At 38.9% G+C, this 60,948-nt stretch overlaps 3 protein-coding genes across 9 annotated transcripts in view; 2 read left to right on the top strand and 1 right to left on the bottom strand.

Moving 5' to 3' along the window:
* The first annotated feature begins 7,030 nt into the window (after nt 1-7,030).
* AP1AR (adaptor related protein complex 1 associated regulatory protein) lies at nt 7,031-35,765 on the top strand. 2 transcript variants are annotated; one of them, XM_040237458.1, is made up of 10 exons: nt 7,031-7,463; nt 17,764-17,812; nt 19,296-19,322; nt 23,637-23,662; nt 25,923-26,019; nt 27,215-27,313; nt 29,401-29,459; nt 30,149-30,222; nt 31,024-31,152; nt 33,891-35,765. In XM_040237458.1, exons 1-10 carry the CDS (start codon nt 7,381-7,383, stop codon nt 34,154-34,156), a joined length of 909 nt encoding a protein of 302 aa, XP_040093392.1. In that variant the 5' UTR covers nt 7,031-7,380; the 3' UTR covers nt 34,157-35,765. The 2 variants fall into 2 exon arrangements, with proteins under 2 accessions (XP_040093392.1, XP_040093394.1); XM_040237460.1 differs by lacking the exon at nt 27,215-27,313.
* Nucleotides 35,766-41,671: 5,906 nt separating this feature from the next.
* TIFA (TRAF interacting protein with forkhead associated domain) lies at nt 41,672-49,619 on the bottom strand. Its single transcript, XM_040237457.1, has 2 exons — nt 49,069-49,619; nt 41,672-43,030 (listed from the first exon to the last, which is right to left on the bottom strand). Exon 2 carries the CDS (start codon nt 43,004-43,006, stop codon nt 42,449-42,451), a length of 558 nt encoding a protein of 185 aa, XP_040093391.1. The 5' UTR covers nt 43,007-43,030; nt 49,069-49,619; the 3' UTR covers nt 41,672-42,448.
* Nucleotides 49,620-60,233: 10,614 nt separating this feature from the next.
* The window catches only part of ALPK1 (alpha kinase 1), a 113,390-nt gene continuing 112,675 nt past the window's right edge, over nt 60,234-60,948 (top strand). For all 6 annotated transcript variants that reach the window (XM_040237452.1, XM_040237450.1, XM_040237451.1 and 3 more), the window contains exon 1: nt 60,234-60,435. The gene's annotated coding sequence lies outside the window, so the exon portion shown is untranslated. The remainder of the gene's footprint in view (nt 60,436-60,948) is intronic.

Raw genomic sequence — 60,948 nt, 5'->3', positions numbered from 1 at the left:
CGACCCCATGGACTATAGCATGCCAGGCTCCTTTGTCCTCCACTACCTCCTGGAATTAGCTCAAATTCATGTCTAGGGTCATCTCTAGGTCTACGTTTATTGACTACATTTTCTTGACTATGGTCCCATTTTTTTTCTGCTTATATTCACATCCATTAAAAAGTTAACTTAGATATTTATTTTTAAGAACACTGAAAACTGAAATATAATTTGTTTTGTTTTGCTTATTCCCAGAGAGTGCAAGCTCACTCCTTAGTTAAGATGAGGGTGATTATTCAGATTATTACAAGTTATGTTCAACACAGGGTTTATTTTCAAGCTTTAATTCACTCATAATCAGCCTAACTCCCCAACACATTAACTCTATGTCTTTGATTTTCTGTTTTTTTAGTCTTTGAGTTGGGAAGAGGTTGGGTACTTTCAGATATTTTGGGCTCATTTTTAGATACAACTCTGATAAGGTCCAGAATCCAAACATTGTGAGGATATAGAGGACTGTGTTTTTAAATACCTATTTTCCAGGCTTTACTCCTTATTGCTGCTTTTCTGGTAATATTTGAGTATAAGTGGCATGTAGAGAGGGGTGAACGATCAAGGTGGGTAATTTATTGTCAAATTTGGAGCTTATTCTGGTTATCTATTGCTTCATCACATATTACCCCAAATTTAGAAGTTTAAACATTTGATATACTGACATTTGAACTGAAATAAAACAATAAAAACTGAAATAAGACCATTGTATTATATTCAGGAACCATGTGAATCAGGCTGGAGGTAACCTGCCTCCAGGGAGCAGGAATCTTCTAGAGATGGCTCCAATCACGTGCCTGCTGGTTGATCCCAAATTTTGGCTGAGAATTAAGCTTGGGATGACCCTGAACACCACCACATGACGTTTCCTCACACCATAGCAGCTGTGGACTCCTTATACTGCAGTGGAAGTTGCAACATCATGTATCCCAAGAGGGCCAGCTAGAAGCTATAACACCTTTTACAACTTAGCCTCAGAATTCACATATCATTATTTTCACCATTGTCACAGATTTGACCAGATTAAAGGCAAGAATCATGAACACTACTACTCCATGGAAGGAATCTCATTGTCACATTGTAGGAAAGATTCTGCAGGATGGAAGATACTCTTGAGGACATTTTTTTTGAAAACTCAATCTACTATAGTCTTCTTCCAAATTCCTTTGCATCCCACAAGCCCACATTATTGTCTAAATCTTGGTTGATTTCTTCTCATCTCCATCTTTGACAAGCTAATTACCCATCCACCTGTATTTAGTCAGTCAGTTAGTTAGTTCAGTCACTCAGTCGTATCTGACTCTTTGCAACCTCATGGACTGCAGCATGCCAGGCTTCCCGGTCTATCACCAACTACCAGAGCTTACTCAAACTCATGTCCATTGAGTCACTCATGCCATCCAACCATCTCATTCTATGTTGTCCCTTTCTCCTCCTGCCTTCAATCTTTCCCAGCATCAGGGTCTTTTCCAATGAGGCAGTTCTTCGCATCAGGTGGCCAAAGTTTTGGAGTTTCAGCTTCAGCATCAGTCCTTCCAATGAATATTCAGGACTGATCTCCTTTAGGATGGACTAGTTGGATCTCCTTGCAGTCCAAGGGACTCTCTAGAGTCTTCTCCAACACCACAGTTCAAAAGCATCAATTCTTCGGTGCTCATCTTTCTTCACAGTCCAACTCTCCAGGTGACTACTGGAGGTTTTCTATTTATGAATACCTATTTCTCTTTGAAAAGCACTTTCTCAGGGCTTTCTTTCATTCTTCATTCCTTGCTGACCTCATTGAAATATATGATATTTTGTTGAGGTTTTTCTTGTTGCTACAATTTGTCTTTCATATCCTTCTACATCTTAACTGAAAGCAGGAGTTTCTCTATTAGTTTAATTTTATTACCTTCACTTTTCGTGTCTATTAGTTGTTTTAATTAACTATTCTCTTGTGTCCCTGCTTTCTTTTTTATGACATTAAGTATTTTAAACATATGTTATAGTATCTGATTGCTTTATTACATTTATTGTATAAAATTCACGGGAATTTTTTCCTCTGCTATCCCTGTGTCTTGCCTATGTCATGGTAGTTTGTAATATGTGACTGCAGGTTCATTTTCAGTGTGGTTTTATATTTACAGAAGTCCTGTGCAAACTAGATCTGTTATCTCCCCCCAGAGAGATTCTGTTTTTAATTTGCAAGAAATCTCAAAGGTATCATTGCATCAAAACCCACTTTTTATGTTAATGTCTTGGCCTGGCATTTCAAGACCCTGAGGTTACTGTAAATTCCAGTTCCTTAACTAGTAAGATGGTAAGCATTGTTTGCTGTTTTTTTTTCCCCTAACCCAGATCACATCAACATTAACAAACTTCCTTTGTATCTCCCACCTTTCTCTGCCCTGTCTTTTGATGCTACAAATCAATTCTGCACACTACCTTTCTCTTCTGCTGGCAGGCTCTATGTTGGGATCTTTTAATAAGGGTGCTGGAGGAACACCGCAAGGAAGGAAGAAGCAATTCAATCTTTTTCTGCTGTTCTATTCTCCATATGGTGGCAAGCAGATTAGCAGGAAGGAATCCTGGTAGTGATTACCATAGTGGCCGCAGCCTTCCTACTTCAATGGTGAATGCCCCCACCCCCAGCCCACAGATACGGGTTCACAGGCAGACATGTCCCATGTAGCCTCTCAGTTACCACAGTGATGGGTAGCATGTTTCTACGGCATTCACACTGTCTTCTCAGAGGTCTGAATGTCTACCATGTAGGGCCTTCCTCTAAATATCTAAGTTTCTTCTTCATTTTTCCTCAGTCCTGGGCTGGTGGTGGCTCCCTGTAGTACCTACATCTTTTAGACTTTCGAGTTTCCTTCTAGAATTAACCACTACTTACCTACTTAATGATTCCTTCTGTTAAGTTTTCCCTGCTCAAATTACTAGTATAGTTTCTGAACAGGCAAGAAAGATCTAAACCAAACTGCCCAATGGATGCACTCCATATTAATCACATAACTGCTCTTATTAATCCCTCATTTTGTGAACTGTAAATGTTGAATGAGCAAAGAAGGAAGGAAATCACTGTGTGCATTGTACTCAGTCATACTGAGCAACTAATAAAGCTCATTACACAACCAAAAGTGAGAGTAAATGGAGCATTGGTGATTCAGCCAAGAGTTAAGTAATTTCCCCTTCTAGTTTTCCTTTTATCTTTAAGCCTGTCTCTTTATTCCTTTGTTCTCAGAAAATCACTTAAAGGGTCCATTTAGCTATTTACCTCTGCAAAAAGACCACTGCGGAAATTAAAGGCATTTGAGAAGAGTGACTTTAAGGAGGTAAGCCTCTCTTGTATGATAACACAAAGGTGGTCTGCATTGTAGGCAGAGCTAGTTCACTTGGACTTTTTTTGGAGAAATGTTTGTTTTTAAAGTCTGAAGTTAAGCTATGACATGCCTGCAAAATGTTAAGACTTAATTTTATAGAACTATGGTCTTTTCAAGCCATTGTTGAGTATTCAGAGGCTGAAACTAGCTTTAGTCAACTTAATTTTTCACTTCATAATGCAGGTAAATATGTACCCAAAGACTAGGTAATGTTGGGTTAAGTCAAGCCTGGACTGGACTATTGGTCTTTTTACATAGTTAAGAACTAACGGACTTCCCTGGTGGTCCAGTGGTTAAGTGGTGCCAGTGGTCAATGCAAGGAACACAGGTTCAGTCCCTGCTCTGGGAAGACCCCACAGTTTGCAGGGCAGCTAAGCCCATGAGTCACTCTACCCAGTCCATGCTCTAAAGCCCATGCTCTGCAACAAGGCAAGTCACCACAACAAGAAGCCTATTCACAGCAACTAGAGAAAGCCCATACACAGCAATGAAGACCCAGTCTAATCAAAAATTTAAAAATAAAATTAATAACAAGACTTTAGAGACCATAATGATACTGGATTATTGTGTTATGGTGAGATTTGGGGTTTCCAAGACAAAAACTCCTAGTTGGCCAGGGATGAGGCCTCCCTATTAGTGGATATTCTCAATTTTGACCATCCTAGAAAGAGGCAGATCATGGGACAGATAAGTCCTGAGAGTTGGAGAACTCATTCCTGTGTAGGCCACACTTTCTTAGAGCCTGACTTCAAGAAGTAATGTAGGGTATGCCTGAATGCATGTATACAAGGTAGAATTTTGAAAAAGCTAACTTTTTTTTCATGGAATGCCAAGGATATAGCTACAAAGGAGAGAATACTTGTTGATGAAAATCTCCTGTGGCCTGTGGATAATAGTAACAACTAATATTTATATTACATTTATGAAATTACACATAATTACAGTATAATATACAGCACACTACAGGAATTATAGTGTATATTATACTAAGCACTTACTTTTATGTTACTAAGCATTTGATTAAATGCTTAATTATTTATACTGACAATGCCAAATTTTATTATCTGTAGTGGGCATATGTAGTATCCTGTGCAAATTTTGGTAATTTAAACATGCTCCAGTGAATTAAAAGGATGCGTTTACCTCTATAAACTCAGTAGGCCAGGGTGCTAATGGGGTGCAGAGAATTCTTCCTAAGCAGGGAAACCCTAGCCCCAAGAACAACATGATGGTAGCAACCAATCTCAAAACAACAAAAAGTGATTAGTAGTCAATATAGAAGGAGTTATGAGCAAAAAGAGATTCAAATTTGGAACTACATAATCCAAAAGACAGTTCAAGGTACAGATTGCCTCCTGATTGACTCCAGAGTATCTGTAAGAAAAACTCTTGCTTTGACTACAGGATAAACTACAAGACAGAAAAGAACTTCTGAAAGGGATGGCAAAGACATAGAAAGGTCCCACTACCTGGAAGGTGGGCAAGTGGTATCTATCTAGAAGGCTGACATTAAGTGGCTATCATTGTAAATAATCTATTTGTGTCTCTTACTGGTAAACTGAATATTGTGTCTGGGTAATTGCCATATGAATAAATTCTTTAGCTGTAATGAATGAAACATATATATCTTACCAAGATATATTTATCTATTGTCTTACTGATTTCATAACCATTCCCAAATGTAGAGTTTGGAATCTGATGCTGTATCCACTCAGTATACTTTCCTACAGATTCTCTTAAGGTGTGTATGGCAGGGTGTGTTGAACAGTAGGATTCCTGTGTGCTGTTTCCTATCTCTCTTCCTATCTCTCTCTGTTCCTTATCAGTTCCTGACAGGAGCAAGAGGAGTGGCAAGCCACTCCCAGGACTGAGGTCAAAGACATGGGATTCTTGCATAGCATTTGGTTCATTAGCTTTTCCATATGGTGAAAGAGATTATCTAACTCTCTTTTGATATGGATTGCCTTTTGGCCTTATGGCCTCTATTGCTCCTTGTTTCCTTGGTAACTTGTAAAGCCTGGTCTTTTGATCTTTATCTGAAGAAGCTACCTTGTAATATGGTATATATACTCACACAGAATTCAGTAAAGCACCTTTGTTCCATCAGACTTGGGTCCCCGTGTCCTTCCTTCTCTCTCTCTCTCTCTATTTCTGGCTGATTCCCTGGAGCGCAAAGGCCGGCTGCATAACCCAGGGAATATTAGCCTCTTTCCTTCTTTCACTTTCTTATCTTTGACTCCGGGCCACCCTGTTCTGGTCCATTAAAGGACCCCAACAGGTATATATCAGTGTGCTCTGCTGTGCTTAGTCACTCAGTCCTGTCCAACTCTGAACCTGTGGACTGTAGCCTGCCAGGCTCCTCTGTGCGTGGGGATTCTCCAGGCAAGCATACTGGAGTGGGTTGCCATGCCCTCCTCCAGTCTGTGTATCAATAATATGTTCCTTTTCATTGCTGAGTAGTACTCCATGGAGTGGAAATTCCATTGGAATAGAAATTCCAGCTGGAATAGAAATTACAGTTTCTTTAAACAATTAGAGTTAAATTTTAAAGACTGTTTCACATATTACTTGATTTCAGGGGTGAGAGAAGGAAAGAAAATAGTCATTATTCAGGAAGTTATTAAGTCATTCCACCAACATTCACTGATAGCAGATTATTGGGCCAAATATATCCCTATACACCTGATTACAAAAAATGACTAAGACCAAAATAGGGTCAAAATGAGTTAAGTAGCAGGGTTAAGATTGAAACCCAGGTCGGTCTAGAACTTAGGAAGCAAGAAAATGAATAGGTCAAAGAACATGTTGTCATTAATAATATTTTTTTAATGTAACAATTTTCCTAGGTTAAATTAAGACAGTCTAAAAATGGATACCTCTGGTTAGTTAGCATTCTAGACCATGTGTTTACTAAGCCACGTCTTACACCGGTTTTAAGGTCAACCACAGACAAAAACCCAGTTGTAAAGCAGCACTTAAGGACAGTGGGGCAAACCAAGTCGCATCAGAGTAGCTATTTCTTCCCATCTACTACTGTTGTGGAAAATACGCTTGGACTGGTAAGTCTGGTGTCCCTGAATTATCTTAGGCCTCTAATTTATTTCCTCTAGACCTCTTAAATTATTTGAAGATTTGATTTTATAAACAAAGCAAAGCCAGTAAGGTACTGTTTATAAACTTCCGTACAATGCTCACAGTATGGAGCTTGAAACGCAAACTGGAGACCAAATAGAAAAAAATTCTTGGTGCTTCAAACCAACCACAATCGGTTCCCTATTTGCCGCTTAGGGTGTAATATACACAAAACCTAAGCACACACCTCCCAGAGAAGGTGATGCCTCTTGACCTGGGGCTCTTGACCTGGGGCTCACAAGGCTTTGGTACAAAGTTCGAAAACAGAGCCTTGCTCCTACGACAATGGAGATTCTTGGGACCAGAGGCGGGTAACTGCAACGTGTTAAGATTTCCTAGTCAGGTCAAGGTCCAACAGAACAAAAATACACTCAAGAACTCCCGGCACACGCCGGTGTTGGCGGAAGTGACGTCAGGGACAGTCGCCGCAGGAGGCGGGGCGGTCGAGGGAACGGCCTATAGGGGCCCGGGAGAGGCCGGGGGTGTGGCGGCGTCGGTGGCGAGGCGCCGGCCTGGGCGCGCCGGAGGGCGGGGACTGCCCTCCTTCGGCGGCGGGAGGCGGTCACTCGAACTGGGCTCGGGGGCTGAGGCGACCGAGGGGCCATGCGGACTGCGAGGGAGTCCAGACCCTGCCTGGCCCTCCTCCCTCGCGCGGCGGCGACTCGGCGGCCGCAAGAGTAATCCCTGCCTTTGTTCCTTCCGTCGCCCTCGCCTCTCAGGCCGCCGCGCTCCGGCCGGCCCGCCCTTGGCCCCCGGGTCCCCGTTCGGCTCGTGCCGCGCGGATGCGGCTGCCGGGCCTGCGTTTGGGCTTTGAGTGGGAGGAGGAGGAGCGGCGACGCCTGGACGGCATGCGATGGGGAACTGCTGCTGGACGCAGTGCTTCGGACTCCTCCGCAAGGAAGCTGGGCGGCTGCAGCGTGTAGGAGGCGGCGGAGGGTAAGCCCCCGGGAGGAGGGGCCCGGCGCCCGCTGGCTCCTCCTATTCGGCCCCGGCGGGGAACCCCGGTCAGTCCCCCGTCGGCTTAGAGGAGGCTGGGAGGCCGGCGCCCCTGCGGCTGCACAGACGTCGCGTGGGTGGTCGTAGTGGGGCCCTGATCTGGAAGGGCCTTCCAGGGAAAGCTGAAAAGCGGGCGGGGTGTCGCTTCTGCCGCCTCCGAGCGAGATTCCTGCTGGGCGCGCTGTCACGCGGGACAAGTCACGGGAGGCAACGTGTCTGGGAAGCTCGGGGCACCCTCCCAAGAAAGGGCGGTAGAGCAGGAGGATCCACGGCAGACTGAGCACACCCTGCGTTGAACTTGGGTTTATTGCCGAAGGTGGTAGTAGCTCTGTATTTGATTCTCTCTTTGGCTCTGACGGAGCAGCTGAAGAATCTGCTTCCAAAAAGTTGATGTCTCTAAGAGGGTTTTGTTGTTGTTGTTGTTGTTGTTTTGTTTTAGTAGAAATCATTTGGATGTTGGAGTAAAATTAAGTTCCAGACATTGAGCAGTTAATTCTTCGATATTTACGATTTGCTAGGTTTCCTGTGGGCATTTAGATTCGTAATACTAGTAACAAGAGGGACAGTGTATAACTTTAATATTAATTTTTGGAATTTCGAGAGGAATGTCATGCCCCGATTGCTACCCACAAATTCTGTGACACCAGGGAAATCACAGTCCTTCTGAAGTTCTCTTGATTAAATCTAGGATATGCATAGATTTTTCTACTCACATCATCCATAAATAATAGAATTTCATAATTATTCCTTTTTTCTGTGTTTATTTCATAAGATATTGAAAAACTTAAATGCCTTTGAAATTGACTTTGTTGTTGTCTAATATTTCCCAGGAATTCAAACTTAGAATTGAAAATCTGAAGCACACCACTTAATGTAAGAAATGACATTAATTTTGCACTTTCTGAAACAGATTGCCAAGTTTTCAGGATCTGTCCCATTTAACCAACGTCATTAGGTAGTTCAACATACATTGAAGCCAAATGACTTATCATTTGGATCTTTTGGTGATGTAGATCTAATATGAATTACTCATTGGTTCATCAGGCATTGTGTCACCTCTCTGATTCTGAGTAGCTAGGGCTTTACACTGTGTCCCTTGAATGAAAAAGTAAGGATTTAAAGACTTTGGGCCTAGTTTTGTGTTTTAATTTCCCTAGCTTAAGGGCTATTACCGTTACAGGGGAGCATGGCAGCTGTTTTATCTTCTCAACGGAAATCATCTAAAGTTACTTCTAATTTTTATTTGTGGATGCTCTCATTTAGTCAAGCTGCTTTAATAGGCTTGCCTTAGGACTAGATGTCACAGAATCCTTGACCTTGTTATTGTTTTTGTTTATGCTTATATGTAGTTATATTGTAGGATAATTAAAAATAGGATCTTATACCCAAATGAAGTAAACAACATTATGTTTCACTTCGGAGTACATTATTTGGTGTCTTTGGGATTTTGGCTTTTTGTTCTTTCCTGGTGATTTTACAAACTAAAAATGTTTTCCTTAGAGTATAGCATTAAAATTACAGATTTTACTCCCTGAGCACATGAACTTGGCAGCTTAGGGAAGATAAGGGAAAAATCAGTGAATCATTGTCAGTGCTAACTGTCTGTAGATGTGCCATAAAATCTTAATAGTGGAATCTGTACTCATTTGATTGTGGGCCAAACTTGAACAAACAAGTTCTATTGAGGCAATGAGAGTCTGTGGGTTGTAGACACTGTCATCTAAAACAATATAATGATGATATCCATCCTTCTGTTTTAATTCTTAAATGTAGGTTTGGACAGTCCACTACTTGAATCTTCAATTAATTTATTGTTGTTATTCATTTTATTTTAGGAGCTTCTGATAAACATGCAGAGATAGGTGAATATAGTTTGTTCTTGTTTACAAATAAGGTTAAACTTTACCTCTCATTTTAGTAGTTGCTTTTTTTTTTTAATCACCTGGTAGTTCTGATTTTCTTTCAGGTATAGGTCTAGATGGTTAACTAGTAGTTCATCCAAGGACAAAAACGTTGAGGAGCAATCACAAAAACTTGATTTCTGTTTGTCAGTGTGATGACCTTAGATGAAGAATCCTGGGCTTTCTTAGGCCACTTTAAGCTGGGTATCACAAGGGTACATTATAATCCAGGGCCTGGTTTTTGAGCCTTGTTGATTTCCCACAAGTATCTCAGAGTCAGATCACTCATTTTTCACTATCCAAGTGCAAAACCAGAATTATCTATTTTTTAGTTTGTAAAATTCTAGAGAATTCTGGTATTTTATGTCGACTAGTCAGAATATAAATATCAGTGTTATGTCAGAAATCTTGATACCAGTAAGGTTATTTGGTGGTTAAAACAAAAGAAGTTAAATATCTTTTAAATATCTTCCAGGGATAATATTTAGACATCCTAATGAGTCATCCTTTTTCACTATAGGGAGTTTTGCCTTACCCATATAGTCTAGAGGGCTCCATCTGCTGGTCAGTTCTTTTTTCTTGAGTGATAGGAGAAATCTGGTGCATAGACACTTAGCATGTTAGTTTTTTTCTTTCTCAAACTGAAGATCCAATATATTTTGTTGTGTTGTATTTTAATCCCCATTTTTATCTTACTGTATAATTCCACATAGTGCTTCCAGCTAAGATGGACTATAAAAAGAAATGGTCATGTTTTTTATCCACCTCGATATTTAACGTGTGTTGGCCTTTTTGACTCCAGCAGCAAAGTTGCCTTCAGATGAAAGTTCACAATGATTTTCTGTTTTTTTTTTTCCCCTGGTAAAAATGATTTTAATAATAACTGCCAACATTTGAGGACTTCCTGTGTTCCAGGCACTATTCTTAAGTATTTTGCATTATCTCATTTATTCCTCACCACAATCCTGTGAGGAAGGTGAGTACTGTTAGAGACGTGATAGATTGAGAATTAAAGGTTAGAAGTTTAACTTGCCCAGGATAGCAGAGCTGGGTTTGCAGCCCAGGTCCTTCTGAATTGAGAGCCTTTATCCTTAACCACTAATATCATATGGCTTTATATTAAACATTATAAAATCTTGTTAAACATATAAGCATTATAAACGTTTAATTGCTGTATCTCAGTGCATTATCTTATATGTTGTCACTGGAAGATCTTACGCATTTCAGAAACTTGGCTCTTTATTTTTTGTGTGATAGGCTGTCTTCCTTTTCTTGAAACTATGCACTTCTCTGCAACATTGCTTTTACCTTTTTGTTTTCCTGTTCTGGCTGTATTTACTCTATCTGCCTATTAAATATGAACTTTTTCTTTGTCTTTTCTTTATTTAGTTCCCTTAATTTCGTCCACTCCTGTGGTTTCAACCACCAATCCTTCGAGATCTCACGTCTTCTGAACAGGGTTCTTTTCAGTGGTTAAGCACTGTGTTTTCAGTTGTCTACTGAACAGGGACACTTGGATGTACCAAGGCTCCTCATGTCAACTTATCTAAAGAATCTAATAGCTGTGTACCATTAAATGTCTGAAATCCTGCATTTTCCTTCCCCCTAGATTTCTTCTTCTGCTTCATTTATCCCCTAATCAGGGATTAGGGACTTCCCTAACAGCTCCCATTCAGAGTCTCTATGCTACAAACTTTATGTCCTCTAGGGGGAGAGGGGTGAAGAATCCACCTGCAGTGCAGGAGATGCAGGTTTGATCCCTGGGTTGGGAAGATCCCTTGGAGTAGGAGATGGCAACCCACTCCAGTATTCTTGCCTGGAAAATTCCATGGACAGAGGAGCCTGGCGGGCTGCAGTGCATGGGGTCGCAAAGGACTGGGCTCGATTGAGCCTGCACGCACCACTCGAAGTTGCTAGTCAGTGTCTTCTCAATATATACTGAACCTGTGTCCTTCCTCTGTGCTTCTTCCTGAAACTTTGTCTTTCAAATCACCTGCTCAGGGACCTCTAGACTGCTCTCCCTGGTGTATCTCTGTGCTTTGGGCCATCTTCCTTTCCTGTCAGTGGAATTAAACGTTCTAAAACCCATACTTGGCTTTCCCTGCCTTAACAGTTTCCATCTGCACACTATTTCCTACAGCTAAGTTGTCCAGCCTTTTTTTCCTTCTGTGACAGATGATGAGTTGCATGGCATTCAAACATACAACATAGTGTCCATCTGAATACGCAGGATTATATGCAGGTCTGCATTTGGGTAAAGAGTGTGATCTCACTCTTTGTTCTCTCATTCAGAAAATCTTGTCAGAATACAAATCAAAATAACATTAAAAGGAAAACATTGACTATTCTAATCTCAGAAAACTTTTAACTCATTCATAAACCTTAGTATTTTAACTTTTTTTGATAAATGATAATCTTCCAGTTCAGAGTAGTATGAAGTCCAGACACCTGACAAGATAACCTTCATCTATTTTTCCAGCCTAATTACATTTTCTATTTATAGTTCCCTTAGAGTACAGCATTAAAATTGTAGGTTTTATTCCTTGTTGACATGAACAGGGCAGCATAGGCAGGGGAAGTCAGTGAAAGGATTCTCCGCCATTTTTTCGCTTGGCATATGCCAAGTACCCGGTATACCAAATGGACGCTACCTGTTTCTGCTTTCCTAACATGCAGTGTTCTCTCTTCTTGTGCCTTTCTGTATGTGATATTTTTCTTCTTTTCCTGTTCTTGGTGAGCTTTTACTTATCCTTCAACATTACCTTCCCTGTGAAACCTGCTCTAACCCCCTGAAACAATATTATCTCCCTGAGGAAATAATATTTCCTACAGGCTTAAGTCTACTGTGTATTAGGGATTGCAAACTTTTTCTGAAAAGGGCCAACTAATACACATTGTAGGCTTTGCAGGCCATAACATCTCTGTTGCAGCTATTCACCATTGCCATTTTAGCACAAAAGCAGCCAAGGACAATATGTAAATAAATGAAGGTGACTGTGTTCCATTAAAACTTTATTAACAGAAACAGGCATTGGGCCATATTTGGCCTGTGGACTGTAGTCTGCTGCCTCCTGGTATATACAGTGGTATGGGCTGAGAGCTCTTCTAGGTTGGGAACTATATTTTATCTTTCTTCATTTTTAGTATCTCATGTTTGTCAAATGAATATTACTTGTGAACTTGTAAGTTCTAGGAAATAGTACGTATTCTTTTTTATTTCTAAAAAGCTATCCCCTAACTTTGGAAAAACATTACATAGTGAAACATACATCCCACCAGTTTTGTGTTGACTTTCTTTTTAGAGACCATATAGAGTACCAATGAGAATTTTAAAATATTTTACAATAATGTGTATTACTAAAATATAGTAATCAGTAGTCATTATTGAGAGATTCAGTTTGGTTTTCTGCGTATTTGTCAGCTTTGAGAAATATAGAAGCGTAAGACGTTTCTCTTGGAATTTCAGAAGTTAGGAAGGAAAACCGTAGTAGCCTGAAATGAGTATGAATTTCTTGGACGTTCTGTGTTGTACCTTGAGGGCTCCCCAGGGCTCTGTTTTGAGTCTCCCTCTCTTCTTCCTTAATATATTTGCCTTCCATAATATACTTTTCCTGGCTGATGGCAGGAAAGCACATGGTTTTACCTACTACCTGCATACTAATGAGCTTAGTCATCTCACTCTGAGCCCTGAGTATCTTAATTGCCTACTGAGTATTTCCCCTTGGGTATCAAACATAACGTCAAATTCAGTTTGTAAAGTTGAGCTCACCTTTCTTTCCTTCTCACAGTTCTTTACTCTTTTTTTTTTCCCACCAGTTTTTTAAAACCCCAGGTATTTTTACTACTTTGTGCCATACTTTGTGAATGGCAAAACGATATACAATTCCAAAGCCATGAATCTGAGAAGCATATGAAAGTCCTCCCTTACACTCATCCTCCAAGTCCAAGTTGTCACGTTCTGTAGATTATACCTTCCGAATGTCCCCTACCATTTTCTTCAGTGGTTTACCATACTTACAGGATAAAGACTGAAATCTCCAGAGTAGCTTTCAAGACCTCACATTATCTATTCCTTGCCATTTTTGTTTGTTTTTGCCTCATTTTGTCACACTCTTCCTTGAATCAATTTCTTCCCTATTTACTTAGATAAATCTTACTTACGCATCTTTTAGTTGCCATTTCAAAGATTATTTCTCACAGAAGTCTTCCCAGTCTGTTTCCCACACTCCGAGGATGAGTTCTCACTATAATGGAACCGTCTTCCTTATCTTGTCAGCACTTCCTCAGACTATAATTAAACCTGCAATAGTGTGCTTATTTGATTAATGGTCGTTTTCTGCTCTCGGTGTAAAGGAACACGTTCATGCTTGCTTTGCTTACCATTGACTACCCAACTCCAGGTTATATGCTTAGTATGTAGATGTTTAGTAAATACTTGTTGACAGAATTAATGTATACAGTCTTGATCTTTTCATTCCCCTTTGCCTTTGGTAGCTACTGCTGCTCCCTAAACATTTCTTTCCACTACTGGGGGCCTGGCTGATTCCTTCTTCTTCAGCTGATTTTTGATGCTCCTCTTGAGAACATAGCCCTTTCAGAGCATGGTAGTCGTTAATTCACCAGTGTGTCTGTCCCATTAGACTGTAAATCTCCTGAATCGTGGGTCAATTTTTACTCATTTTTATATTTTAAATATAAATACATAGCTATGTCTGTCATTCATCCAGGGAAGTAAGAAGAATTAGAAGGTTCAAAATCATGGACACACTAAGCAGCAACCGTTTTTAAAAGAAGGTTGGCGACAGTCGCAGATGCTGCTCCTAGCCTGCAGAAGATGAGTGAGAAAGAAAGAAAAGACCTCTAAGGTCCCTTCTGCTTATTGGTTTCTTCTAAGTCAGGTTTCTCTTAAAGGACAGTGGCTTTTTTTTAATCCATGTTTTCTGTCTTCAACATGTTTTGCAGGAAGATTTGCCTCTTCTCTTCCAAGGAACACAATAAGTTTTTTGAACATCCATTCTTCCTAAATTTGCCTTCATTAGGGAGACTTATTTAACAGCAAATATTATTGCTTTATTATTACCACCTATGTTGACAGTGTTCCTACCTGGAAAATCTGTTGATGGATTATCCTTTGAGATTTGAATGCTTAAACCTGCATTGATGTATTTGATACTACTTGAAAAATGATTTGTCCATCGTCGTCAATGTAATAGCTTTTGCCAGGGCTTCTATCTCTAACCTTTCCAATCTTCTGTCCAGAAAAGAAGAGTCCTGGGGAGCTTTTAATTTTTAATAGACTATGGAACAAATTTACCATGATTCTTCATTAATTATTTATAATGTCAAACAGAAGATGAAAGACTATTATTTTAACAGATATTATACAGTAGAATATGAAGAAAAGGAACTATAAGAATGTAGGATTTATGAGAATTTTTAAGTTGTCTTTTATTTAAGTCACTTTGATATAAAAGAGTATTTGCCTGCTTTGCAAAATAACATGTAGAAGCATAAAGAACTGTATTTTCATTCTATTCTTGATGAGACTGATTTTGTCCTAAATAAATGATTGTCTTGATATCTGCCTTGATAACACTGATAAATAGATATATATACAAGAATCACCATTTTTGTACCCCTTTACTTTCAGACTCTTACAAGTTCTTTTACTTGCCATGATCATTTGGAGTAGGATAGCCTATCTTTTCTACGTCTTTAATATACTTTACATACTTGAGTCAACTTTCACATCTTTAGTAGCAGTAGAATGGTTATACAGAAACTTAACATTACTTAGAGAAAGCTCTCAGGGACATGATGATTGTCTGTAAAGAAATGTGCAAGGATTGCTTTGGAGAGTTCTAGACTGTATTTAAAAAGAGGGAAGATAGACTTTTGTTTTAAATTGTTGGTTTTGGAACCTGTTTCAGCAGCTCATAATTAGTGCACCTGAATATACATGCTCTTGAATACAATGGTGGATTGTTCCCCATTTTATTTGACATCTTCCCCTTCCCTCCAGGGCTTATGATGAAATTCATGATGCACATGTGATGTGACTGTGACCAGTTATTTCACAGCTCGGCTGTATTTTATGTGATACTGTGATCCTAGAGGGCTTTTGCAGCTTTTTACACCACTTTGTCCTTTTTCCTTTTCCCTCTCCGGCATTTAAGTTTTGGGTCTTGGATTTACCACATTTATTTTTACTCCTGCACCTCCATTCCTGATGCTTGCTTCTTTTCTGTTACATCCCCATTGAGATTATGACCCTTCTCATCATCTTGCATTTTCCAGTCCATCTCCCTCACTAGATGATTTTAATCTTCTAAATATTTCTTTAATCTATTCATTTCTCTCAATGATACCACTCTAGTCCAAACTGTCTAGGCTCAAATTTTAATTGCATAATTATTCATACATCCCCTCTTTGTGCCTTTATCCCCACTCATTTCTCTATGATTCACATGGTTCCTGACACTTGGAGGAGCAAATTCTTATGAGGACCCACGTTTTCTCTTAACTTGAAGGAAATAATGGTGTTTTCATTCCCCATATAGTCAGAGACAAATTCTTCATTAAAGGAAGAGAGTGATGATTGCTGAGGGAGAGCATATAGCACTTTAAACATAAGTCATAATACCAGAACACAGTGCTACTGGAAACCTCAGCTCATTTCTGGTTTCTTTGGGAAATGGGAAAGATACAAGAATGGGAGCACTAGATGCCTGGGGTATTAGGGTACTTTATTTACATTGCATATTTTTCATGAATTATTATGATAATATGATTATTATGGTAGTAATATTATGATGATAATACCAAATGTTTTGGTTTTTACTGATGATCTCTTAATGGGCAATAAAACTGCTTTGCATCTGTTAGCAAATAAAGGTTGTACAGGAAAAATTATTTTTTATTCTTAATGATAATAAACATTTAGTCATGGTAATATACCATTCTCTTTTACTAAACCTGTCTGCCATCTCTGCACACATATACACATAATAAAAGGTATTCTGATCTGTCCTAACTCCTGGATTTTTCCGTCTCCCAAAGGGGTGCTTTCTGTTAAAAGAATCCTGACACACTAGGAACCCACAATGTGAGTTTTGGATGCCCATGGGAGGATGGCGGGTGTTCTCTTGCCCTCAGTTTAGGCAACAATAACAGGATCCACGTTATAAGTGAAAGTTTTAAAATTTCCAGGCACTTGCAGTAGTAAAGGAGTTTGAGGGACTCTGACCTGTACCAACTTGTATACTGTAATAGTTAGAAGACATACAGTTAATGGAATGTGGTTATATCTTTGGAGCAGGTGTTACATAGGAGACACTTATTTGACTGCATGTGAGTTTCACTAGTTGGAGCAGAAAAAAATGATTAGAATTTTTAAATTTCAGCTTTATTCACATATAACTGACATAATTGTACGACATATAAAGTATGCATCATGGTGATTTGACATATGTACATTGTGAGGAGAAATTAACATTAGAGTCAATATTTGGCCCTAGTTGGAAAAGTTAATGGATTATTTGGTTGATGTATATATGAAGTATATTGTTTTTCATTTTCTTCCTCTTGTTTTTGCAGGCATGGCTTTGTATAAACATATATGATCCCACCGGGGCTTTCCACATGGCACTGGTGGTAAAGAACCCGCCTGCTAATGCAAGAGACGTAAGAGGCCTGGGTTCCATCCCTGGGTCAGGAAGATCCCCTGGAGGAGGGCCTGGCACCCCACTCCAGTATTCTTGGCTGGAGAATCCCATGGACAGAGGAGCCTGGTGGGCTACAGTCCATGGGGTCACAGAGAGACACGACTGAAGCTACTTGGCATGCCTGCTTGCATGTGATCCCACCGTCTAGAGATAACCACATATATCTTTTTAGATCTTTATTGTTTTGTGTGATCATATATGTTTATACATTTTCTTTAACAAAATTGGGAACATGCTCTTATAGATTATTTAACACATCAGTATTTTAACAAGATATTTTTCTTGATACAGTAAAAATAATGAGGTAAAAATTTTAATTTAATTGTATTCTATGTAATAAATATATATAAATTAACTTACGATTACCAGTTTCGTAACTGTTAGGACCAATAGAAAATTATGAGTTGACTAAACACTTAAACTGCATTTAAAAATCTGGACTATCTGTATTCTTTTGTAAGTTCGATGTTTCCTTTTTGTAAATATAAGATGCTGTATATTGGAGAATTTAAAGTTGCTTTTGAGGAAATAATTTTTATTATATTATAAACTACAGTAACTCATTTTTAGCATTAATTGTAATTTTTAAAGTTGTTACTCTGTTTTTCTTCCCAGATCCAAGTATTTTAGAACATGCTCAAGAGGTGAGCACTTAACTATAGAGGTAAGTAGTGTTGTAAGTCTGATTGGATAAAAGTACCTTGAGAAGGGCAAGAGGGACTTTTTTTAATTAAGGGGGAAGGATGTGGCCCTAAATTTAGTATGGACTATTTATATTTCAGTATTATCCATGCTGGTGAAGAAGGAAAGAATTGGAGTGGTGGGGGAAGTGTAAATGGGGAAAACAAGTTTGCAGAAGATTAAGGGCCTGTTCTTCTAATAGAATTGCTTAAGAGATAGTGGTTTTGTGTTTTGTTTTTGTCTTTTCTGCCCTGCACAGCTGAGGTTGAGGGCACTCTTCTGTCAGTTACAGTGGCTGTGAGTCTAGAATCACTGGCCTGCCCTAGTAGAGCACTGACAGAATCAGAGCAGCAAGTTGATCTGAAGCAACTCTACAAAAAGACTCAGCGAGTTGATTATTCTTTCTTATGTAAAACATACTGACAGAATCTGCCATTTGCTCTGTCCCTACTATGCACCAGCCTTCACCATATAGTTATCAATGTCATTGCACATTCTTGCTACAATTCCGTTGAATAGGTGGCTGTCACCTTGCTTTATGGGTGAGAATCAGAGGCTTAGACAGGAGAAGAAATTGGACTACTTTACAACACTTATATGTGGCAACACTTATAGCCAATCCAAAACTGCCTGTTATATTAAATAAAGAAACATGTGAACCAGGAATTAGGTTTGTTTGTCTGTCTTTAATAAATTACAAACCAACACAATATATAAGTTCAAAGCAATAGATTCCTGTAGTTTCTAAACATTTTGAATTCACTGTTTCCTGATCTTTAAACAACAAAAAAATATTAACAGTTACATTTTCCTTTCTTTCAAGTAGTCACATATCATATTTATTTCTATTTTAAAGTATAAATATTTTCATAATATAATTTAACATGATGACTTTCATTTGGTCATTTGACATGATAGCATTCATCACATTATGATCAAATTTTTTACATTTATATCTCTAGAAAGACACTGTATTTAGAAATAGCAACTACCATCTTGATTTTCAGTGAATAGTTATATGAATGAATAGATGAATAAATAAAAACATAAGATAAATTCTTGAATATCTTTTAGTTCTATTTCTTGAGGGACTTACAGTATTAAATAATTCTTTCTGAACTCAGGTGAATTAGGAAATTCTGGCAGTGTGGACTGAAAAGATCCATGAAATAGTTAATTCAGCTAGTTCAGATGAAAGTTTTGGTATATAAGTTTCTGATTTATATAGAAAATTGCTGTAATTTTCCATTTTATTTTTAATTAAAGTCATAAATGATGTATTCTTGTCATGGCTGTCTTGTTTAATAAATCAAATGAAATGGTATATAAAGAGACACATTACTTATATTTTATCTTATAAAATAAAGGTATATTATTTTTGAAATGAAAAAGTGACTTAAAATTTTTTGTGAGACATGTACCTTCGACAAATATTCATCCTAACACTTTCTTTCTTGTTGTTTCAGTTTGAGAATCTAGTAGAAAGTGATGAAGTAAGTATTTTCACAGTAGTACAAAATCCAATTTGTTTTCAAAGAGCATCTCACTACTTCTGACAGTTATTTTTTAACATTTTCATTATGTAATCTTTTCTTTTAGAATTTTTAACATTTTAGTTTTTATTTTTACTTTTTAGTCCCTTATTTCCTTCTCTTACTAATTTATATTAGCAAATTATTCAGAATTTTCTATGATGAAAGATATGTAACACTATATATGTATATGCAGCCTCTGTAAAATACCACATATGTATATAATATATATAGTTTCATCTATCACTTATATATGTGTTTATATATACATATTTTTAAAACAGGTTTTTACAGTATTTTGTAGAACTTGAGGAACTTTAAGAGAAGATATTTCCAACATTTTGCCACTAAGTAGGTTAAATTCTTTAATGATCCAGAGTAAACCATTCTTTGACCCATAGTTTTCACAAATTTCTGAGGGTAGAATTTATATATGTTTGTTTTACGGTCACTTTCTGACTTTAGCCATTATATTTTTATCAGTTTTCTTTTTGTTTATTTTTACATTTCAGTTCAGTTCAGTTCAGTTGCTCAGTCGTGTCCGGCTGTTTGTGACCCCGTGAATCGCAGCACACCAGGCTTCCCTGTCCATCACCAAATCCTGGAGTTCACTCAGACCCATGTCCATTGAGTCAGTCATGCCATCCAGCCATCTCATCCTCTGTCGTCCCCTTCTCCTCCTGCCCCTAATCCCTCCCAGCATCAGAGTCTTTTCCAGTGAGTCATCTCTTCGCATGAGGTGGCCAAAGTACTGGAGCTTCAGCTTTAGCATCATTCCTTCCAAAGAAATCCCAGGGCTGATCTTCAGAATGGACTGGTTGGATCTCCTTGCAGTCCAAGGGACTCTCAAGAGTCTTCTCCAACACCACAGTTCAAAAGCATCAATTCTTCAGCGCTCAGCCTTCTTCACAGTCCAACTCTCACATCCATACATGACTACTGGAAAAACCATAGCCTTGACTAGACAGACCTTTGTTGGCAAAGTAATGTCTCTGTTTTTGAATATGCTGTCTAGGTTGGTCATAACTTTCCTTTCAAGCGTCTTTTAATTTCATGGCTGCAGTCACCATCTGCAGTGATTTTGGAGCCCCCAAAAATAAAGTCTGACACTGTTTCCACTGTTTCCCCATCTATTTGCCATGAAGTGATGGGACCCGATGCCATGATCTTCGTTTTCTGAATGTTGAGCTTTAAGCCAACTTTTTCACTCTCCTCTTTCACTTTCATCAAGAGGCTTTTTAGTTCCTCTTCACTTTCTGCCATAAGGGTGTTGTCATCTGCATATCTGAGGTTATTGATATTTCTCCAAGCAATCTTGATTCCAGCTTGTGTTTCTTCCAGCCCAGCGTTTCTCATGATGTACCCTGCATATAAGTTAAATAAGCAGGGTGACAATGTACAGCCTTGACGCACTCCTTTTCCTATTTGGAACCAGTCTGTTGTTCCATGTCCAGTTCTAACTGTTGCTTCCTGACCTGCATACAGATTTCTCAAGAGGCAGGTCAGGTGGTCTGGTATTCCCATCTCTTTCAGAATTTTCCACAGTTTATTGTGATCCACACAGTCAAAGGCTTTGGCATAGTCAATAAATCAGAAGTAGATGTTTTTCTGGAACTCTCTTGCTTTTTCCATGATCCAGCGCATGTTGGCAATTTGATCTCTGGTTCCTCTGCCTTTTCTAAAACCAGCTTGAACATCAGGAAGTTCACGGTTCACATATTGTTGAAGCCTGGCTTGGAGAATTTTGAGCATTACTTTACTAGCATGTGAGATGAGTGCAATTGTGTGGTAGTTTGAGCATTCTTTGGCATTACCTTTCTTTGGAATTGGGATAAAAACTGCCCTTTTCCAGTCCTGTGGTCACTGCTGAGTCTTCCAAATTTGCTGGCATATTGAGTGCAGCACTTTCACAGCATCATCTTCCAGGATTTGAAACAGCTCAACTGGAATTCCATCACTTCCACTAGCTTTGTTTGTAGTGATGCTTTCTAAGGCCCACATTCCAGGATGTCTGGCTCTAGGTGAGTGATCACACCATCGTGATTATCTGGGTTGTGAAGATCTTTTTATACAGTTCTTCTGTGTATTCTTGCCACCTCTTAATATCTTCTGCTTCTGTTAGGTCCATACCATTTCTGTGCTTTATCGAGCCCATCTTTGCATGAAATGTTCCCTTGGTATCTCTAATTTTCTTGAAGAGATCTCTAGTCTTTCCCATTCTGTTGTTTTCCTCTATTTCTTTGCATTGATCGCTGAAGGCAGCTTTCTTATCTCTTCTTGCTATTCTTTGGAACTCTGCATTCAGAGGCTTATATCTTATATCGTTCCTTTTACATTTCACCTCATCTAAAAATCAATTTTAAGATGTATCCCAAGTACAGAAATGTTAAAATGGAAAAAAAAAAAGTACGTTTTAGAATTAGTGCAGTATGGTATACGTTTCTTAGGCACTGGTATAGTTAGAGTTTTAGTTTGTGTGTTAATTTTGATCTTTACTAATTATATGAGTTTGTGCAAATTACTTAACCTTCCTTGAGCCAACTTCTCACATCTCTAAAGTGAATGCATATAGAAGAGCATTGCAGGTTTTGTCTTTCTGTATCATTTTTGTTTTCTGAGGAAAGAGGAAAATATATTACACCAAATTTAAATTATTCTTTAGCCCAGCATTTCCCATAGTGTGTACACGATACTAGTCTCAGTATAAATTAGCATATTAAAGGTTCTGAGAAGAACTATTAAGGAAATTGTTAAAGAACTGTTAAAATTATTTCAACTTGTCCAATTTAGCATTTCCCAAATTAATTTGAGTATAAATCCATTTTTAAAATAGTAATACATATTTATTATCATCTGATAGAACATATTTGAGAAACTGTCTTTTAACCTTTTGTTTTCCTAGTAAAATTTCTCCCAAATAGTTTTAATGTTTCATAGAATCTAGTTTCTTTCCCTTTTCAGAAGTAACTTTAATTTTGTGTATTTTTTTAAATAAACACTTAACAGGGTATTTTTAAAGTTTCTTACAAGTACTAAATGTAAGAGTTCTCTTAACCTTCAATACAATTCATCCTTACATTTCACTACTTTTTTTTTTTTAATAAAAATGTGATTCCTTGTGTTTTCCTAAGGGGCGTTTTGTTGGTTTGAGTTTGTTTGCTGACCAGTCTGTTCCTCTCTCATGTCATAGTGTTTGGTTTAATTGAATGTCATATCCTGCTTTGTGGTGCTTTTTCCTAAGTTGATATGGACCATTTGGAATTTTCTTTCTGCAGTTACTTAGTCATATATTTTAGCTGTGGGATGTGAATAGCTCAAATATGTAAGAAATGCATAAATCCATGGTAATTATGTTCTATAAAGTTGCTATGAATGCTCAGTTAGTGAATACCAGAACATTACTCCTAGGGAAAATACAGCATTAGCTTCCTGCAAGCTTCTGATCACATTTTTATCAGCTGAACAACATATAACCTTGTTTTGTGTTTCTGTTTGACATCTTATTTTTAATGTATACTGTTGATTCACTAACTTCGAACTCACTGTGCACAGCACATAATAATTTATGCCTGAATGTAGCTTATCTAACACATATTTTCTTCACAAACTATATCATAACTTCTCGTGTGATTAGGAACAATAGATAGCACTTTAGCACTACACTTGGGGTTCATTTTAAACAGCAAAATCAGCAACAGAAAAAGGTGCAAAAAAGTGGCACTGCATAGGCTGCAAAGAGGGCGCCCAGCAAGTGCTGAAACGGAGGCAGAGCATCGCCTTCTGCTTGAGCTGGGGTTGTGCGTATCAGGCAGCTTGGATTGCTGCTGCTCTGGTCATGCTCATGAATGACCACAAGAATGCAGGGAGTATTGATTTTGATGTTACAAATAAATTTTAGCTCATTGGTGAATTTGCAGTTTTGGAATCTGCAAATAATGAAGATCAGTTGTAAATGATCAGAGCATAGAGAGTATGTCTGTCTAGTACCATCTTGAACCCAGAAGTTAATTTGGTATATAGTAAATATTTGTTATTAAAAAATTAGGAAATGCTCAGCAATTGGTTGCTTTTTAATTAAGCTAGATATTAAAGTAAATTCTGCCTTTGAGAAATAGTAAAATGTTAAAGCTTTTTGTTTAAAACACTTTTAGTAATGAAATCTGTTAAAGATAGATAAGCAGAAAATATTTTGACTAAATAAAAATTTTATTGGCTTGCCTTAAATAGAATTCAGCTAGTAAAATTTGTGTAATTGTTTAATTAATTCTTGTACAGGGAGAAAGCCCAGGAAGCAGTCATAGGTAAGGCGTGTTTTGTTTTTTTTTTTAAACAAACTACTTCTCTGTAAACTATAATAAGCTTCTAAAAATCCAGGCTGTGTCATCTGCTTGCTTTGAGGCATTGAACAGTTTACATTTCAGGACCTTGGTTATTTCTTTCTATAAGATTGAGATAAATAATATTTCAAAAGATTGTTTTAAACATTAAAGATTTTAATGTGCCTAAGTGCTTTCTTATTGAACCTAAGTTTTTATGTATATTTTAGTTTAAAAAACTATATTAATATTGATAAGTACATTTCTTTGAATTTTTTAAAACTTTATACCCCTTTTCCTTCCTTAATGACATTCTGAAACTTGTTTTACTAATCATGTTTTTCACTTTGTATAAATAATACCTCAAAACACACACACACAAAAGCCCAGCAGAAGTTAGGGCTAGAGGAACAAATGTAGGAGGAGACATTACTATATACAGTGCTGGTTAAAACCATGATAATTATCAAGACCTAAGGTTGGAGAAGATGAGGAGGTGGGGTGGTTGGATCGTGGAGAGAGAACATTGATTTAGTGGTGTGAGGATTGAATAGACAGACACTTAGAAGAGGATTCAGAAGACAATCAAGAAGCAGTGGGCAATAGCAATCAGAAGAGCATAGAAACCCAAGGAAGGAGGTAGAGACAGACTAACAGACAGATGGAGTGGAAGGAATGGCCAGCATTGCCACAGGAAACGAAAGTAATAGTATAAGGACTTACATTTGGCAACATAGAAGCCTTTGATTACCTAGTAATGAAAGCAGAGGCAGACGGCCATTTTTGGATGAGAGAATGGGGAGTAAGAACATAGAAGGTAAGAGAAACACAGTAGTTAAGAGCAAGGAGCTAGACTACTTGGGTTCAGATTCTAGCTTTGCCATGACTTACGTGGACCTAATCTGTCTTTGCCTCATTTCCCGTATCCATCTACCTTACAGGGTTGTTGCAAAAGTTAAAATTAGTATATGCAAAACACATAAAAGAGAACCTGACACATAGTAACTGCCAGATGTGTTTTCAGTCACACTTAATTTCAGACGTTTTGGCCGAAATGGGAAAGAGAGGGAGCAGGAGTTAGAGACAGGTATAGATCGATTGGAAGTTTTTCCTTCTTTCTTCTTTGCTTTCTTCCTGTCTTCACAAGGGAGAGAGGTGAAAACAGATAAGAGTAGATTTAAGAAGAGAGGTGCTAATTGATGGTGCAGTGGCCCACAGAATTCTCTGGAGTCGGGGTGGGATGGGAGTAGCACCAGTGACGCATGGATCAAGCATAAGCAGGGTGGGTGACCCTGAACAAATTAAGGAATGCCACTTGTGCAGAGGAAAGAAAGAGAAGGGAGGATAGACCTAAGTAAGAGGAGGACTGACAAGAAATTGAGGGATTTGATGGCTGGAGACATGTTTCCTCATGCCTCATAGTGGGATGCAGTTGACTTCTAAGAGAAAAGAGTTTGCATGAGGAACGTAAGATTGTGTATGTGAAGATTTTGAAATAATTAGAATAGTATATGCAAGGAAGTTGGCCACGTATAAGTAAAGGGTTATTGCTAGGGGCAGAGGCCCAAGTATATGTTTGATTTTTTTCTAGCAGCTCTCAGCAGGAAGAGCTAATCTTGGAAATGATCCAGAGTCAGAGAATGAGTAATCTGGGTGACAAGGCCTAATGAAGGTTATGCAAGAGGGTGATTGTGTGGGTAAGAAAGTACTTCAGATTTGCCATGGGATCCATATTGGTTGTAAGTGAAGTGAAGCCAGAAGATGATCAGGATAGATGAACAAGAGAGAAAAGGGAAGGATCAAGGGCCTGAGGTGGCCAGGGGGATTGAGCAGGATAAATAGGAGGGCAGTGGGTAAGAGAGTTAAGAGTTACAGAATGACATGAGGGCTGATATCAAGAGTGTAGTGTACTGAGGTTTATATTTTATGATGCTCATCTAGGGATATGGTCAAAAAGAACCAGAGCCAAAGTAAAGGTACATTTAAAGTTGATTGTAGTGCTAAAAAATACTCTTGATAGTATGTCATCTTCAACTTACGTACCAAATTAGTACATTAAAAAAGTACGAGAATGTATGATTTTTTTTTTTTACTCTTAAGGGTTGAAAACAGCATCAAATTGCTTTAGCACATTTTGACAGTAAAATTTCAGAATTTCACTGATTTTATGAGTGTTTTATTTAAACTTGAACTCATCAGCACTTTTTTTTTTCACTTTCTTTCTCTTCCTTATTTTTCTGTGTAGGCCTCTTACTGAGGAAGAAATTGTTGACCTGAGAGAGAAGCATTATGATTCCATTGTTGAAAAACAGAAAGATCTTGATATGAAAATCCAAAAAGAGGTAATTAGTCTTATGTTGCTTAATATATTTTATCATGTCTCTGTTTATAGGAGAAAGGTGTTATTAAATAATATATTGCATACGAATAGTCATTGGACCTAAATTTAGATATACGCAGATGAAAATTATTTAAAAGTTAAAAATTATTCCAGCCTATAATAATTTGGCTTAGTTTGGTTTAATTTATCAGCAATCATATGCTGCCAGTAAGTGAAGAGAATACATCCTTCTGAAAATGATCTTCTGAACTCACAATTAGGCACTGTGGTAAAATACCTGAACCTTCGTGTTTAAAACTAACATTAAAAAATGATTGTGTTTCACAAAAAGTGGTTCATTTTTTTTAAGCTTTCTGTTAGTCTTGGATTTAATTACTCTTAGTAAGTGAACCAAGTACTTCTAACAATCATAAATGTTCTATTTATTTTAGTATATTTATAGAAATGGCCTATAATTCATCTTGCTATTCATTCAACTAAATGGAATTAGTCATATTCCATTATACATTTAAAAAGTCTGTTTAGTACCTATTTAATACTAAATTATTTCCAATTAATGATTTCAACAGCATTAACTTAAGCTATATAATAGATGCTAATATTAGGCTAAAGAAAAATACTGTGTTGGAATTTGATATTTAAATTTGATTTGACTTGCAACAGATTATCACTAAAGCAGTTTGTATGCTACTAGGAATGGCAGGAACTTAAATTTGGAATTAATTTTTTAATGATAGTAATAAAATTCAGGACACATGTATCAATGTGACATGAACTTTGTGAAAGCTTACTTCACTTTGGTAGACAATGATATGATTGACCTTAGTTGTGAAGACCTTGAACTAACAAGGGCCCGAACAATAAACTAAGTAGGGTGATAGGCATTGGAATGAATGTTGAGAATGAAGATCACTGCATAGTCTAAAGAAGGAAACAGTCTTGTATTTATGCAAACTAGATGTTCTACTTTATAACTCAACTTCTAAGAATTCTGTAATATGTTTGATACTATTTGAAATACTTTGTAAAAAGAGAAATTGAAATAAATCACAAAAATTTCAATTCTGTTATGCTTTATAGAGCTCAGTTCTTTTTTTAATAATTTCTTTTTCTTTTATAAATAGAAACATTTTATTTTTAGAGCAGTTAGACAGGTTCTGATTTTTGTTAATCCTTATTGTTTTGTTCATGTACAGTTAGCCTTACAAGAAGAGAAGTTAAGACTAGAAGAAGAAGCTTTATACGCTGCACAGCGTGAAGCAGCCAGGGCAGCAAAGCAGCGAAAGCTCTTGGAGGTGAGGGGAAAAGACCCCAGCATATATTTAGGGCTGCTTTTCTCCTGATTTTCTCTGACAAATCTTAGTTGGGACATTTTTTCCCCTAGAATCAAGGGCTTCTTATTTAACAATGAATGTATTTATTCCTATACTCTTAGGGATTTTAAAGGCAAATTAGTGGGTCTTTAGCAGCTAGAAATAGCATCAAATTTTATACTTGACATTGAGCATTGTTTGGCTTTAAATTAGGAGAAGCTAATTCTTATTAGGGTTTCTCAGGTGGCTCCATGGTAAAGAATCCGCCTGCCAATACAGGAGACACAGCTTCAGTCCCTGGGTTGGGAAGATCCCCTGGAGAAAGAAATGACAACCCACTCCGGTATTCTTGCCTGGGAAATCCCATGGATAGAGGAGCCTGGCAGGCTACCGTCCATGGGTTGCAGAGGGGCTGGACACCACTTAATGACTGAACAACACCAATTCTTGTTTATCCCAAAGAAGAAATTGACTTTTCCAAAAGTCAGTATTCTTTTGGAAAAATAAATATACTCTTCGATGAAACACTGCAAAACTGACCTTTAAATACAATTTCTGCAGCTTTTTTAAGTTTATTTTTGTGAAGTTCCCCCCCTGCCCAATATCTTGAACTATTAGAGTTTCTTATGCTTCCTAAAATTGGGGTAAGCTAAGTGATTTCGCCACATAGGAATACTATATTTTTCATCTTTGTACTTTTGTGTTTGGGAGATTGACAATTTGGGTCTTGGGAAATCTTTGACATATTATCAGAGAAAACAATAGTTTTATCATAGTTTACCATGTGGTATTCAAATATGGCATTCTCATAATGCCAGACAGGCTTAATACCAGACATTTATGGAGCCCTGGCAGGAACTGTTTTGATTAGTTTACCTGTTTTACCTTATTTAGTCCTCACAACAATGCTGGGAGAAAGATAGTGTTTTTAATCCCCATTTCACAGGCGATGAAACCAAGGAACAGAGATATTAAATAACTTAAGATCCTACAGCTAATAAGTGGCAGAGCCCGTGTTCAAGCATCGCTCAGCCAGTTTTCTGCTTAGTGTCTTGCGCCGTCTTTTGCCCACATGAACTCTGCTGCAGTGTGAACTGAAGTGCAGTACAAGGATTATGTCTCATAATAACTACTGTAACTTAGAGAAACTAAAAAATCACGTATCATGTTTCTGTGTGATGTGTGCTCTTTATCTCTCTTTCTCCTGTTTTTGGTGTTTTGACAGATTAATCAGATTATATGAGGGAGTTTTATTTTGTTTAGTAAGTTCTAAGGCATGGAAAAGTTTTAAAATTACCATTTACTAAGAAAGTAAATATTTTTCTCATTCTAATTTAACCATCTCTTTCTACTGTAATTCTCTGCCGCTTGCCTTTTAAAGACTAAAAAGGGTTCCACATGCAGAATCTATTTGAGTTCTTGAGTTTTTTTCTTCTTGAATAAATAGATATGGGAACACATGCAGTCTGTACAGCATACACTGACGCAGAGGTTACACATTATATGAATTCATTTGATTTTCACAATAGCCCTGTGAATTTGCTAGGGCGGTATTATAGCCGTCTGTAATTTACAGATGAAGATACAGAAAATATAGGACATGCCAGGGACACACGACTAATAACTGTCAGAGCCATGACTCCTGACAGGTTTTCTAAATCCTTTGTTTTTATTATTTCTGAGTAAACTCAGCCAGATCTTTTAGTTCTTTTATTTTATTGCTAATTTCACCCAGAACAGAACTTCATACACTGTTTTAACTATTACTTTCTTGCTCCTCATCTTTCCAGTCATTAGAAGTTCTTAGGTGCAATAAGGAAGTTACCAATATATATCTTTAAAGTTATTTTTAATAGCCCTATGAATATTCTGACCATGTAAAGATTATACACTGAAAAATTAAGAGAAATTCTGCCCTTAAATAAGATGATATAGAAGTGAACAGTGATGAATTTAAGAAAAAAGATTTCAATAATTTTTTAAGTTTTAAAATTTTGGCATTTCATGAATAGTTTTAGAAAATATAATTTTACAGTAGACTGATCTTGTGTCACCTTATGTTTCCAAAGCAAGAAAGGCAGAGAGTTGTGCAGCGATGCCGTGCTTCCAACAATGGAGAATATCAAAGGTAAATAATGAAACATACTTCTTCCCTTTGTGGGAGGAAATATTATTGCTAAAGAGAAAGCATTTCATCTCTGGATGTTTGTATACATGTTTGTGTGTACGTGCTCCATAAAAAGAACAGTTGTTTCTCGAAGATACTGTCTTGTAAAATACTGAGAACATTTGTTTCTTTATGTTGGAAAATCATCATCATTATTTATTTTAAATTGATTTATTGCATTCTTAAGAGTGATTACATCTTTCGTATAGAATATGATGCAATAGCACATTGAAATACCTTTGGATGAGTTGTTTATGCCTTCCTTTTGTTTTCCTTAGCTCTTTTCTTAAAATAAAGTTTATGTGTGATCATTTTTCAGAAGATGTAATTTCAGTGTCACATCTCCAGGAGTGTTTCCTGCTCATCCAAAGAACCTCGTTCATGCTTCAGTAATGTAAATTATAAAGTTAGACTTACGGCTGAGCTTTGGATTTGACTTCAACACTAACCAAAATCTTACCAATATTATTTTCAGTTTATTGCTAGCATTAAGAAAAGTGAGATCTGTTTTGACTAGGGTATTCTGATTGTAAGTAATTATGAATTTGTGTGGGATATACCTTTTCTAATCAAAGTGACATCATTTAACTTTAGCCTGCATTAGGTTGTATTGACTATTAATATATATTTAAAATTCACTTTTATTACAGTCCAGGACCAGAAGATGACTTTGAATCTTGTTTGAGAAATATAAAGTCACAGTATGAAGTTTTTCGAAGTAGTAGTAAGTCTTTTAAAATATGCGGGTACATTTTAAAGTTACTTTATGCCACATTAAACAGATAATTGAAGATCCTGACTCTGTTTTTCTCAAACTTCCTGCCCTTCAATTTGTGTTGCCCAAATAACTAGCTCTTAAATATACAGTTTTATTTTTACTTTTTTAAAGGACTTGGAGGAACAGAAACAAGTTCAGAGCTATAAAGAACAGATTTGTGATTGCCAAGGGGGAGGAGCGGTGAAGGAGAGATGGGGTGGGTGCTTAGGACTAGCAGATTCAAACTGTTATACACAGAATGTGGAAACAGCAAGGCCCCCTGTATGCACAGTGAATTATATTCTATGTCTTATAATAAACCATAATAGAAAAGAATATGAATATATATATATAACTCACTTTGCTTCACAGCAGAAATTAACATGACCTTATAAATCAACTATACTTCAGTAAAATAAATTTTAAAATAAAAGGTGTTGGAGTAAAGAAAATCTCAGGCTATTTTTATAGTTATGTGTAGGGAGTCTGGCCCTCCTTTTTCCATTGAGTTCATCATATTTGAAAAATTTGTAATTCATTTGTGTATTTACTGTGCTAGATAACCAAAAAAAAGAGTAAAAAGAAAGCAGGGGAAACCATTTATACTATTTCTAACAGAAGCTTACCAATGTAATGATTTCAGTGATTGTTTCTTACGATGTTAAACGGAGTAGTAGTATTTGAAGAGAGATCATTATTGCAAAATAAATGGTTGTAGTAGAGGAGTATTGTGTCACTACATCTAATTGGATTTGGTGTATATTCTAGGGCTGTCATCAGATGCTACAGTTTTGACACCAAATACAGAAAGCAGTTGTGATTTAATGACCAAAACTAAATCAACTAGTGGAAATGATGACAGCACATCTTTAGATCTAGAATGGGAAGATGAAGAAGGTATTTTATGTTTAAATTTTACCTGAAAATTTTTATTTAATTTGTGTGAATTTATAGAAATCTACTTTGTCTTTTACTTTCCTTAAACTGAAATGAATTGAAGGTCTTTAAAATTTCTTAGACTCTTATTGTATTAGTGATTATCATTTGTTGGTGAACTGTTAAGAAAGTTGCTTAATTCTTAATGTTTCTTGAGATTTAGAAAGAAAATGTTATTTTTCATTTTAAGATTTTTGTAATGCAGCCGCTTAACTCAGTAAGAATCACTGCCCCATTGTGAGCAACTTATTAACTTTTTCTTCATAATGATGTGTGCTGCAGTCCATGGAGTCGCAAAGAGTTGGACACAACGGAGTGACTGAACTGAAATAAATAAGCAGTTTGTTAGGTTTTTTGGCAGTACAAAAGCCATAACACAGGCGTGAATTAGAATTTTACTGGTATGTCTTCCTAGCTGTAGTACTTAAGATAGATTTCTTAATCTCTCTAAGCTGCAGTTCATCATAAAAAGAAAATTATAAAGCAGCTTTAAAGAATGATTATTCACTGTTATATAGTGAGGATCTAAAAAAGCTTGGCACATAATAGGCATCTATAGATATTTGAACAAATGAAAACATGAATGTTGTGAGGATTAAATGAAATTTATGTAAAACATCCAGCACATAGTGTGACACATAGCAAGGACTCAAAATTGCAGCTAAAATGTAGATTTTGTTTAAAGCTTTTTCACTGAATAAGGCCCAAGCCTTTACTTTTACTTTAAGAAATGTGTTAGTCGCTCAGTCTTGTCTGACTCTGCGACCCCATGGACTGTAGCCCTCCAGGCTCCTCTGTCCATGAGATTCTCCAAGCAAGAATACTGGAGTGGGTTGCCATTTCCTTCTCCAGTTTTAAGAAATAGGTAATCCAAAAAGGAAGAACCAATTGCAAAATATAGGACTTTGAGAAAAATCATAAACATTAAATATTTCCTAGAATTTTGAGATGGAATAGACCTTAGATATCCTTTAGACAAGCCATTAGTTTTATCAATAGAGAAACTGAATAACTTCAGCAAAGATTGAATTAAGTCGTCTTCTCAACTAAACACTGTTTCTCCAGCCCTATATTTTTCTTATTATTTAGATCCCAATTAGAAAATTTTAAACTTATTAACAACTTGTTCAATTTGATCTAAAGATTTTTCAGATCTTTTAATTGCTGATTCTGTCATCCTTGCTGTATGCTAATTAAATTTTTAGATAACATGACTTTCAAGGTCATTATTTAAGTCATTATAATAGAATTATTAAACTAGACTTCGTAGAGGACAGAACTCACTAGAAACCCTATGATGTACAATTCAGCTTCCGTTGACATAGTGTTATTCAATTAAATACAAATCCTCAAAATTATGTTAGTTTCCAGCTCCCATTTTTATCATGTCTACAAAGATGATGTAGTTTGCTAGGTTGAGTCTGTGATTTGGGGGGAGTGATAACAGTGATAGATTAAATATTTTTTTCATTATTGTTATTGTAGGATTGGATTCTTTAAGCTCGGAAAACAAAATTGCTGAGCGTGTCCAGGGGTTACTCTCTTATGATCTCTTCCTTGAACTTAATTCTCTTCCTAATGTGGATCCTACACATGCAGATCAAGGCTCTTTTCTGTCCTCCCTCTCTTCGTTCTGCCATAATGATGTTTTTTTCCTTCCAAGATTTTTGCTACTTTACTGACCAGTTTCTTTCTGTTCAGAATTAGATGTAGAACAGTTTTCCCTAGAAATGTCTCTGTTTTGTTATGCTAGAGTCAGAATAGCAACAGAGCACAGACTTTGAAGCCCAAGGGGATGGAGTCACATTCTTGCCCCACCACCCCTGCAGCCGTGTGACCGCAGGGGAATCACCGTCCTTTTCCTGCCCTGCTTCCCTCAGCTTCAGAATGGGGTGTAGTGATCGTGCTGTGTGTATCTTCATAGAGTGGTTGAGGACCAGATCAGCTCATATATGTCATTTGCAAACAGTGTTAACTGGAACCTAGTAAGTACTAGAAATGTGCCTATTGTTACCATTATCATTAGAGTTATCATTCTGGAAAATGAAATTGTCATCTAGGTAGGAAAGAAGCTTGGCCCACACACTAACTTGGCCATATAAGACTAACAGCAGTTGAAATCCTCCATCCATTCTGCTTTACTTACAGCTTTTCAGAAGTTTCATCTTATCAGTTACATCAAAACCATCCTTTGTTGAGTGCTAATGCTCACTATAGGATTAGACTTTTAACATTTCCCTTAAAAAGTCTTCCATAGGATTGTTTATTTTTGAGAACTTAATTTAATTTTTAAAGATATTTTAAAGTTTATTTTTGGCTGCACTGGGTCTTTCTTCAAGACACAGCTACTCCTTGTTGCAGCGCACCGGCTTCTGTTGCTGCAGGGCACCGGCTTCTCTTGCTGCAGGGCATGGGCTCTTGGCATGCAGGCTTCCATAGCTGTGGCTCACGGGCTTCATTGCCCTGTGCCATGTGGGGTCTTCCTGGACCAAGGATTAAACCCGAGTCCCTTGCATTGGCAAGCAGATTCTTGGTTAAGAAGAATCTTAACCAAGGAAGATTGGACTTAACTGGACCGCCAGGGAAGTCCAGGATTGGTTTTTTTAAGTTAATTCACAAGTCCAGTCTGATAGTTTCAGTCTTTGAATAAAGGTTTTAAATCTTCACTGAGATTTCTAATAACTCTGCCCATATAATAGGAATGAATCGAATGCTCCCAATGAGAGAACGTTCCAAAACAGAGGAAGACATTCTCCGGGCAGCACTTAAGTATAGCTGCAAGAAGACTGGAAGTAATCCTACATCAGCCTCTGATGATTCCAATGGGCTGGAGTGGGAGAACGATTTTGTTAGTGCCGAAATGGATGATAATGGCAATTCCGAGTATTGTGGATTTGTAAATCCTGTATTAGAACTGTCCGATTCTGGTCTAAAGCAATATGATTCAGATCAACAAAAACGATAGGAAAACATTGTGTGATCTTGTTTATCAGTTATGACCAAATGTTATAAACCAACTAGAATGTATAAATAGTTGTGCTGAGCCTTTTTGTGAGGGGAGGTAAGAAATTGTTTTGTAAATGCTTATTAGAAAGGAATAGGAATGACAGGCTGTGTCTGAACTGCTTCAGAATTAAGTGCAATTTCATCATCTGCCTTCTGCTTTTCAAATACAATTGAATGGTTCTGTCATGTTACTAATTAAATTTATTAACTCTTTAGCAATCCTGTTTACTATTCGTTGCTTTTCACTTTTTAAAATAGTTTTGTTGATCTTACTTCAAATGCTTCTTTAATCCTATTTCAGTAGCTAACTATGAAAATATTAAGGCATTTTGTGTTAATTCTCAGCAGACATGAAGGGAGCATGAAGAGAGACTGCCAGATTCAGACAGAATAGTGTTCCTTTTTCCAGCATTATTTATTCTTACGACTTATTAAATTGTCATCTAATAGTAAGCACAATTAATTTGAGATGACCCTAAAGAAACCCTGAAATATCAGTTTCTTCCTACACTTACTGCATATCCCAGTATATCAATGTTCATTCAGTCTGAGCAAAGGATATGATACATTAAAATAATCTTTGAGAATTTGGACACTTGAAGGTAGTATCAAAAGATATTTAAGAAAATATATATACTTAGGTTTTTCAGTTCCTTTTCTGTGCCACTATAAATGATTGTTGAATTTAGTCAATTGATATATTAAATTTCTAGCTGTCATTTTTTAAAATTCTATATTTCCAGTGAATGGTCTTGAAATATTTTACATGGAACATATTCTCTGTGCATGGTTTATTAAGAAAGGAAAACCTAAAAAAGGTAATACGGGTATTTCAAAGTAAATAAAATCCTTTCTGATATGAAAGAATCTCATTGATTTCATTAAGCTTTCCTTTGCCTTGTAATACAAGGTACTTTAATGGGATGGAACTAAGTAAATCCATATATAACTGTATTTTATGATATACAGTTAAATTTTTTTGCTCTAAAGTTTATGTATCAATTTAAAAGACAAGGATATGGCACATTCCTTATTGCTTGTCTTGATTTTGCTGAGGATTGAGTATGATTTTAGTAAGCAAACTTTTTTCAATTATTCCTTAGTTGTTTTGTTTTTTTTCTTGCAACAATGACAGTGCATGTTCTCAAAAATATAGGAAGGTCCAGATATAAATAGTAACTTAAAGTTCTTGCCGTACTTTAAAAAACAATCATGTGGCCCTTTCAATATTTGAACAGCTGGGCCATAACATCTATAGTTTTGTCTCCTTTTTTTAATCTCAGAAATAAATATGACACTTTAAATATGTAAATATATTAGGTAATGCTGTTATGTATGTCTCTTAACATAATTTAAGTTGTAGCTATGTCACTGGAGATATTTTAAAGATAATCTATATTCACATTGCCTGTGTTATGCTTTTTAAAGTTTGTATACATAAGATGTATATTTTTGGTTTGGCATAAGCTACTATTGTAATTTTTCTTGGCATTTTGTTCATAAAGAATTTTTTGAAGGAATGGTGACTTCTCAAAGATTGTGAATAAACACATTTTTACATTTAAAAATAATAAATTATTTGATTATTACTAGTTTTATACCGTAAACATGCAACAATATTGACTCCTGACAGAGCTATTTTATTGAAGACAAAAAGGAATGAATTAGTAAAGCAGGATGGAACTAAACTTGAAAATGTTTGTGTTTGAACTGCTAAGAAAAGGATATCTTTCTTGCTTTATATGTTTATAGAAAACACTAGAAATAACATTTATTCAGCAAATATTGGAGAATCTACTATATCCGGTAGGATGTTAGGGAGAGTGAATTTTATTTGACGTATAATAATAGGAAGCCACTAATTTTTGTAAGCCAGAGTGTGCAGTGATAAGACTCGCATACTTGAAAAATTCCTCTCTGGGTGAATGTACAGTGCTCCCAGTGGTGCATGGAGTGGCTTGGATTGACCATTGCTATAGGAGTGCACAGTAGGTGAACTGCAGAGGTGGACCAACAAGACTTTTTTTCCATTTTGAGATGTAATTGACATGGAGCACTGTATGAGTTTAAGGTATGCAGCATAATAATTTGACCTAGTACCTCATGAAATGATTATCACAATGAATTTAGTGAACATTTATCGTGTTACACATATAAAATTAAATAGGAAAAAGTTATTTTTCTTGTGATGAGAGCTCTTAGTATTTACTGTTTTAACTTTCATATATAACATACAGCAGCATTTACTTTAATATATTTATCATGTTGTACATTACATCCCTAGTACTTATTTATCTTATAACTGAAAATTTGTACCTTTTGACTGCCTTCTTCCAACTCACCCTCACCTTCCCCTCCACTGCTGTTAATCATAAATCTGATCTCTGTTTTTGTTTTGTTTTGTTTTTGAAGTATAATTGGCCTACAACACTGTTAGTTCTTTACACAACATAATGATTTGGTATTTCTATTATACATTCCAAAATGATTACCACAATAAATCTAGTTATCATCTGTCACCATACAAAGAGATTATTACATAGTTACTGACTATTCCCCACACTGTGTATTTCATACCCATTACTCATTAATTTTGCAATTGGAAGGTTTTACCTCATAATCTCTCTCACCTATTTCGGTACTCCCTTTACCTACCCCCGCTTTGGGAACCAGTTGTTTATTCTCTATGTTGATGACAGTTTTTGTTATGTTTGTTTGTTTTTTAGATTCCACATAAGTGAAATCACACAGTATTCGTCTTTCCCTGACTTACTTCCCTTAGCATCATACCCTCTAGGTCCATCCATGTTGCTGCAAAAGGCAAGACTTTGTCTTTTTTTATGCTTGAGTGATACACATCTTCTTTACCCATTTACCTCCTGATGGGCACTTTGGGTGCTTCCATCTCTCTGCTATTGTAAGTAATGCTTCAGTGAGCACTGGAGCGCGTATATCATTTCTAGCTAGTGTTTTCATTTTCTTCAGATAAGTATCCAAAGTAGCACTGCTGCATCACTTGTTAGTTCTGTTTTTAATTTTTTGAGGACTCTCCACCCTGTTTTCTCTAGTGGCTGCACCAGTTTATATCCCCACCAGAAGTGCACAAGGGTTCCCTCTTCTACACATCTATTCAGCTTGTTATTTCTTGTCTTTTTAATAACAGCCATTCTGACAGACGTGAGGTGATATCTTACTGTGGTTTTGATCTGCACTTCCCTAATGATTAGTGATGTTGAGCATCTTTCCATGTGCCCGTTGGCCATCTGTATGTCGTCTTTGGAGAAACATCTTCAGATCCCCTGCCCATTAACTGTAGGGTGATGCAGTCAGCATGGGGCCCTTATGACCTTGCTCACTTTGCATATCCACATGGCAACACTCAACCATAGCCTGACACACATCTTGACAGAAAGCCCTATGATCCTCCCTGGAACGTGGCAAGACAGGCAGTCTTAGAGGAGCCACACGGGGCCATTTATCATCTGCCTTGTATCTTGTAGAAGGCCGCTGTGAGGCATTTTCTGATCCCACTTGCTGGCTCCAGTGTGGCATGGGATTTCCACATTGAGGTACAGTATGTAGGCTAATAAAGCTGCTTGGTTGGAGTTTACAGTTGGCCCCTCAATAACAGACCTACCCTCCACTTAAGGCATCTGATCATCTGGCCCCCCTGGTTCAGTGTCAGCTAGGGACATCCCTAGGGACCAGAGATGTGGGTCACTGACTCCACACTGGTCTTGCTTTTGCTGTCTGTGAGTAATAAACTCTCTAAATCTATTTGAGCTTATTGACTCCCTACTGGCCAAATCTGTGGAAGGATGACAACCAAACCTAGCAACTGCAGCTAACTCTTGACAATAACTTCTTGGTTTCTGACTTAAATGTAGTAGGAGGTACAGGTGGGGAAATGAAAGTTCTGCTTTGGAAAGTTAAATCTGAGGTATCTATAAAAAACAGAAATGAAGATGTCAAGTAGGTGATAGGGATATATGTCTGCAGCTTAGAGAATGGGTACAAGTCTAGGAGTCAGTAGTAGGAGAAGGAAATGGCAGCCCACTCCAGTGGAGAATCCCAGGGACAGAGGAGCCTGGTGGGCTGCTGTCGATGGGGTCCCACAGAGTCAGGACACGACTGAAGCGACTTAGCAGCAGCAGCAGTAGGTGAATAGTAATGTAAGTTATAATTCCAGCTGAGATCCTCCTGAGGAAGCCGGCAGAAAAGCTCAACTAAGTGTTGACCTTTAAAAGTCAGGGATAGAGAATGGGTCAGAAGCAGCAGATACAGGAGGAATTTGAGGAACCAAAGAACGGTGTCACCAGAGTCAGAAAAAGAGAGGAGTCAGTGATATCAAATGTAACTTGGGCACTGAGAGAAAGGGTGGCTGCATCTGGTGGGTCTGGGGACAGGAATATTTGTTGCTTGTGGTCATTTTTTCAAATGAAAGGATGGAAACTGAGAAGTATCTTGTAAAAGATGAAGAATAAAGAATGATCAGTGTAGGCAATTTATTTGAAAAGTTGCTGTCAGAGCAAGAAACGGGGTAACTGGAGGGTATGTGGAGTTGTGTGAAGGTTCAGATGCTAGAACTTTTAAAATGATATAACCAGGAATTATGCCTGCTTTTATTCTTTTATCCAGTAATTGGAGAAATATGTCTTTTTAGTAGAGGTCCGAATTTTCATTTTACTTTACTTAAAGATGTCCTAATCATAATTTTAGAACACAGACATCTAAAAAAGACTGTATATCAAATATATTAATAGTGTTCTCTCATATTCATTTACTTGGTACCTCTGATTAATTATCTGGCAGGAAAGGAGGTCATGAAAGAGTTCAGTATCAAACACAGATTTCCAGTATCTGACTCTTATATCCTCAGGAAGTATTAAAGCTGAAAATGAAATTAAATTGGAATAATGATATTAAATTCTTATGTGATTTTTAATATTACGAATTAAAGGAGTTCTTTCTGACACTCAGAAGTAAGCAGTACTATCTTTGTAATAAATCTTTTATATGCAGCCGCTTGTGTTCAGTGCCCCTCATAATAACATGTACCACATATACCAGGGTGGTGAGGTCTCACCATACTTTAGTTCAGCTGATTTTCACAGAAACCCTTCACAGGAGGCACTGTTTTAATCCCTGTTTTTTTCAGAAGAGGAAACTGAAGCTCAGAGCTAATGACAGGTTACACAGGAAATGGTGGCTAAACCCAAGCAGTATGATTCAGAGCCCACACTCGGCACTACACATGCTTCCTTTCTGCAGAAATTAGAACAGAATTGTTTTTGAGGATTTTCTGAAGTTTGGAGGCTTTTTAACTATTAGACTAAGTCTGTCTTACTTTGGATGACTGAAAGATGGGTTTGAGATATAAAAAATCATATTACTGTAAAAAGGCATTTTGACCTAAGGTGAAGTTCCACTATCGTTTTTTGGCCATGCTGTGTGGCTGGCGGGAATCTCACTTTCCTAACCAGGGACTGAACCGGTATCCTCAGCAGTGAAAGCAAGGAGTCCTAAACCACTGGACAGCCAGGGAATTCCCACGTCATACCTTAGCTTGACTAACCTCAGAAGTTTCCTGTTTTAAAACGTTACCACCTTGGGCTTCCCTGGTGGCTCAGTGGTAAGGAATCCACCTGCCAGCGCAGGAGACCAGGTTTGACCCCTGCTCTGGGAAGATTCCCATGTGCCGCAGGGCAACTAAGCCCGTGCACCCAACTACTGAGCCCACGTACCACAACTATAAAGCCCACGCGCCCTAGAGCCCGGGCCCCACGTCAGTCCACCACAGTGAGAAGCTCGTGCGCTGCAACTAGAGTAGCTCCTGCTCACCTCAATTAGAGAAAAAGGCCACTCAGCAACCAAGACCCAGCACAGCCAGGAATAAAACATTAAAAAAAATGTTACTACCTTGGTACGACTTTTGAGAAGTGATTCCGCCAACACTATTAAGAAAGGTGTTGTGTTTCCCTGCATCTTACAGTGGTCTCTCGGTAAGCAGTGCCAAGCTGGCTCAGCTCTAGTCCCTCAGTGGCCTTCAACCCACAACAAAATGTTGAAACCAGAAACAGAACTAAAATTACTGCTTTCCTATTTTTTTCACCAGTGTCGCTGCACTGCAGTGCATTGCTTAAAAAGATACCACTGGCCAAATAAATATTTTTATATAGGTTGGATAGTAGAAGGGTGAGTGATTGGACTTAGGGACAATTTGTATCACCTAGAAGCCCAGGGAATTCCAACCACAGCTCTTCAAGCACTCATCCTCCATCCTCACTTGAGATGGAAGATCTAATTGTTCCAGTCAGGGTTCAGAGAGTAAAAGAGTAACCTCACCTGTTGTTTTAACATAACAATTACTATAAGGAATTAAACAGATGTTGGAGAACTGAAAAAGTTAAAAAGGGCCATTACATAGAAAGTGAAAGTCACTCAGTCATGTCTGACTCTTTGAGACCCCATGGACTACACAGTCCATGGAATTCTCCAGGTCAGAATACTGGAGTGGGTAGCCATTCTCTTCTCCAGGGGATAGTCCCAACCCAGAGATCGAACTCAGATCCCCGGCACTGCAGGCAGATTCTTCACCAGCTGAACCACCAGGGAAGCCCAGATAACATAGAAGCAGCTACAAAAGATATACACACAACATATATAACTATTGTTAACACTAGTTATCTCCTGGTAATACTAGCTAATTTTTCTACAAGGTCTACTAATTAAATACTACACTCATGTTAGAGCATAAAAGTAATGCTTCCTCAGATCAGTCAATGCTGTAGATAGCAGAGACAGAATCTTCTAGAATGTAGTTATATACTCATATAGCATATGAGACTTCACCACTGGAAAGCCCCTCTTGTCATAAAGTTGCAGGTTCAAGAAGACACTGCCTTAACACTGGCACCAATTAATACACCCCTCTACTTAAAGAGCCCAAGAGAAAAATCAGTTCCTGGGACAAGTGAGCCCTTGAGAACTGAAAATGTTTCACAACTTGGCTGCAGTGCGTAGTATCAGACACCAATATTTTTGTTTGCCCTCACCCCCAAACCATGTCATACTTGACCTAGACTGTCTAACCTCAGACCCCAACCCACTGTGGCCATTTGTTGAGAAAATGCTTTTCCTTTGCACCTGATCACTGACCGGAGCAGCCATGACTTAGCGTGGCCCGAGGAGAGTTGATCGGGATAATGGGCATGTGGCCCAAGCTGACCCTTTGGACTGGAATTGAGAGTAAGGCTGTCTTCAGGTGGCTGATCAGTAACGTATAAAATCTTGGAGCCACTGTTGGCCACGTGCCGCCATGTGGAGGCAGGAACGGAGGGAATGGAGCCAGCATGCGCTGAGGGACACAGCAGGATGCATCTGAATTCACAGCCTTTGCCAGTGGCCTCCTGCGTTCCTCCCTTACAGACGTCGACAACAGTTCTTCCTTCAGAAAGAGTGCCAAAGAAAATGGTTAGAGAATTAGACTTTGACTTTATTAGGTACATAGCTGTTGTTAAAATTTTGAATTCATGGAGTTAAAAACCCTGTAGTACATTTAAAAACTAAAAGTTGGTACACAAAATAATAATTCTAAACAGTGGTTCATTGGAATGTTTAAAGTATCAGTTTCAGATACTGAATATAGAAAAGGAGAACTGTATTCTTGGGAATAAACACTATAATTCTATAGATAAAAAAACACAGAAAATCAAGGTATTATTGCTCAAATAAGTAAGTCTTCCCATATTAAAACCTCAGTGGCACACACACTAAAATACATGCCCTGTTCTAATACTCTGGTACTATAAATGCCAACAGGCTACAACACAGAATAATTTGCTTGTAGCCTCGACCTTGAAAACAAATGGCTGCTGTGAGATAACATGACCAAACCAAGAGACGATAACATACAAATCAAAATGAAACAATACAAAACATAGGAACAAAATCAGGCATAAAAAGAACATAACCTTATTTTGAGAACACTGTTCCTTCATCACGAAGAATACGTGTCGTACATTTATACTCATACATACACTTAAGAAAAATTTTTTGTACATCCAACAATGCAACGGGTGACTCAATCAACTACTAACACAATTTGCAGACTTCAGACAACAATACCAGATCTCAAACTTAGCTTTGACAAATGACAGTAAAATACTATACTAAGAAATGTAGTAAGTGGAATGTCTGTAAAACGAGCACAGAGTTCTTCGTCCTTCATAATTCTCTTAGCTTTCAGCATTTACCACTCATTTTCACCCACTTCCATGGGAGAATTGTTTTGAATGGAACAGGGTGAATAGCTGCCACACTCAGGTGTGGGCTTCTGGGGAAGCCACTTGTTTTCTTGCAGGAGTGGTCTTATCGACAAAAAAAACTGAATCTCAAAAAATTCTAATGACTCTCCATCTTCCTTCTCGACCAGGAACTGATAGTCGCCAAACCTAATCAGGCATTTGTCTGGAAGATCCATTTTATTTAGGTAGCCCAGCTCCTTGTCGTCCACAAGTAGATTGGTCTTCTTACTCATATTTTTAATTTCAAAAGAGACAACTGAACTATCAAACTTTTTAAACACCTGTAGAGAAAACTGAACTCGAGAAACCTGTTTGTCCTGAAAGGTATAACGACAGGTGCTATTATTTCGGCCAAATTTCACCACTTCGCTGGTGGGGAGTGTCTCTCGGTTACAAAACTTTATTGATTGGAATATTCCACTTCGCTGGTGGCGAGGATGGTAGAGAGTCATCTGGAGACTAGTTACCGTCTCTTCTGTGTCCGCATCCTCAAAACTGGACATGATGAGCACCGGAATCTGACCTGCCTGCAACAATTAAATCAGCACATTAGTTCACCCCAGAGATCAGATTCTGAGGTCTTTGATTCCAATATTTTGATGAAAAGCTTCCCAATAGGTAACTGATTTAGATTTTAAGAAAACAATACATAGGCAAGATGCTTTCATTTAACTAGTAGATACGTGAAATCTTACACCAAGCCCCATATGCACTAGTGCGTTCTATTGTCTTCTCTTTCGTTTCCAATTTGACAGGAAGACCATCATCTGGCCAAGAACAAGGAATGATTATTGATAAAATGATTTAGTGGGGGGAAGCGTATAGAAACTTCAGTTCCTTTCTCATTTAAATAGGATGACTTGGGCCCAGACCAAATAGAACAGCTGTTTGTACTTTAGAAAGAAAATCAGGAATAAAGAATCTCTTTGGGGGTGGGAGGTGGGAGAAAGGTTCAAGCGGGAGGGGAAATACGTATACTGATTCATGTTGATATATGGCAGAAACCAACACAACATGGTGAGGCAATTATCTTCCAATTAAAAATAAATGAATTTTTTTTAAAAAAAGAATCCCTTTGGTTTAAATCCTCAGGATATACATATAAGGAAAACCTACAGTTTACTAGCTAAATTAAAATTTAATGTATTATGAATTTTGTATTTTGGGTGGAACAATATGAATAACCGTCATACTCAGAGAAAGGCTTCTGTGATTTTTACTATGTAGTGTCCTGACTAAAGAAATGTAGACGTTAGAAACAAGTAACTGCAACATTTGTCCTTTATATCCTGATTTAGATTTCTAGTAGGTAAAGGTAAAAATAGTGCTTTAAAAGTTTATTTTATTCTATAATTTTTTAATTTAAAAAATAATCAGTTTCCACAAGGTAGTTCTAAATATCATAGTCTGTACTCATACAGGAGTTATTTGTTTTTGTCAATGGTTCCTAATGACTGGACAGACAAACTGTCATTTACCCCAAGCAGCACAATCTAACTGTTCTTAATCACATTTCTCTAGAGTGTGTGGCCCTGTGGTGACCTTTCCTCCACTTCACGTATGTACCTTAGTCAGTGGAGTAGTTTAAGCAGCAATTAGTTACTAAAATCTGTGAAAGGTTTGACACAAAACTGCCATTTTAATTCGCTTTAAAAGAATTACATGCACATGATTTTAAAAATTCAAACACTTTAAAAGGATCTTTTTAAGTATCTTCCCTCTCTGACCTAATCATTTTTTTTTACTCTTTCAGAGCCAACCATTGTAAAAGTTGGTTTTATCCTTACAGAATTCTTTACACAACAAGCAAAACTTTGTTTTCAAAGACATACACATTTTCTACAAAGAAAAAATTTTCTTATACAAATAGGAACATACTGTATTTAGTTCTAGACCTTGCATTTTTTTCAGTTAATAATACAAGTGGGTGATTTTTTTCCATTTATCTATACAGGTAAATATACCTCAGTCTTAAACAGCTGCATAGAATTCCTTTAAACTAGTGTGGTAAATTACACCAGTAGATGGGATGATACTGAGTGTTCCCTGCATTCTTTAAATACTGTACAGTATTTACCGTGGGGTTTGGGGAGCAACAGCCTTAAAGTAATCTGTAGTTTTACTGGGTTTTGTCTGCCATCTATATTAGATATTGCTATCAAAATTATGCTTGCTAAACAGGAAAAAAACAGAATGTTTTCTTTCCATGCTGTTTGCGTTTAAAGTACAGTCTTTTCTTCTGGTTTGCATAGTTGTATTGCTAAAAATCAAACTTAGTTTATTGACTTACTCAACAAATGATATAACAAAGCAAAATTTTTTATTGATTTAGAAGTACATTTTTAATTTGCTTTCATAATAGGTTCTTTCTTGACATTATTATATCATATTGCCCTAGCCAATCAGACAACAAATGCCCAGCTATAAGCAGAAAAAGAGAAGAATACTCAAAATCTTGGGGCAAGGGTAGTAAAAATTGCTATGAAACCAAAGGCAACAAGAATTAACACACTGCGGGTAGAACTGGTTAACCACCATGATTTGAAAATACTTTAATTACAATAATAAAGTCATTATTCAAGAAGCAGACAGCTTAAAGGAGAATAATTATAACAAGTCATGAGATGATGCAATTAGTTGCTGACAGGAAAAGAATTCGCTGTTAAAAAGTAAAAAGCCTAAAAAGAGCAAGAATCTATCATCATGATCTCCGCCTTGTCTGGGCTACACTGCCATCACTCAAAATTCATTCTTGGGCTTTGCACAGTAATAGTTCCAAAAGGAGACCTGGATTTTAAAACACAGTATATTCTGGATATTGTCTTTTGGTAGCACCCAACTTTTGTTCTTGTGATCTTTGTATAACCTATTAGCTTAGAATTTAGCCTTTTGAGCAAATCCACCAAGAAAATTTTGCCCTATACAGGCTCTTAATGCCTAGTTACCCAGGGCAGATATATTATTCACTGCAGAGGAAAAATCTAACATTCTGGTTTATACATTGAATCAATAAAGTGAATCAATTCTCAGGTTTTGATGAACTTCTGGTTTCACAACTGTGACCCTCCAACAATGAGGCAGACTGTGTTACCATCTGCTGCCCCTTACTACCAGACCTATCCCTACTGGTTCTGCCCCTTTGGAAAAATGATACTTCCCACTCCAGTGTCAACCATATTAAAGAAATGTGAATGGAAGTAACATGGAAGCTTATTTCCAAGGGTAGGATTTAAAAACCACTATGTAGATAAACCTGTCTCTCCTCCTTCCATATGTCATGTCAGTGCCACGGAAGGAGCAGCTAAGCATGGGGTCTCAAAGGCGAGGGCCAAAAACAACCATAGAGACTTATAATATGAGCAGCAAATCAACCCTCCTTCTAAGCAGTTACTGAGCCGTGATGTTCCCTAACATACACACTCACCTTTCTTATGAATATATGAAATGATTACAGAGCCCAACAGTAACAAGACTGCCACTTACTGTATGCCTTTCATATGCCAGGCACAGTGCTAGCTCTTTATACATCAGTATCAGTTCAGTCACTCATGAACTGCAGCACCCCAGGCCTCCCTGTCCATCATCAACTCCCGGAGTCCACCCAAACCCCTGTCCATCGAATCGGTGATGCCATCCAGCCATCTCATCCTCTGTCGTCTCCTTCTCCTCCTGCCCTCAATCTTTCCCAGCATCAGAGTCTTTTCCAATGAGTCAACTCTTCACATGAGGTGGCCAAAGTACTGGAATTTCAGCTTTAGCATCATTCCTTCCAAAGAAATCCCAGGGTTGATCTCCTTCAGAATGGACTGGTTGGATCTCCTTGCAGTCCAAGGGACTCTCAAGAGTCTTCTCCAACACCACAGTTCAAAAGCATAAATTCTTCGGCGCTCAGCTTTCTCCACAGTCCAACTCTCACATTCATACATGACCGCTGGAAAAACCATAGCCTTGACTAGACGGACCTTAGTCGGCAAAGTAATGTCTCTGCTTTTGAATATGCTATCTAGGTTGGTCATAACTTTTCTTCCAAGGAGTAAGCGTCTTTTAATTTCATGGCTGCAGTCACCATCTGCAGCAATTTTGGAGCCCAGAAAAATAAAGTCTTGACACTGTTTCCACTGTTTCCCCATCTATTTCCCATGAAGTGATGGGCCCAGATGCCATGATCTTGGTTTTCTGAATGTTGAGCTTTAAGCCAACTTTTTCGCTCTTCTCTCACTTTCATCAAGAGGCCCTTCAGTTCTTCTTCACTTTCTGACATAAGGGTGGTGTCATCTGCGTATCTGAGGTTATTGATACTATCTGCTTTTCAAAATAACCCGTCAAAATCACCATGTCACAGATGAGGGAGCTAAGTCTCAGAGGGTTTAGCTAGGTAGCCCAGGTCACAAAGCCCTGCCAAAAGGAGGATTCAAACACAGCAAGGAGGATTCAAACACAGCAGAAATGCACACTCTCTCTTGCCAACTACAAACATCACTACTCCGTTACCAGTTACTTCACAAACTATAGCAGCCAATCAACAGGGAAGAGGGCTACGGGGTGGGTGTGCCAGAACTAGCAAGACACCAGGAATCGAAGAGGCTGTGAAGCACCAGATTACAGCGAGTATCAGTTATCCTTAAGCCTCATATACGTATGTTGGCATGTCTCTAGTAATTATGGTGGCTGATTAGGGAGCTCCAAAGTTAGTGAACCATGGTCTCAGACTTCAGGGAACTTAGAAACTAAGCTATTCATTAATTTCCAGAGCTGCAAGTTCCCTCTACAAAGTGACCTGAATCTCTGACATTTCGGAGTGGTCAGGAGAAAAACTAACAAAAAAATAAAATCAAAATGATAAAATTGGTGGCTCTTTTATTTAAATAATCACTAGCGTGCAGTTGCTCAAAAGTAGCTTTTTCAAATCTGTTTGGCCTAAGTTATCAAAGAAACCTAAGAACAAAGAGCTTATAGTGAGGGAGCTTCTAGAGAGGGAAGAAAGGAGGCGTTCCACTGCACACTCTGTACCTGTGGGATTTTATACCATGTGCATCTAATATCTATTCAAACATATAACAAGTATTTTCTTTACAAAGTCAGAAAGCATTAGTCACTCAGTTGTGTCTGACTCTGTTAACCCCATGGACTGTAGCCCACCAGGGTCCTCTGTCCACGGAATTCTCCAGACAAGAATGCTGGAGTGGGTTGCCATGCCCTTCTCCAGGGGATCTTCCCCACCCAGGGATCAAACCTGGGTGGAGACCCAGGTTGATCTGCCCGCATTGCAGGTAGATTCTTCACCATCTGAGCCAACTGGGAGGTCACAAACCACCTGATTTTTACGGAACTAAATGGAGTTAAGAGATTATCATCAAAGCTGGTAAACTATGTTCTCTGACATCAAAAAGCTGTAAAACACTGGAATGATGTGTGGCATACAGTAATACTTGTGTTAACAAGTCAACACAATAACTGCTGACACTGAGCTAACAGGAAAGGAAGAGAAAACTTGGAAGCACAGCAAAAAACAGCTATTCTGACCCTCCGCACCAGGTCATCATCCAGCAGTCTCGCTCTGAAGACAAACGGAACGTTAAGCAACAGGTCTTGCTAAAAGAGTCGTAAAAACCAAAATCAGCAGGAGGAAAGGCTTAGTAAAGGCTCAGGTTTTTCTCCCCCCAGAGATGTCTTTCTCCCACTCTGTCTGATTGGCTTGTTTCTAGCCAAAACTGCTGCGTCGGATGCCCCCTGGCAGCGGACTTCCGCTGCGAGGCTCAGTGTGTATTCAAGCTCCAAAAAACTTGGGAAATTCCTTTCAATGTGAAAGCTAGAGAAAGTCCCGGAAAACCACGGATTACGTTATTTTCCTAACCAAGCAGTCTGAAAAATGGAGTGGGTTGAAGGAAATGGCAACCCACTCCATTGTTCTTGCCTGGAGAATCCCAGGGACGGGGGAGCCTGGTGGGCTGCCGTCTACGGGGTCGCACATAGTCGTACACGACTGAAGCGACTTAGCAGCAGCAGCAGCATACATATATGTATATATTTATGTACATTTACATATATTTATTGGAGAAGGCAATGGGAACCCACTCCATTGTTCTTGCCTGGAGAATCCCAGGGACGGGGGAGCCTGTTGGGCTGCCGTCTCTGGGGTCGCACAGAGTCGGACACGACTGAAGCGACTTAGCAGCAGCAGTAACAGCAGCAAGCAGTCTGAAGCAAGGCAGGTATACACACGGTGAGCTACACTTCATACATGGAATTATTTTCTATTTACTAAAGGGGGGGACTTTGCAAAGCACAGAAAAGTACAAGGAACACGCATCCCAATAGTTCCTGTCATTGCTCCTCCGCTCCATTTATAAATGTGCCTCTATTTTGTAAAGCTAAAAGTCACGCCATAAACAATCGCTCCAGCGTCTGCCCGCAGCCGAACCAGCGGGAGGAGCAGGTGATGACTTTCCCTGCAACGCTCCGAAAGACTCCTGGACAGAGCTTCTCTCTCCAGTCGATAAACAGACACGACGCAGCCCCACTTCACCCCGCCCCCGCGCCCCCCAGACGGCCACCTGGCAGGTACCTTGGGATTCGAGTGTCCGTGAATTTCCCTTCGCTTTCTCAGCGCCGCACGGAGTTAATGCGCGGGAGCCCGCGGAGGCCCGGGATCGCGGAACCCCACCGCCGACGGCCACGCTCGCTCACCACGCCGCAGCCGGGGAGGGCGCCCGCCGGCTGCGCCGCACCTTCTGCGCAGAGGGGCTTGGGGTTCGGGACGGGGAGACAGGACCGAGGGGGAGAGGGACGCAGACGCGGCCCAGTCGGGGGCTACAGGGGCTACGGAAACTGCGGGCTCCAGGCCCGGCGCGCGCGGCGACTCCTCCCACCGACCGGCCGAGTGCGCCCCTTCCCCGCAACCCTTAAGTAAACCGAAAGCGCGGAGGTTCCCGGACTCCGCCCGGCCGTCCGCCCACCCCGCCCCCGCTCCGCGCTGGCGCCTTCTGCGCGTCCCCAGCCGCCTTTTCAGACCAAAAGCCCAGCCCCCAGGTCGGGTGTGAAGCGTGGTAAACCTGGCGGGACCCCGCTTGCCAAACAAGCCCCCCCCCCCACGAAGAGGATGTGAATTTTGAAAAGGGGACGCGATCACCATAACAGGGCGACTTTCTCCGGCATCCCTCCCCCCCAAACAAACAGAGAAGAGCTGAATTAACCTAGCAAGCAAGCCCGGTCCAGGGCCCGCATTATTCTTTTCTAATCTTCACAGTCGGGAGAGTAGGTCCCCCTGACAGATGAGTAAACTGAGGCCCAGAAAGTGGTTAGGTTTCCGGGAGGCGGTGAGGAGGGGCAGTATTTAAACTTGCCCCAGAGCTCCCATGGACGGAGGAGCCTGGTAGGCTGCAGTCCATGGGGTAGCGAAGAGTCGGACACGACTGAGCGACTTCATTTTCACTTTTCACTTTCCTGCATTGGAGAAGGAAATGGCAACCCACTCCAGTGTTCTTGCCTGGAGAATCCCAGGGACGGGGGAGCTTCGTGGGCTGACGCGTATGAGGTTGCACAGAGTCGGACGCGACTGAAGTGACTTAGCAGAGCTCCTAAGCCACCTCTTGCTACCCCATGGTGCCCTCACCCTACACCCGAACATCCAGGGGCTTCCTCTCCCCACCATCCACCTGAAGGGACTCCTCACTCAACAACCAGGGTCCCGGGTTCCAAAAGTAAGGGCTGATACTTGGCGCAACAGGAAACACAACCTCCCAAGAGGCTTATAGAACTTGGGGTGAACAAGGTGATACTCTTTTCCTGCCTCAAGGAGAAGATTTGCGATAAACTAAAGGTGGAGAGAGCCTAAAGACAATAGGTGTCTAGAGGGAGACAGGAGGAAAAGGACCCAGAACAGCGGCAGGAGGACAAAACTTGCAGCGACCAAGGTCATACTGGCCTATTTACTTCAGGGCTTGGGAAACCGCCCATCAATTCTGGTAAATGTCTGGTGAAAGCCTTTCATTTGTCTGGGTTCCACCCTTGACTCCATGAGTGCTTGTTTATGGGTCCATTTCTCTAGCAATAAAACAACGGTGATGCTTGTTCTTGCTTCACCACTTGATAAAGAGGCTCTGAGGAGGGGTTAGGTATTGAGCTCTCAGAGTTACATGTAATCAAGAACCATAAAGCTGAGGAAGGATGAGTGCATCTGAAAGTGGAGCAGATTCCTGTAAGACTGCATTTTGTTCGTTAATCATCAACACTTGCCGTTTCTTCCCTGAAAGAGAGACAGTCACTACCTTTTCTCTGTCCAAGAACATTAGAGCAGGTGGAACATAAGACATGCAATTTGACTACACCAATAAAGTCACACAATAAAATAATGTTATCTGAACTGCAGTGTCTGATCGCTGACCTTTAAAATCAAAGAAGACATGAAAATGCTCTGTAAGTTGCAAAGGATTATTTAACTCCATGCTATTGATGAACTAATAGACAAAATTAAATGATAAAATTCATGATGCTGAACATTATTCCACACTTCTCTGTCCTTTAAGATGACTTATTTGATTTGCTAAATTATCCAAAATGAAATTTGAATAAACCTTCAATTCCAGGTCAGACTCTAAGCTCAGTAATCGTTTTCTCCCTCTGACAACTGGTTAAAAAGAATGGGCCTTAAACCAAAAATGTTTTGTGCGAGTTGAGAAACAGCCAAGAGTGCACCTTTGAAAAGTTTTTGTTCCTTAAATGTTTGAAGAGACGTTTGGTGCTGGCTACAACTCCTGGTTTCAAACTATACCACAAAGCCACAGTAATCAAAACAGTATGGTACTGGACTTCCCTAGTGGTCCAATGGTTAAGAATCCGCCTGCCGAGGCAGGAGATGTGGGTTCAGTCCCTGGTCTGGGAAGATTCCACGTGCTGTGGGGCAGATAAGCCTATGCGCCACAACTACTAAAGCCTGTGTGCCTAGAGCCCCTGGTTGGCAACAGGAGAAGCCCCGGTGAAGAGCAGCCCACACACCAAATTAGAGTAGCCCCCGCTCAGCACAGCTAGGGAAAGTCCACACACAGCAGCAGAGAATAAATCAATTAGTTAAAAAAATAAAATGAGTGAATGCCTTTTAAAAAAACAAACAGTATGGTGCTGGCACAAAAACAGACACATAGATCAATGTAACAGAATAGAGTCCAGAAGAAATAAGCCCATGCGCCTATGGTCGATTAATCTAGACAAAGGCTGGAAAAATATACAAAGAGAAAAAGAGCGTTTCTTCAATAATTTATGTTGGGAAAACAGGACGGTTTACATGCAAAAGAATAGAACTAGACCATTTTCTTACAACATATATAAAAATAAATTCATAATGGATTAAAAACTCAAGTGTGAGCCCTGAAACCTAAAACTCCTGGAAGAAAACATAGACATTACATTCGTTGACACTCGTCTTAGCAATATTTGTGAGAGGGTTGCGGGGGGCAGGGTCTGTCTCCTCAGGCAAGGGCAACAATAGCAAAAATAAGTGGGAGTGCATCAAACTAAAAAGGTTTTGCACAGTGAAGGAAACCATCACAAACCAAAAAGGAAACATACTCAGTGGGAGAAGATACTTGCAAATGACGTATCTGATAAGGAGCTTACATTCAACATATGCAAAGAACTCATATAACTATTATAATAACATTTATTTTCAAAAGCAAACAATCCAATTAAAAATGTATAGAAGACCTGAACAGATATTCTTCCAAAGAAGACATACAGATGGCCAACAGGCACGTGAAAAAAAGCTCAGCATCACTAATCATCAGGGAAATGCAAATCAAAACTACAGTGAGATATCATCTCACATCTGTCAGGATGGCTATTATCAAAAAAACAACAAATAAGTATTGGCAAGGATTTGGAGAAAAGGAAACACTCATGAATGGTGGATGGAAATTTAAATTGGTGCAGCCACTATGGGAATCAGTATAGAGAGTCCACAAAAGTTAAAAACAGAACTGCCATACAGATCAATATTTCTATTCCTGGATGTTGATCCAAAGGAAACAAAACACAGATTTGAAAAGGTATATGCACCCCCAATGTTCATTGCAGCGTTATTTAGAGTAACCAAGATAGAGAAGCAACCTAAGTGTCCACTGGCGGACACAACTGAAGCGACTTAGCAGCAGCAGTAGCAAGTGTCCACTGATAGATGAATGTATAAAGAAGATATGGTAAATATTTACAATGTAACATAGTCATAAAAAGAAAGAAATCTTGGGATTTATGACAACAAGGATGAGCCTACAAGGCGTTATGCTACATGGTCTAAGTCAGACAGAGAAAGACAAATAATGTATAAGTGTACTGATATGTGGAATCTGGAAAAGAAAAACTGAAAAAAAGTAAAAACGGAAACACTCATAGATACAGAGAAGATACTGGTTATGGTATGTTTTATAAGTCTCCAGTTATAGAATAAATAAGTCACAGAGATATAATGTACAAGATAGGGAATACAATGAACAATGTCATAACTTAGTTGGCAAATGGTACTGAACTTACCGGAGTGATCATTTCATAAAACGTAAAAATATCGAATCATTCTCTGGTATACCTGGAACTCATAGAGTATCATAAGTTATTTGTACTTCACTTTAAAAAGGAGATTTTAAATCACTGATATCTAAATTAGGCAAAGTAATTTGCAGTGTGTGCTTTACTTTGTTACTGTTTCTGTTTGTGTAAAACCACTAAAAGCATTTTTAATAAAAGAGGTTATTTTAAAGTTTTACTACAGGTTTTACTTGTTTTATTGTTATTCAGGGTCAGAGTTTAAATAGAGTGACAATAGCGTTTACAGAAAAACATGAAATCATTCTTTGATAAAGAAAATGCCTTTGCTGTTGAAGGAATACAGTAGGACTTTCTGTGGTGGAAGTTTACTAGCTATTACAGGAAAAGGTTTATAAAATAAAGTCATCTCAAGCTATGATTTCTCTGAAAACAATGAATCATAAGAAGTGCCCTGTGAAAATACTTCAGCCAAAGTAACATCAGACTGAAGAAAGGTAAGAATTCTAGTACGTGCTCACAAATGTGCTCGTGAGAAGGTACGTGCTAAAAGTCACTTTTGAGGCCCTCTTATTTGCAGATTTCTTCTCTGGAAAGGAACAAAACAATTTTTGTTTTGGTTCCAATGTGGTTTTGTTATTTTGACAAACCCATTCTTCGATTCTGAAGTTTCAAGCACTTTCTCTTGCACTCACAGCTACTCATGGACTGTCAACATCTTTTGAATTACAGATAATGTGGTTAAACTCCTTTCCAGTAAGTTTAGTGAAGGAAGACTTGAGGTGGCTTTAAAGCTTGGTTAGGGCTTCCCAGGTGGCTCAGTGATAAAGAATCTTCCTGCTAAGCAAGAAACTCAGGTTTGATCCCTGAGTGAGGAAGATCCCCTCTAGAAGCAAACGGCAACCAACTCCAGTATTTTTGCCTGGGAAATCTCATGGACAGAGGAGCCTGTCAGGCTACAGTCCATGAGGCTGCAAGAGTTAGACATGACTTAGCACTAAACAACAACAATAGCAAACCTTGGTTGTAACTTCGTTTGACACAGCCAAATGCTGTGAGTGTTGCTCACAGATACACAGGGTAAGCAAAATGCTTTCTGGATGGTTTAAGCATTCCTAGGCTACTAATTGAAGAAAGTAGAGAAAACCACTAGACCATTCAGGTATGACCTAAATCAAATCCCTTACGTAATACAGTAGAAGTGACAAATATTTTCAAGGGATTAGATCTGATAGATAGAGTGCCTGAAGAACTATGGACAGAGGTTCGTGACATTGTACAGGAGGCAGTGATCAAGACCATCCCCAAGAAAAAGAAATGCAAAAAGGCAAAATGGTTATCCTAGGAGGCCTTACAATAGCTGAGAAAAGAAAAGACATAGAAGCCAAAGGAGAAAAGGAAAGATATGCCCATTGGAATGCAGAGTTCCAAAGAATAGCAAGAAGAGATAAGAAAGCCTTCCTCAGTGATCAATGCAAAGAAATAGAGGAAAACAATAGAATAGGAAAGACTACAGATCTTTTCAAGAAAATTAGAGATACCAAGGGAACGTTTCATGCAAAGGTGGGCACAATAAAGGACAGAAATGGTATGGACCTAACAGAAGCAGAAGATATTAAGAAGAGGTGCAAGAATACACAGAACCATACAAAAAAAGATCTTCATGATCCAGATTACCATGATGGTGTGATCACTCAGCTAGAGCCAGACATCCTGGAATGCGAAGTCAAGTGGGCCTTAGGAAGCGTCACTACAAACAAAGCTAGTGGAGGTGATGGAATTCCAGTTGAGCTATTTCTAATTCTAAAAGATGATGCCATGAGAGTGCTGCACTCAATATGTCAGCAAATTTGGGAAACTCAGCAGTGGCCACAGGACTGGAGAAGGTCAGTGTCCTTTCCAATCCCAAAGAAAGGCAATGCCAAAGAGTGTTCAAACTACCACACAATTGCACTCGTCTCACACACTAGCAAAGTAATGCTCAAAATTCTCCAAGCCAGACTTCAGCAGTATGTGAACCATGAACTTCCAGATGTTCAAGCTGGTTTTAGAAAAGGCAGAGGAACCAGAGATCAAGTTGCCAACATCTGTTGGATCATCGAAAAAGCAAGAGTTCCAGAAAAACATCTATTTCTGCTTTATTGACTATACCAAAGCCTTTGTGTGGATCACAATAAACTGTGGAAAATTCTTAAAGACATGGGAATACCAGACCATCTGACCTGCCTCCTGAGAAATCTGTATGCAGGTCAAGAAGCAACAGTTAGAACTGGACATGGAACAACAGACTGGCTCCAAATAGGGAAAGGAGTCCATCAAGGCTGAATATTGTCACCCTGCTTATTTAACTTATATGCAGAGTACATCATGAGAAATGCTGGGCTGGATGAAGCCCAAGCTGGAATCAAGATTGCCAGGAGAAATATCAATAACCTTAGATGTGCAGATGACACCACCCTTATGGCAGAAAGTGAAGAAGAACTAAAGAGTCTCTTGATGAAAGTGAAAGAGGAGAGTGAAAAAGTTGGCTTAAAACTCAACATTCAGAAAACGAAGATCATGGCATCTGGTCCTGTCACTTCATGGCATCTGGTCCTGTCACTTCATGGCAAATAGATGGGGAAACAATGGAAACAGTGACTGACTTTATCTTGGGGGGGCTCCAAAATCACTGCAGATGGTGACCACAGCCATGAAATGAAAAGATGCTTGCTCCATGGAAGAAAAGTTATGACCAACCTAGACAGCATATTAAAAAGCAGAGACATTACTTTGCCAACAAAGGTCCATCTAGTCAAAGCTATGGTTTTTTCAGTAGTCATGTATGGATGTGAGAGTTGGACTATAAAGAAAGCTGAGCACCAAAGCATTGATGCTTTTGAATTGTGGTGTTGAAGAAGACTCTTGAGAGTCCCTTGGACTGCAAGGAGATCCAACCAGTCCAGCCTAAAGGAAATCAGTCCTGAATATTCATTGGAAGGACTGATGCTGAAGCTGAAACTCTAGTCCTTTGGCTACCCGATGTGAAGAACTGACTCATTGGAAAAGACCCTGATGCTGCGAAAGATTGAGGACAGGAGGAGAAGAAGATGACGGGATGAGATGACTGGATGGCATCACTGACTCAATGGACATGAGTCTAGGTAAACTCCAGGAGCTGGTGATGGACAGAGAGGCCTGGCGTGCTGCGGTTCATGGGGTCGCAAAGAGTTGGACACAGCTGAGCAACTGAACTGAACTGAACTGAGCAATCACACACGATAAAGAAGAAATTAGAAAGTGGTGCTTTTTTGTGTTGCTTCATAACCAGGTTCTGTGATACTCCCCTCTGCTCAATGTACTCTAAGCATCTTGGATACAGACTTATCTAACTCTACCCAGTCCAGCTCAGATGTTCAGATTTGGACTAACTCCGTTCAGAAGTGCCCCTTCTCAGGCTGATCCTCTCTGCCAACCTGTGAAAACATTCAGGATCAACTGAGATAACTCAGCTCTTTTCCCATTGTCCCCTAAATGGGGGACAAGAGTAGGTCCAAAGTATTGAGAATGAAGAAAAGCTACTCTGGACTTCACTTTCTCGCTGTTTGTGGGGTTAAGCGACTGCAGATAAAACAATTTAGATCTAAGTGGAAAGATCTGCTGGATGCAAAAAATCAAAGTGCGGAACAAAAATGCTGTATTTGTGCTGGTGAGGGGGGAGATGTCCGTAAATACGTGAACCATCTACAAAGAGATCCAAGAAACGGAACTGTAATATCGGTTAATCTGAGAGAAAGAATTTGAGAGACAGAGAAGAAGGTGGACATGGAACAGATTTTTCATTGGGTACTTTTCCAAACTGTTTGAATTTCGGTCTCATTTGCATGCAATATGGCTACATGCACACACACACACACACACACACACAGTTTTTTTTTTTTTTTTTTTTAAGAAAAAACAAGGCTTCCCAGGTGGCTCCAGGGGTAAAGAATCCTCCTACCAATCCAGGAGATGCAAGGGATACAGGTGCATTGCCTGGGTTGGGGAGATTTCCCCTGAGGTAGGAAATGGCAACCTGCTCCAATAATCTTGGGCCTCCCCGATGGCTCAGCAGGTGAAGTGAAGTGAAGTCGCTCAGTCGTGTCCGACTCTTCACAACCCCATGGACTGTAGCCCACCAGACTTCTGCATCCATGGGATTTTCCAGGCAGGAGTACTGAGTCGGGTGCCATTGCCTTCTCCAGGGGGTCTTCCCAACCCAGGGATCAAACCTGGGTCTCCGGCATTTCAGGCAGATGCTTTACCGTCTGAGCCACCAGGGAAGCTTTTATTAGTTAATAATAATATTCAATATTTATTCACTAATTGTGAAAAATGTACCACCCCAATATAACAACAGTGGAAACTAGGAGTGGGGTATACAGTAATTCTCTATTAGCTTCACAATAATTTTGCACTTCTGAACTTTTAAAAATAAAATCTTTATTAAAAAAATAATAATGAAGTGATTTGGGAGGGCATACTCTTCAATTTTCAAGTACCAAGATAATGGTATTTTTTTTTAATGCTGAATTCAACTAATTTATGTTTTGAGACTCATACATGGAGAATTATATTCTACATTAAAGTTTTGAATTAGAGATGTACACATCTATAAATTATTCAGTTATATTCTCTCCTCTAATGGAGAAAGAAAATAGTACTAGCAACACAAACCGTTTTTGCGAGAATCATTGTTATTGGAGTTTGAAGGAGATTATCATATGTGCATTACTTATATATTATAGCACGACAAATTACCCCAAATTTAGTGGTTTGAAACAATATATAATTCCTATACCACAGTTTCTATGGATCTAGAATCTGAGTATATCTTAGCTGGGTCCTCTGCTTAGGGTCTCATAAGGTTATAATCAAGATGCTGGTCATGAGACAAGAAGGGGGCAGGGTGCAACCATTAAAGGAATGACATAATCCAAGAACACATCAGGAACTAAATAGAACCAAACAGGTCCAAGATGGCAGACGAGTCAACTTCCACTGTTACACGTCAGCAAGCGAGATGACACACCCACAGGCGCCATGCTCATTCCAAGGCCAGCCATAAAGGTCAAAAAGTGGGCAGGGGGCCAATTTTTAGAAATCCCCACCCCTTCCCCCAAATAGCTGGAATGCTCCTCCCACTCATTAGCCTAAGAAATACCCTCCCCTATAAGAACAGATAACCCCACACCTTGCCATCTCTTGCCCTATGAGATGGCCTGTTTTTGTGAAGCCAAGAACTCACACTTGGCAGCTCTCCTAGGGACTCAGATGTGACCTGGGATGTGACCATCTTCTCATACCCTACTCTCTTTCCCGAAACAAGTAGGCTGTGTTCCTTTTAGAAGCTTGTTTTTTGTTTTTTTTTTTTCTTTCTTCTTGGTTCATGTGGTTGTTGGTGGGATTCACTTGAGGTTGTAGGACTGAGGTCCCTTGTTTTCTTGCTAGCTGGCATCTGGGGTGCTTTCATCTCCCAGGTGTCCTGGCCATGGGGCCATTGGCCTCTCATAGGCCCTGTCACAACATGGCTCCTCACTTCAAAACCAGCAGGAGGATCTTGGACTCCAGTCTGCTAGGACAGAGACTTGCATCCAGCAGGTAAAGTATCCACCTGCAAAGCAGGAGACACAGAAGACCTAAGCTTGATCCCTGGGTCGGGAAGACCCCTTGGAGGAGGAAAATGGCAACCCACTCCAGTATTCTTGTCTGAAAAATCCCATGGACAGAGAAGCCTGTCCACAGGGGTCGCAAAGAATGGAACGTGACTAAGCACACACATGAAAGAAGTCTCCTGAGAGAAAATTCTCACTTAATTTTTTGATGCTTCAATATTTTTCACATGTGGAGAACTGCAATAAAATTCAGGCTCTCAAGAGAATGATGAGATGGTGAGAAGGAAATTGGCAGGGCACTTCAAGGATGGAGAGAGAGGAGTTGGCCTGCTTTTTTTTTTTTTTTTTTGCTTTTTATACCAAAGAACCTTTATAACTTTTCTTTGAAATTCTTAAATGCTTATAAAATGTGCATGCTCTAGTTATAATATCATTTTATAGACACTTAAATGCATCTTCATTTATAAATATTTTATATTTACTTCATAGAACAGATTGTTTAATGGGTGTTAAATTTGTATTAATTTTTAGGCAACAATAGAACACTAATATGGTTTTTTTGGTTAGAGGAGCCCAGTGGATTATGAGATCCCCAGTAGATCTGATCCTGGAATCCTCAATCGCTTATTATGAGAGCCAGAGGCTATGGAAGCAGGAAGAGAAGGGCCAGTTTGGGAGAGTGAATTGTTCTACCAGGGCTTCTCCCTGGTGGCTCAGACTGTAAAGAATCTGCCTGCAATGCCGGAGACCCGGGTTCGATGCCTGGTGAGGAAGATCCCCTGGTGAAGGGAACAGCAACCCACCCCAGTACTCTTGCCTGGAGAATCCCATGGACAGAAGAGCCTGGTCATGGGGCCGCAAAGAGTCGGACATGACTTAGTGACTAATGCTTAAAACTTTTTTTTTTTTTTTTTTAGTCATTTACTTTCTCAGTTTTGGGGAAACATATCAAAAGGGCTCTACCAAGATTTATCAAATTACTACTAGCGAAATATTTTATTCCTTCACTTGAGAGGACACTTCTTTAACCCAGCAGGCTCAGAAAGGACTGAGAAAAGTAAAAGCATTGACATCAATTATTTTGTCAATAAAATGTTAAACATTTACCAACCTTTCCATGTACTTTTGGTATTTTTCGTCAGAATTTGGAGCGCAGATTTATACTGAAAGATGATGTCCACTTTGTGACACAATTAGACAGTCCTCACTGTTAAATCAAGCAGCCCGACGAGATTTTCTATGAGATAAATTCCAACCTCATTTTTCAAGCCCCCCAAAAAACTTGGTAATATAGGTGTCCCTGTGACAAGCTCGGCTGTACACACTAATTCTAAAATAGATAGAGTACTGAATGGAGCCTTGACAAGAATTTCTTCTGATAATAGATCAAAAACAACATCATGCTCATTTCTTCTAACTGACATTCTCTCAGTGGACTGGCTCTCCATTCTGACTCAATCCAAATAAGGAGTTTTCTTGCACTTGCTTAAGAAGAAGGAACTTCTCTGCAGCAATACAACTCCCAGAATACCTTTCACTAAAGCAATTCCTAAAGGGGAGTGTCTTATGGCGCAGAACTGCTGAAAAGTCCCCGAGCTGAATTACAGACTCTGAGACAATAACAGGCCATGTTTTCTTTTAAATTCCTACTTCCTGAAATGGAGGCTGTTTATGAGAAACAGTATATTTCAGGGAACTTGTGCTATAATTAACTTTTGAAGAGTTAGATTTGCTGGTTTAAAGTGTATTTCCTCTTCCTCGAGATAATGGTGAGTATCAGCCTTCTAATGACAAAAGCGCAGTATACGTAGGTATAAAGGAATAATTTTTAAGGAAGCATTTTCTTAAATTGTGATCCTGTTTTCATCCGGTGGTCTTCTCTACATTTAAATAACTTTGGAGTTTCCAGAACGTTTGCACTTCTGAAAACTCCCTAGAAAGGGAGGGGGAGTGGGGGCGGGGAGGAGCCGCCGTACCGGTGTTAGGTCATTAGGAAGAGAGGAAAAGAAACGGTTTTTTTTTTTTTAAGGTTTAAATGATGAAGTCCTCAAGTCCAGAGGCATGCTAGAGCTGCTAGTGAAAATCTGGCTTCATTTATCACTGAATTGAGGTGTTTGATTAAGTAGTTGGGATTTCTTATTTGAAAAATTAACCCTGGGACGTTTGGCTGAAGTATGTAGGTAGTGATAACAGCAGCTATCATTTTTATGATGGCTTCAATAATTTCTCCAGGAAACAGATAAGGCTGGAGAATTACTCTTCTCATTTGGGAAGAACCAAGG

This window comes from Oryx dammah, unplaced genomic scaffold (genome assembly GCF_014754425.2).
Source record: "Oryx dammah isolate SB20612 unplaced genomic scaffold, SCBI_Odam_1.1 HiC_scaffold_3, whole genome shotgun sequence".
Lineage (NCBI taxonomy): Eukaryota > Metazoa > Chordata > Mammalia > Artiodactyla > Bovidae > Oryx > Oryx dammah.
Note: the sequence above shows the minus strand (reverse complement) of the source record. Positions and strands in the feature narration are given on the sequence as shown.

Excerpts from the sequence above, each read along its gene's own strand:
- AP1AR (XM_040237458.1), top strand. The coding sequence starts at position 7,381 with ATGGGGAACTGCTGCTGGACGCAGTGCTTCGGACTCCTCCGCAAGGAA. Across the intron at positions 29,460-30,148 it reads AACAATGGAGAATATCAAAG|TCCAGGACCAGAAGATGACT; the intron begins GTAAATAATGAA and ends CTTTTATTACAG. Across the intron at positions 31,153-33,890 it reads AGAATGGGAAGATGAAGAAG|GAATGAATCGAATGCTCCCA; the intron begins GTATTTTATGTT and ends CCCATATAATAG.
- TIFA (XM_040237457.1), bottom strand. The coding sequence starts at position 43,006 with ATGTCCAGTTTTGAGGATGCGGACACAGAAGAGACGGTAACTAGTCTC.